The 71,816-nt window shown below is 33.6% G+C and overlaps 6 protein-coding genes, 1 long non-coding RNA gene, 1 other non-coding gene and 2 pseudogenes across 11 annotated transcripts in view; 4 read left to right on the forward strand and 6 right to left on the reverse strand.

The window, feature by feature from the left end:
• Positions 1-8,593: 8,593 nt before the first annotated feature.
• LOC145011596 (class V chitinase CHIT5b-like) lies at positions 8,594-10,081 on the forward strand. Its single transcript, XM_078970335.1, has 2 exons — positions 8,594-9,775; positions 9,887-10,081. The coding sequence occupies exons 1-2, from the start codon at positions 8,653-8,655 to the stop codon at positions 9,907-9,909; spliced, it is 1,146 nt and encodes a 381-aa protein (XP_078826461.1). The 5' UTR covers positions 8,594-8,652; the 3' UTR covers positions 9,910-10,081.
• A 1,906-nt stretch (positions 10,082-11,987) lies between these two features.
• LOC145013170 (large ribosomal subunit protein eL39z/eL39x) lies at positions 11,988-13,165 on the forward strand. Its single transcript, XM_078971978.1, has 3 exons — positions 11,988-12,093; positions 12,681-12,784; positions 12,923-13,165. The coding sequence occupies exons 1-3, from the start codon at positions 12,091-12,093 to the stop codon at positions 12,969-12,971; spliced, it is 156 nt and encodes a 51-aa protein (XP_078828104.1). The 5' UTR covers positions 11,988-12,090; the 3' UTR covers positions 12,972-13,165.
• A 1,886-nt stretch (positions 13,166-15,051) lies between these two features.
• LOC145013390 (uncharacterized) lies at positions 15,052-17,304 on the forward strand (annotated as a pseudogene). The gene is made up of 6 exons (XR_013664961.1): positions 15,052-15,274; positions 15,364-15,496; positions 15,584-16,143; positions 16,269-16,661; positions 16,763-16,868; positions 16,953-17,304. The product of XR_013664961.1 is annotated as an uncharacterized LOC145013390 (transcript).
• Positions 17,305-22,625: 5,321 nt separating this feature from the next.
• On the reverse strand, positions 22,626-29,682 carry LOC145012524 (uncharacterized). Its single transcript, XR_013664562.1, has 3 exons — positions 29,360-29,682; positions 28,861-29,042; positions 22,626-22,756 (listed from the first exon to the last, which is right to left on the reverse strand). It is a non-coding gene; the product is annotated as an uncharacterized LOC145012524 (long non-coding RNA).
• Positions 29,108-29,320, reverse strand: LOC145013694 (small nucleolar RNA U3). Its single transcript, XR_013665241.1, has one exon. It is a non-coding gene; the product is annotated as a small nucleolar RNA U3 (small nucleolar RNA).
• A 2,754-nt stretch (positions 29,683-32,436) lies between the features above and the next one.
• Positions 32,437-36,464, reverse strand: MCM5 (Minichromosome maintenance (MCM2/3/5) family protein). Its single transcript, XM_078969872.1, has 16 exons — positions 36,082-36,464; positions 35,698-35,841; positions 35,415-35,594; positions 35,227-35,325; positions 35,007-35,143; positions 34,802-34,904; positions 34,556-34,690; positions 34,394-34,471; positions 34,176-34,280; positions 33,981-34,072; positions 33,666-33,894; positions 33,491-33,579; positions 33,317-33,407; positions 33,104-33,213; positions 32,882-33,011; positions 32,437-32,792 (listed from the first exon to the last, which is right to left on the reverse strand). Exons 1-16 carry the CDS (start codon positions 36,370-36,372, stop codon positions 32,607-32,609), a joined length of 2,199 nt encoding a protein of 732 aa, XP_078825998.1. The 5' UTR covers positions 36,373-36,464; the 3' UTR covers positions 32,437-32,606.
• A 1,145-nt stretch (positions 36,465-37,609) lies between these two features.
• LOC145010006 (zinc finger BED domain-containing protein RICESLEEPER 2-like) lies at positions 37,610-39,247 on the reverse strand. The gene is made up of 2 exons (XM_078968606.1): positions 38,830-39,247; positions 37,610-38,334 (listed from the first exon to the last, which is right to left on the reverse strand). Exons 1-2 carry the CDS (start codon positions 39,245-39,247, stop codon positions 37,610-37,612), a joined length of 1,143 nt encoding a protein of 380 aa, XP_078824732.1.
• A 4,820-nt stretch (positions 39,248-44,067) lies between these two features.
• Positions 44,068-45,234, forward strand: LOC145010007 (uncharacterized). The gene is made up of 5 exons (XM_078968607.1): positions 44,068-44,220; positions 44,393-44,663; positions 44,748-44,841; positions 44,959-45,086; positions 45,167-45,234. The coding sequence occupies exons 1-5, from the start codon at positions 44,068-44,070 to the stop codon at positions 45,232-45,234; spliced, it is 714 nt and encodes a 237-aa protein (XP_078824733.1).
• Positions 45,235-47,491: 2,257 nt separating this feature from the next.
• LOC145010898 (protein ENHANCED DISEASE RESISTANCE 2-like) lies at positions 47,492-53,648 on the reverse strand. Of its 2 annotated transcripts, none has more exons than XM_078969468.1 (22): positions 53,083-53,648; positions 52,717-52,791; positions 52,504-52,557; positions 52,346-52,411; positions 52,188-52,243; positions 51,941-52,017; positions 51,726-51,851; positions 51,563-51,597; positions 51,349-51,452; positions 51,170-51,265; positions 50,908-50,972; positions 50,753-50,824; positions 50,462-50,632; positions 50,098-50,309; positions 49,897-49,963; positions 49,637-49,812; positions 49,075-49,176; positions 48,867-48,914; positions 48,637-48,780; positions 48,351-48,446; positions 48,130-48,231; positions 47,492-47,893 (listed from the first exon to the last, which is right to left on the reverse strand). In XM_078969468.1, exons 1-22 carry the CDS (start codon positions 53,320-53,322, stop codon positions 47,801-47,803), a joined length of 2,277 nt encoding a protein of 758 aa, XP_078825594.1. In that variant the 5' UTR covers positions 53,323-53,648; the 3' UTR covers positions 47,492-47,800. The 2 variants fall into 2 exon arrangements, with proteins under 2 accessions (XP_078825594.1, XP_078825593.1); XM_078969467.1 differs by having other exon boundaries at positions 50,908-50,999; positions 53,083-53,647.
• A 17,502-nt stretch (positions 53,649-71,150) lies between these two features.
• LOC145010008 (wax ester synthase/diacylglycerol acyltransferase 2-like) overlaps positions 71,151-71,816 on the reverse strand; it is a 4,614-nt pseudogene continuing 3,948 nt past the window's right edge. Inside the window, exons 6-7 of the transcript XR_013663852.1 lie at positions 71,499-71,613; positions 71,151-71,406 (exon numbers count right to left, since the gene is read on the reverse strand). The product of XR_013663852.1 is annotated as a wax ester synthase/diacylglycerol acyltransferase 2-like (transcript). The remainder of the gene's footprint in view (positions 71,407-71,498; positions 71,614-71,816) is intronic.

Below are 71,816 nucleotides of genomic sequence, written 5' to 3' on the forward strand. Positions count from 1 at the left end.
AGATGTCCGAGGAACTGGACCTCTAATAACCACATCACACATACTTGTGACAACCAAGGTGATGCTCTCATTATTGTGACCAATTTATGATTGTAGTTGGTCTACAACTCAACATATTAGTAGCAAACATCGTTTTTTTTGGAATGGATACACGATGTGAAACATACAATGTTTTTCATGGGGTTGAAGTAAATTATACATAGGACAACCTTTACATAAGACAGATGTAGCTTTTACTAATTAAAAGATTTTGTACGATCCAGTTTGTCATGATCAATATACCTCTAAGGTAAATAAAAAACACATTAAATATGTATGTTTCGGGATCGATTCTAAGGACTATAAATAGCAATTTAAATATGTATGTGCCACGATCAATTTAGGCATATTTCAAGTAATTATTTGTGCATTGCTGTGAGAGAGAGAGAGAGAGAGAGGGAGAGATGTTTTAGATTTTTTATGTATTGCAGGTCCAGGTAGTAATTGTTGTATGAGGGGAGATAGGAGCACAATGACTTAGACTAGAAGTAGCTTTTATTTTTAGTAATCCCTTGTTGCTTTAAATTATGAGTGTGATTTATTGTAAACCTTATTATAGTTTGGGATGTAAAGTGTTTTTGAGATATTGAATTCCGCATTTTATAGAAAACTCTGATAATCCATAGAGTATTTAGATGGAAAATTTTAGGTCGTTACAATAACCGCCTATGAAAACCCAGGTAATAGTCACATTCTTGTGACCAGTTTATGTTTGTAGTTGGTGTTCGACTCAACCTATTACTGGAAAATTTTGTTTATGTAATGGATGTTCGACCTACAACATATAACGATCTTCATGGGACTGAAGTACTTTATGAATAAGACACTATTTACATCAAATAATATAGTTTCTACAATACAAAAGAATTTGTACAATCTTGTCTTTCATGATAAAGATCTCTACAGTATAGAAGAATTGTAAACATTAACATTTGTCAAAATGTTAAGCATTGTAGATAAGACCACATCAAACTACATTGCTTTTCACTATAGCTTGCAAGACTTTCCACTGTCACGTACTTCCTCTTCCCCTGATATCTCTTCAAAACTCTCTCACAGGTTTCCTAAAGAAATCATCAGTTCTTTTCATTATTCTTGAAAGCATTTCTCATGTACTCCTTCTTCCTCCCCATCCCTTTAAAAATTCTCACATGCTTCGTGGAAAATCTATTCGTTCTTACTCAAAGAACCATAGTTATCACCCCACCACCACCATTGATGTCGTCGGGGAAATTTTGGGGGTGAGGGATGCACTCATCGTGCCGTTTGCTCCCGTTGGCATCTCAATACAGAAGACGGGTGTAGTTTTTACTATTGAAAAGAATTTGTACGATCCGGTATGTCATGATCAATATACCTCTAAGAAATATAAAAAACAATTTAAATAAGTATTTTTTGGGATCGATTCTAAGGACTATAAATAACAATTTAAACATGTATGTGTCACGATTAATTTAGGCATATTTCAAGTAATTATTTGTGCATTGGAGAAAGATTTTTTTTATTTGACTGGGGATATTGATAAGGTTATATTGGAGTTGTTTTCATATTATACTAGGTGTGAAACTCATGTATTACATAGGTTTATTTAAAAAATATTAAATATAAAATTTTAACAATTTGAAAATTTTGAATTTATAAAAAAAAAAAAATAAGAAATCTTTTGAATTATTAAAATTAATGAGGCTTTAATGTATTGGATACATTACATATATAAACCCTTTTTAATAAATATCTTACATATATATTACCTTACATATTAAATGTAGAATTTTAATTTAATAAAATGAAAAATACAATAAAATAACAAGTGGAAAATAGAAAATTTACAAATATTAGAAAATGTCATGTGTCTAAATGAAAGAGAAGAGAGCATGTGGCAAAAAAAACCTTCATTTATTATAGTAGATTATGGTTACAATTTTATTTTCCACAAGTATAAAATTTATTATTATTATTTTTTGTTTACTTAACATAAAACATTCATTATCTTTGGTGTTACTATTTTATGTTTTACAGTTATAAGAATTAAACTTAGATAACATATTTTACAACATTTTCACTAATGGAACCAACAGTAAATTCAACCATTTTCCTAAAACCTAAGAACCATAGAGACATACATAAATTCACTCTTGAATGATCTTCCATGTTTGAAATCACATTCAATGATGTGAACCAATTTCAAATATGAATTTCCTTATGAAGATCACCATGGATTTATCCCATCTTTCCTTGTTATCTTTTTTCTTGTCGAGTGACTAACTAAAACCCTACTATAATTTTTCCTTTAATTAATACTTCCCATTTTCACAAACGCCTACAATTCTTTTATGACAACTGAGGATTTAAATATATAGAGAGAAATGTATTTCAAATTTCCAACATATTTTTTTTAATATGTTAACACATGCACCCACTATATTATTTATATATCTACATATTTTATCTCCAACTAGATTTAAACCTTCAACATTTGATTGAATGACATCTTTCTATCAATTTTGATACCATTAGGCTATAAGCCTTTGGTAAATTGCCAACATATCTTAATGCTATATTTTGAGAGATTGATTAAAACTAAGTTACATAATTAAACACTATTTTAATCCCTTAATGGTATTTCATTCTTCTAAGGTTATAAACATTAAACCTTAACATTTGCAAAATGAATTTTACTATTTTATGAACTACTCCGACTTAAAAAAAAAAAAAAAAAAAAAAAAAAAAAAATGCTAAGTGACACATCATCTCGCAAAATGGTAATACAATTCTACTAAGAATAATAATGCTGTAATTTGTAAAGTATTTTTACAAGATAGATGGTTAGTTTTGTGACATCTATTGGTCTCATTTGTTGAAAGGATAATTACTATTTAATCATTCTAGTGGTTTAAGAACAGTCCCCTCATCCCTTGATTGTTTAGGACAACCTAATCAATTATTCAAATATCATCATCCATAAACGGTATGCCTTAATATTGGCTTTCGATCCTAGCCAATATTGGATAAAAATAATTGTTGTCCAAATCATTAGTTTGTTTCGTATTCGGTATTTCTATTTATCCAAGACATGGACAAAAGCTTAACATCAAAGAAATTGAATTGGTCAACAAAGTAAAACAAAGTAAATAGGTGCGTGTGCCCTAGCAAAAGCCAATGTCTTAAACAAAGTTAAAGATGGTTCTTTTTCATCAAGTTTTAGCAAATTACATAAATAGTCCTTTTTTGGTACGTATGGAACTATGGTACCTATGGTTCTTTTACACCAAATGTTGTCGACCTACGCAATAGAATCAAATATGTTATGCATAATAATATAATGACTCAAGATCTATAAATATAGTTCTTAAAATAGTTAGTTTTAACATCGGAACAAGATAATAATTATAAAATATTTTACATTGTTGATCAAACAAAAACTCCTAATCAAACAGGTGATTATTTATAGTATATAATAACAAAATTAACATATAACCAAATAAAATATCACTTAACAAGTATACTTTTACAAACTACTACTTATTTGATATATATATATATATATATATATATATATATATATATATATATATATATATATATATATATATATATATATATATATATATATATATATATCTTTATTAGGTGAAAAAATTCTTCTTATTTCTACTTCACACATAAGAAAACTTGAAATGACAACTAATAACTTGGAATGTAAATATTTCTTATGAATTTGGTAATGAAAGACATTTTATCAAAAAAAAATGTCATTAAACTTTTAATTGTATCCAATTAACAAACCACCTTTTTATTTTGGTTTTAAAAAACCAATGATTATAATTTTTATCGGTTAAAATGATTTTAAAAAAAAATTGTCAATAGTCTTTCCATGTCTAACTAATAGCTTATTATAGTCTTTTTTCTCAAACTACAACGTCAACTACATAAATATTTACCGATTAAAATAACAATGACACAACATAATATGGAGTTGCTAATGGTTATCGGTTGTGGTTTGAGAAAAATGATTACAAAAGGTTTTTAGTTAGATGTGGGAAGGGTAATAACGATGTTCATTGTCATTTTAATCGATAAAAATCGTTGTTTAAAACCAAAATAAAATGTTGGTTTTCTTATTGGATACAATTAAAAGTTTAGTGACTTAAAAAACAAGTTTTATGTTATTGGTTGTCATTTTAAGTCATTTTTTTTATACTACACAAAATAGTAAAGTTAAAATAGTTTAATACAAAGATTTGTTATGACAAATTTTTATACTTTTTTTTTGTATCAAGTAAATAAAACTTCTCGAAATATAAGTTTTTCTTATTGTTTTATATAAATTATAATTTTGAAATAAATATTATAAAGAAGAAAACAAACCGGATCAAAGTTTATTGAAAATAGTTAAATAGATCGTATCAAGTGAATGGTCTCTTACATTTATTAAATGAATTGGGCCAGTTTTGCTTGGGTTATGTAGTTAACTTAAGACTTGAGCCTTGAGGAGTCAAGAGTGAAGAGTTGTATGTCGTAAGTCGTAACATGTTTTTTAGTTTATTTTTCTATACGGTGTTCGTGATTTTTGAGGGGATTAAAGGTGAACTTTGAGTATGAATATTTGATTATTATAAATTTATGTCGCAAATAATTGATTTTTTAGTTTTAGTGATTATTTTTATGATTAGTTGCTGATCATATGAAATATCATATATCGATTCTCATAAATTGACTAGTTATATCGTTCTTTTTAACAGTATGTCAAGTTGTCTACTAATTAAAACTAATACTTTGTTTTCACTTTTATTTTAGACTACAAAAAAAATAATGTTTTTGTTAAAAAAGTGCATGCCTTGAAATACTAAATTGTGCATAACATGATTATATATATATATATATATATATATATATATATATATATATATATATATATATATATATATATATATATATATATATATATATATATATATATATATATATATATATATAGTGCATACCCTAAAATCTTTTTAGCAATGTTTTAAAAATCGATTTGAACCAGCCGGTCAAACAGGTTGGACCGGGAACTGGAGGAGAGAGCGGTTCAACTATCACCGATTCACCGGTTTTATGTCGATTTCTGAAACGTATTGAATCGACCGGTTATTAGAAAAACTTGGTTGAACCGGTCAAAATAAATCGGTTAAACCGAAAAAATACATGGGGAAAAACAATTTGCATAATAAACTTTGATGATTTTTTTCAAATCTATTTAGTTTCTCTAAATATAAACATATGGTAAATATTATAATGTTTTTTTGATGTGTTTGTATTCATCTAAAGCTATATTTTGTTTCAGTATTATATTGGGAAAATAACTTGATAGGGTAAGATATTTTTTGAAATATAAACATTTAATCCTTATTCTTTTTTTCTTGTAAAATAAACTCTTATACTTTATTTTTTGTAACAATGCAATCCTTGTGACTGGCTATACCCGGTATACCGGTCATATGTGAAATTTCTTTTAGGGAAAATAACTTGATAGGGTAAGATACTTTTGAATTGTACACATTTAGTCCTTATTCTTTTTTTCCCGTAAAATAAACCCTTATACTTTATTAATATATACACATTAGGTCATTTTCACTGAATTCTACAGGTTTTGCTGATGTGGAAGCACAAGTGGCACTAAATAGCAATTAATTAGCTTAGTCACCGGAGGTGAGTGATCCTCCAGCAACAAGAAAAGGGCGGCAACCCTTCTCTTTCTCGTCTCTCTTCCTTCCGGTCGAATAGCAACAACCGAACACCATTTACCTGTTGTGTTTCTCCAATCTGTCTCTCTTTACCTCTATCTTTGAGATATGTTGCCAGAAAAAGAAGAAAAAATCGACGAGGGGGCTACCAGAGCAGCTCCTTGATAGGGTAAGATACTTTTTGAAATGTACATATTTAGTCCTTATTTTTTTTTTTTTTTTTGTAAAATAAACCCTTCACGTCAGCAAACTTGTAGAATCCGGTGAAAATGACTTAATGTGTACATATTATTAAAGTATAAGGGTTTATTTTACAAAGAAAAAAGAATAAGGACTAAATGTGTACATTTCAAAAAGTATTTTACCCTATCAAGTCATTATCCCTATTATATTTTATTTTCTTTTTGACATATATGAATTGATGTAAAACACTAAAACGTATAACTATATGTTATTTTAATGTATTTGGATTGATCTACATGTTATTTTTATGTATATTTCTAATGTTTGAATTAGTAAGCGTCAAATGTATGATTTATATATGTACGTATGTGTGGAAAAATAGAAAATAAAAATAAAAATTATGAAAATCGGTTGATCCAGCAGTCGAACCAGTTGAACCGGGAACCAATCACCATACCGGTTCAACTAAAAAAACGGCTTTTAAAACATTAAGCAAAAGAGTGTATACCATTTAATCTTCTTTTTAAACATTGCATTGCATGGCGGATTTTTTGGCTCATGCCCTAGAATCTTTTTGGTAAAATACTAGGGGTGGGGTGTACATATCAGAATAGTGATATACCATGAAATCTTTATGTTAAAAGAGCACATAAACTGCAATCTTTTTAACAAAACGATATCACCGAATAATTTAGACTAGAAAAAAATCATGTTATCGGGATAAAAGCATATCAGTAGTCATTATCATAGTACTTCTAAGTTCAAGAATACTCTAATTTCATATGTTTTGTTGTTATCATAAACCAACTCGTGAACTCTCTAATTAATACGACGACACAAGAATATTCAATTTCATTACAATCTTGACACTTTCAAATTTTGCCGGCCTATTGATTAGTTAAACTAAAAAAGAATCATTTTGTGATATTTAAAAGTAAATTAATGTAATTACTCCCGTCTTCTTAGGGTAGTTGAAGACTATGACTTCCATTAGCTACCTCGACCATATACAGACAATCACTTAGGGACAAAAACCGATAGGTTTCTTTTTACTTCACTAATATTGGTTGAAACTGGTTTTCTTAACATATTACACACATTTTGTACGTTTAAGAAAATAATATAACACAAGTAAAATCTCTCATCCTAATATTACTCATCTATCTTATTATTGTATTTATTATACACACACATATATATATATATATATATATATATATATATATATATATATATATATATATATATATATATATATATATATATATATATATATATATACTTATCTGTGGAAAGTATAATATCTATATAATAACATTCTAGGACTAGATAGTTACAAGAATAAATACAATAATAAGATAAGATTTGAGTAATACTAATCTTAGTATGAATATATTTTACGTATTCTGAAAATTCTTAACGGTTATTTAAATATAAAGAAAATTTAATATTATCCACAAAAAGTATATTTTATAACATGTAAGAAACCATAAACAACAAAACCTTACGCATTTCCGGGAGAAGCATAGAAACACTTGGGTTATAATATGTTCATCAATTAGTAGTCTAATAGGAACCGACTGGCATGTTTTGGAATTTTTTCTTTGTCACGTTTTAGTGTTGTTATTATTTAATTTTATTTTGTAATAATGATTCATATGTTTCAAAATCCATCAAGAGAAGGTATACACAAACGTTGAATCGGTCAATACAAACGATATAGAATAAAGATGAATAACAAGAATCCAAGACTATGTGACAATTATGGATCATTTTCACACACTTTTCCTCAATGTTCTAATTTTTTAAACAATTTACTTTGGGATTCTCTCCTTTCTTACCAATGTTGTGTAACCTTTTTCCTGGTGTATGTGAGGATGACAAACCAACTTTTTGTTTGGCCATAGGTTGGTCCAAAGAACTTATTAAGAAGAATATATGAGTGGTTCATACACAATATCCCTTTTCTTTGTCTAGGACTCTACCAATTGATATTTTCCAAAACTAATTCAAAAATAAGTTTCTTTAATTTCTCTCTTCAATTTTTGAATACATAAAGAGTTTTCTGCAAATATTGATCAATGAACCTATAAAATCTTTCCAATGTATCTTACAATCTAACAAAACTAGTTTAATCGATGGAAGTGTCCAACAAAAATAGTTGTTAGCTCGTCATCTTGTACTTGTGAACAGCAACAAGGCCGCATATGATAGGTTATTCAAGAACCAATGTGAATATCACCGAATAGGAAAAAAAATTAAAATTAGACAAAAAGTTTGCTTAACCGTATTTAGTTTTTATATTAAGCAAAAAAATCAAAAACTTTAGATTTACTTTCCTAATTTATTAGGCAATCAAATCTTTTAGATTATGTACTTTTTCCATTTATATTCTTTAGTTCAATTTCCTTTTGTGAAACCTTTTTGATTTTAACCTTTGTTTTGTTTGTTGACATATGTTCATGTTCCAAATGTCTTATCAATTAGTAACCATCAATGCATTTTGCACTCAATAATCAATACCTTCAAGATGTTTCTTACCATGTCGTTATCAAAAGATATTTTAATTATTTGTTAAGCCACAAAACTGTATTAAATTACAATACAACTTTTTAAATCAATCCCAACACACAATAACTCCTTTTTCAACTATTTATAAAGAATCCATGTAGCCAATGAATAAGTCATTGGAGAAAAAAGTTTCATGGAATTTCTCAAAGCTCATAGCCTTCTCATTCTTGTGGTTTTAAGCCTCACCCTTTCTAGTATCACAAGTGTTACAAACTCCATGTCTTCTTGTCATAACCCAAACAAGGGAGCATATTGGCCTTCATGGGCCAAAAACTTTCCACCATCATCAATCGACACCAATCTTTTCACTCACGTCTATTATGCTTTTCTTTCTCCTAGTAACACCACATTCAAGTTCGAAATAGATGATCCAACTGCTTTGTTGCTCAAAAACTTCACCACCACCCTTCACACTAAAAACCCTAATCTCAAAACCTTGTTCTCCATTGGAGGTGCCTCAGAATTAGGCTCACTAATCCTTTCACGCATGGCTTCAACTCATAAATCAAGAAAAACTTTCATCGTTTCCACCATAGAAGTCGCACGAAAGTTTGACTTTGATGGTGTTGACTTAGACTGGGAGTTCCCAAAAACACCAAAAGACATGAAGAACTTTCGTCACTTGCTCCATGAATGGCGTGTTGCAGTCAAGAAAGAAGCTATAGCAAATGATACGCCTCAACTTCTTCTTTCTGCAGCTACTTACTACTCCCCAGAAATCAACTTAGATAATATACATCGTAAGTATCCAGTGGAGTCTATAAACGAAAATTTAGATTGGATAAATGCAATGTGTTATGATTATCGTGGTTCATGGGATCTTTCTGCAACCGGATCCCCAGCCTTGTTATATGATTCGAATAGTAATGTGAGCACAAGTTACGGGTTACAAGCATGGATCGAAGCTAAGATTCAAAGAGAAAAGTTGGTGATGGGGTTGCCACTCTATGGTCGGACATGGCAACTAAAGGATCCGACTTTATATGGTATCGGAGCTCCGGCTGTGGATGTGGGACCCGGGGATGAAGGTCAAATGCCTTATGTAGAGGTGGAAAAGTTCAATGCTCAAAACAGTGCAAAAGTGGTGTTTGACTTGTCAACGGTGTCGACTTATTCTGTTGCAGGGACTTCTTGGATTGGTTATGATGATGTTAGATCGGTGGCATTAAAGGTTGCTTATGCTCGAACACAAAAATTGGGTGGATATTTCTTTTGGGCAGTTAATGGTGATCAAGATTGGAAAATCTCGACAGAAGGTATGAATTCAGTTTTTTTAATGTCGACTTAATTATTCTCCATATCCAAAATAGATTTATTTATGAATGATGAAATGTTAATTGTGATGTTATTATTTGGAGTTTATGCAGCTTCAAGAACATGGACTCTTTGAAGAAATGGGAAGGGGTGTCAAATAGAGGAGTGGAATGTGGATCATTGTATTTGTCTGATTATATATTATATGTTGAAGTTAGTATTTTAATTATAATGACCAAAAAAAAAACCCCCCGTTAAACATGAAGTACCATTAACAATTTGTATGTCTTTTGATAGTTTGAAGTCATTTATTTTCCTATAGTTGAAAAATATAGATATTTTGTTAAAAATAAGTTACATGTCATAATAGGACTTATATTTTGGATTTACATGTTTTGACCCTTTAAAACAAGTGCCCTAAATTTAATAAAACAAAACAAAAAGAAACTGAAAAAATGAGTTGTTTTCAAGATCACGATTACATATTTATATTTTTAAAAACCAAACTTTCAAGGTCGGTTTTGCTTTTTGTTTACAACAAAAAAATAAACCGAACCAAACCATATCTTTATATAATGTCATTTTAAATCGGGGATAAAGTGTACATAGTAAGTGTTGTAAATCGTACAATTTTCACTTGGTCAAGCTTGATGAAATGTACAAGTGGTTGAGAGACATTTGTCAATAACACCAATACAAGTCAGAATACATGTGAAAGTGTATTTGTGTATGAAATATGATTATTTTTGGAACAATGGTATTCAATAAGTCTAAAAGTATAAAATTATGGCTACATATATTTAAGTCGAGCCAATTTATTCTTTACACGGGAAGTTAAGTCGTGTACCAATGAGGGAGGTAGTATAGAAGAAATAAGGTGTATGGACCCATTTGCAAATGGGCCCCACCTCCTAATTTATGTAAAAAATCTTATTTTTTTTAAAATAGAAAATGATGTCCATGCTAGGGTTTGACAGGTCATGAGTAAGAGTGATAATTAATGACACGACATGAAATGAAATTGAGATGAAACTGAAATTTGAATTTGTGTTCGTGTTGTGTTCGTGTCAAATGTAAAATACATGATGTCGTATCATGTTTGTGTTTAAAATTCACCACGAAATTGAAACGATTTAGCATTTGTTTGTCGTGTTTTTCACATTTGTCGTGTATGTAAGAATAAATATTAATTAAATAAACTAATGTTATATTATGGTATCTTTATTGTGTCGTGTCGTGTTTATCGTGTTTTAATTGGTTCGTTTTCGTGTTATTTAAAAAAACACGGCATCATATCGTGTAGTGTTCGTATTACATAAAACTTTGCCATGTCGTATCGTGTCAGACAAAAACACGATACGATAGCCCGATTTACCACCCCTAGTTATGAGTTTGTGGGTCATAAAGTTCAACCTAGACAAGACCCATTTACTATTCATGTCGTCTTGCTCAAGAAACCAGTGGAACTCCATGACTAACTCTGGTGATTATTGCTGTAAAAAACTACCGTTGTCGGAGGGACTGCTGTTGTTAATAATAGAGTGTACCCCTCTTGAGTTTTGGTATAGATTCACCACTTGGAGCTGATGTGGTTTATTATATGAGATGATAACATATGATGAAAGGAGAAAATAAAAAAAAACAAAAAAATTATAAATTGTAACTAGAAATGTACAAGACTACAAATCATTGTCCCCAAGTCAATAGTTTTTTAGTAACAGTGAGGCAATATTTTTTTTAATTGTTAAGGGTGATGGATATTCATTGATGGCGATGCTACCTTCCCTGAAACCACACTAGGTGTTTGTTTTTCCCATTTTTTTTTACAAAATTATTTCTCTTCCTTCCTAAAAAGCTAAACACATGAAATGATATCTCATACTTCATATCTCATATAAAATAAAAGAGAAATCTTCTCATAAAGGTTCCCTAAGACAATGAACCCCCTATTCAGTGTTTCCTAAAAGCAACCCAAAGCTTTTCTCATCTCCTTTCTGCTCAACATAGTCCACCCTAACACTAGATTATACAAACATATCCTGTTATAACTAAAAATAACTTTACTAATTTATTAATAGACTAACTATTTCATATCTTTTTCTTCTTGTTACTATGTAATAATAATATATGAAATTGTACAATCTTTATTGAAGTAATATGGGCTGCCTATCCAGTTTTAAACAGGCCAAGATTGTAACTGGGCTTGGGCCCTAACCCACCCAAAGCCGATACCTAGCTACATAAATCTGTTTTATTTTCGTCTGAGCTCCAGAGCAAAAAAGGAGAAGAACGGCGCAGCTCTCATTCAACCAACGCCATGGTAATCTATGTTTTCGTGAACCCTGCAATGTTAGATCCATCGTCTATTTATATAATCTTGTTGAAAGCATCGTAGCGATTGTGCTTGATTCTAATGAGGCTGGATATCTGGATGAAATGTTCTTTCTAGGGTTTGATACTTAATCTTATTGTCTGCTCTTCTATGGATTTGATCTGTTCTCAAAATGTCGTGGCTTTTCTTCAGTTTATATATGTTTATAATTTGTTGTTGGTTTTAAGGGATTTAAGTTATCAATCATAGGTGTATTTGACCTAGGGTTTTCGAATTGTTTATCGGCTAGGATTTTGTTGTTCATATGGGTATGTTTGCATCTATCCCTTTCTATCACAGATCATTGAAGTATAATTTCGATTTTGTAGATGTTAATTGTAGGCCATTTTCGTTGTTTTTTATATTAGTTTTAATTGTTTTATAATCATGAGTTCAGAACAAGGTGAAGATCATATGGGTTTCCAAGATTCTATTTTTTTCTACCTGCAAGATTAAAATCTCTTTATATCAATAACTTGTTTTGATGATTTGATGAAACTGTGATTATTAGCTCATGTTTTGTATATTCTTTACAGCCGTCACACAAGTCATTCATGATCAAGAAAAAGCTTGCAAAGAAGATGAGGCAAAACAGGCCCATTCCTCATTGGATTCGCATGAGGACAGACAACACCATCAGGTCAAAAGACCCTTCTGCCCTTTTAGTTTTATGCCAAAAGACGTTATTGCCTCTTATAGCCCATTATATGTTATGTCACATGTAACAAAGTATAAAGTTAATGATTATTGTTTTTGACTTAATTTGTTAATTTTTTAGGTATAATGCTAAGCGTAGGCATTGGCGTAGAACCAAGCTTGGATTCTAGGGTGTTTTGGGTGTTTGCTAAATCAAAACCATGGAAGATTGTCATCAAAACAAGAGAAGAAGTTGTTTTTGTTTCTAGTTGTGTTTTAGCTTAAATGAGTAATTTTGTTCTTATTGTTGCTCATTTCTAGTACTGAAATATGGATTATTATGGTTTTATATAAAAGACTTCAGAGAATTATTTGTTGGCTTTCATTTATGCTTATTTTTTTTGCTTTATTTGTAGGAAATCTGAAAAGGGTTTTGAGAATTTGTTGAGTAAACCTTTAATAATGAATCTAATCTATGTTGATATATTTTCTATATTTGTCACATAAATCTAATGATAAAAAGAGAGAATACATTTAGATGGCTCCCTGTTGCATTATGAGATACCAATGTTTGATTGGGTGGAAACATGAATTTGACAATACCATGTTAATTAATTGATTATAAACAAGGTAATTGTGTGTTTATAGATTAAAAAGAGAGGGAGATTTTATTAGAATATGTGATGATCATTTTTTTTTAAAGATTGATCTTACTTCAAATGAAGGTTTGATGATTGCAACAATTGACATATGTTTAATTTTCTATAAAGATCAAGTCATGATGTCTGAGAGGAGAAATGTCTAGGGGTAACGAGTACCAAATTCTAAAAGTTGGTATCTTATATTATGAAAGTCATGGTGATAATGATCCATGTTTAATTATATTCTTTTGTTCTCATGTATGCCTATATGTGATTGAAGGCCTAATTTTATGTAGAGAAAAGTTAGTGGTCTAATAAAGGGTGTAGATTTGTTATCAATCTTTGCTATGGTGCAACTTTTATGTGTAGATTTTTGCAAGTTTAAAGTGTGATACTATAATTTGGTTTGATTTTCCACTGTAAACGTTTTAATATGAATAACTAAAAGTAAGATGCTCTCATAAACATACATGTTAATGAAAGTATGTTGTTATTTGTTGAATTTCTTTTGCTAATATAAGATAAATAGTCTTTTATCCATGTTATGTTTGTTTTGATACTAGCTAATATCATGAAAATGTAGGACTATCTTACGTAGAGAAATCGATATTTGAAGCAAGAATTTTTGAATCGTGTACACTGTCATTGGGATGGGGTTAGTGGCGGATAAAAAAAAAAGTTCAAAGCAACACCATTTTTTTCCGTGAAATATGTATTTTTCTTTTTAAAATCTATTGTATTTTGAAAGTGTAATTATTAATTGGGTAGCTGTTTTCAATATATACCAAAAAGGAGCGAATACATAAAATAGCAACATATTTAATTTGTTTTCTTATCTTAGGCTCCATGGAAAAATGGGAAAAAAAAATAGTTAGGCTCATTTGTTTTCAAAATGGTCAACACTCAACAAGGAGGCAGTGGCACTTATAGACATGAGATTTTTATAACTATTTATTGATAAAAAAGAATGAGCACGAAACCAACTTTGTATGAAATGTTTTGTGTTGTTATTCTTAAATATATAATTTTATCCTTTTTATTAAGTGATAACAAAACAAGCACTAAATGATTTATGTATGTAAATTTCTCACTTTATTATTTTAACTATACAAAATTATGTATTTTTGAGTAGCGAAATTTTAGTTTTATTGATTTAGAAGAAATGTTGGCTTACAAATTAAAATTTTTGAAGATATTTTTTGAATGAATAATAATATTTGAGAAATTAAATTGATTCCTACTTTTTATACCTACAAATATGCCTACTCAATAAAATTATGACAAGTGTTATCTTTCCATATTTTTTAAACTAAATCATTAAGACTATATTAGGAATATATCAAATACAATTAAATTGAATGGTGATTTGTCATAATTTTAGTGGGTAGGAATAATTGTAGGAATAAAAGGTAGGAGGCAATTTAATTTCTCATAATATTTTGATTTGATGTTTCTAATCAACAAATTAGAAGTTTCTTAATATATAAAAAGATAGTCGTTTTGATATTGTTTTTAGAGCGTTGGCCACGGCTCCACTGAAAAAATCTGTAATTGACAATTATGCCCTTGTTTACTTTAAATAAAGTAATAACATTTTTGTTTCATAAAACGCAGACCTGGATAGTAATTGCTACTATAAAGAATTATTGACTGAAGTAAATTATATGTTTGAAGATATTTGACCAGCTAGAGACGATAGCACAAACAGCACTTGGAGCAATCAAGGCAACAACCATCGCCATCCGTGAAATAGCATACCGTCGTCCACCAGTCTACCGCTGCCGGAGTCCGGACGCACACCAGTACACCACTCGACCACCGTCGCCTGAAATAGAATCGCACAACCATTCAAAGTGAGTCATTTGACCCGTTCGTCTCGACCCAAGTGTTTTTTCCCGCTAATTTTCCTTTCCCTAATCTCTGTCTCTTTCTTTCGCTGTAGCAATGTCGTCTGAGAGACTCACAGAGTATGAGCGCAAACGCCTTGAAAACATCAAGCGCAACGACGAACAGCTCGCCTCTCTCAACATCCGATCCAAGCTTGCTGATCTATTTACATCAACCAAGCGCCACAGGTAACTCTTTTATTCTCTACACTTGATACAAGATTTTGGTTATGGATTTGTTCAGTTGGTGAATCTATCTTTGTTGTTTTTGATCAGGCAACAAACTAATAGACTACAGAAGAAAGCAAAATCCGAAATCCCAATTGTAACCCGTAGATCTCTAAGAAACCCCAGAATCTACAGGTTTAATAGATAATTATAGTTTCTACGAAGCACCTGAGAAACAAAATTCGCCCAAATCAAAAGTTGCGCCTGAGAAATCCGCTCTAAAATTGAAGCCACTTAGTATGAGAGAAGTGAGTATTTCTTCTAAACCTGATGAACCACTTGTCAAGAAGATTCTGAGCGTATCTGAGGAGTCGCGATCAGAAGGGGTAAACAATGATGCTGGAATTAGGGTTAGATCTTCGATTGATTTGGAGTCGATGAAGTTGATTCCAGAAAATATTGCTAGTGTTGTAACTAACAAGATACTGTCAGTTAAATTCTTTCCATCTGCAGATATGAGGATGGTTGTTGCGGGGAACGTTTTTGGAGATTTAGGGTTTTGGAATATTGATTCAGAACCTACTAAAAATGGTGATGGGATTTACATGTATCATCCTCATTCAGCACCTATGTCATCCATTTGCATTCATCCATTTTCCATCAACAAGGTACTTACTTACTACTTACTAGTTACTTCTCATCTAATTCTCATAGATTTTCTTCTTTTTTCATACATAATCTAAAAACTTATTCTCTTTTCACCACCGAGTCATGTTTATGTTACTTGATGCAGATCATTACATGCTCTTATCATGGTTTTATTCGCACATTAGATGTGGAGAAAGAGATTTTTGATTTGACATATTCTACCAAACAGGAGATTTTTTCTATGTCTCAGACAGCTGATGATGTGAACTCCTTGTATTTTAGGGAAGGCAAAGGAGTTTTTCGTGTCCTGGATGAAAGATCCAAGAGCTCATCAATGACTTGTAACTTGCATACTTCTAGGATTAACACCATTGATTTCAATCCAACAAACATCAATTTAATGGCTACAAGTTCTTCAGATAAAACTGTCTGCATTTGGTAAAAATAATAATCCAAGTTCTATTACAAAGATTACACGCAACAAGCCTGTGCATTCAGCTTACTTCTCTCCTTCAGGAAACCTTCTCGCTACAACAAGGTACAATTTACTAAATCACCCTTATCCATCAAGATTCTGACTTTTATCATCTTATTAACTTATAACCGAAAAAGTAATGTTTTTAATTTTTATGTATGTAGCACTGATGATAAGATTGGAGTGGCAAGTGGAGCAAATTTTGACGATGAGTTCTCCGTGTATCACGACAATCAGACGGGAAAATGGGTTTCGGTTTTCAAGTAAGTTGTTTCTTCTCTTTTTTTTTGAGTGAACAAACTATGTGGATGCGAGTAAATGACGTTTTTGCCCTTTTTTGTTTTTTTAATTGAGCAGGGGTGGGATGATTCATATGTGTTTGTGGGAAATATGAAGATAGGGATTGATGTGATTTCAACACAAGAGGAGGATTATTACTAGTTTGAAGAGCCGACGTATGGCTGTTGTACCAAGTCGTTTTGATGCGCATCCTTTGATTCCTGGGATGCTTGTTGGATCGACAGATCGAGGCCAGGTTTATGTGTGGAGCTTATAGTATGTTGATATTAGTTTAGATTTGGTTTGAGTTTAAGATTTTGTGAATCTTATTTTTTGATCTTTGACAATGTGATTTTTTTGGTGATAAGTAGTAAACACCAAAGTAAATATGAAATAGAAGAGAAAGGCAATAGTTAATTGGTTGATCTTTATGGTTTTATACTTTTATCCATTTTTGTAAGTCTAATAATGCAATCTTGAAAACTAAGATGGAATGGAAGGTAAATAAAATGAAAAAAACAACCTCCATCTCTTGAACCTATTGCTTGTAGTAACTACTCAAGTCCTAAACTACTAAAAATGGAATGCATGAGCGTGTGCAAACATACAACTTAAAAGGCTAGAGTTTGTGAATAACTTTTATTATTTTTAGGAAATATAGTATTATTTAATTTTAAAAAGCATAAGAAATAATAACTATTTATTTTTTTCTCTACGAGGACATTTTTCATATTCAACCCTAGATTTTTTTTTTTTTTTTTTTTTTTTTATTTTATTTTGTCCCCATAATCTATTTAAAATAAATAATCTAGTTGCTTTTAAATAAAAGAGTAAATTACACGAATGGTCCCTATGGTTTAGGGTAATTTGCACGTTTGATCTCTAACTTATTTTAACTCGAAAGGTCCCTACAGTTTGTTTTTATTACACGTTTAATCCCTTTCTTACTTAAAAAGACTATTTTTCTATTGATTTTTTAATTTATTTAAATAAACACACCCCCAATTCCATTCACTCTACCTTACCTTATCTATCCCATTATTTTTTTCTATTTAAATAATAGTCTTTTTAGGTAAGATAAGGACCAAGTGCGTAACAAAAACAAATAGTAGGGACCAAAGGCATAACAAAAATAAACAGTAGGGACTTTCCGAGTTAAAAAAATTAGTTAGGGACCAAACACGTAAATTTTCCTAAACCATAGGGACCATTCATGTAATTTACTCTAAATAAAATAATTTTTTTTATATTTGTAATAGAGTATAAATAACAATAAGTTATATGTATTTATTAGAAAATTGGGATAGACTTGGTTGATAATGAGTATGAATAATTAGGTTTGTTTGGTTGTGAATGTGTAAAAGATATATTTTTTTGGTTACGAGAATAGTCTAAAAATAAAAGAAAGATAAGACTAGCTTATGGAGCCATGATCATTCACACATATTTCGATGAACACCTTGATTGCATGTGTCTATATAACTATAAACTCTCCATTACAAGGGATGGAAGATGCATAAAATTAAGAAGCAAAAGAAGAGTCATAAATGATAGTGCCGTATAAAGTCATTAATTATCTTAATCATGCATTTTGTTGAATACATTGATTTCATGTTTAGATATTGATGCGGAGTTGTATCTAAGATTTCATGTTCGGGTATTGATGTGGAGTTGTATCTAACACATAAATGTAATTGAGCTTTCGGTTTCGATAGTTTGGTTGGGTATTTTGATTGGGATCTGTGATTTTTTTTATTTTAAAACAATAGAGATGTGTGTATGTAAATAGAGAAAGAGAAGAATGGTGTAAATAGAGAAAGAGAAGAATGGTGTGGAAAATATTCTTGTATGTAGTGGTGTTTATAGATCAAAATTTATTTATTTATTTCTATAAAAAAAAAATTTACAAACTAGCCGTTAAACGACTAGTCAACCAAGTAAACACCCAAATGCTTTCCAATTGGTTGTGGTCTATCGTCCTCCCCACAATAATCTACCACGACAACGAAGAAGAACGAGACACTCGGGTGGTGTTCACTTCGTGGTTGGGCGTCAAGTGGACACCAAAGCCCTTCGTTCAGGGTACTAGAGGGCCTAAGCTATGGCCAAGACCACAAAATTGTGTTAATTGGAGTTCATCTTCTAAGCCATGGCCTAGACCAACTCAGACTATAAAAAGACCAACAAATCTCACGTATCAAGATCACTCTCTTACTCTCTAGACCTTGGCAATACCATTTCTTCACTAGAACTAACTTGACCGTTGGAACACCCTTTCGAGAAGTGATTGACATTGCGTTACTATTTGTGTGTGATATAGATCATCGTCGCCACTGCCAATGTTCTCAAGTCACCGAAGGAGCTAATATGACATCATGATACTCGTTAGGTATTATGACAAGGTACAGTTATGTGACTCACCGAACAATTTATCAAGTAACATCCGAAAAACATGAATAAAATTTTCCATTTTTAGTTCATCAATTCACATAGTATTTGTTCCAAAAATCCATCATAGTAAACGTGTATCATAATTATCAGAGTCAACAACAATCATAAATGCGGAAAATCCTCAACGAAAATGTTGTGCAGTTAAGCCATGATTTCCCTATTGGAACTGGAAGTACCTGAAAATGTTCAAACCACAAAATCGTAAGCATAGAGCTTAGTGATCTCCCCAAAATACCACATACCATACATACATTGTCATGAGTTACCCACATGGTCTTGCATACAAGTGTCATGGGCTACCCCATGGTCTTTCCTTGCACTGCCATGGGCTACTTCCATGGTCACATATACAAGTGTCATGGGCTACCGTCATAGCCTTTCCTCGCATTGCCATGGCTATCCCATGGGCTTATATGAAAGTGTCATGGGCTACCCCATGGTCCTTCATACAAATTCCATGGGCTACCCTCGGGGTCTTTCAGGCATGTATCATAAAGACAACTAACATCCTATGTAGTATAGTGAGAAGACTCACATGTCCCGCGAAGTCAGATAAACCATAGCTAACCGTCACACAATCGGTGCTACAACACACATATCAATCAAAAAAGGTCCAACCTTAGTCTATACTCTAGAACTAGCACTTTGACCAAACGTTAATCCAAGTCAAAAAGTCTTGATCAAAGTCAACATTCCAAGTCAACCTCAAAGAGACACCACGCCATAGCCTCTTATTGGTCACGTCGTGGCATAATAAGGATAAAATGGCCGCGCCTCCCCCCGATCGCCACGTCGTGACAGCCAAGATGAGACGTCGTGAAAACTGGGTCTCAACAGCTTAATGGATTAAGTCATTTGCCATTATTCCATGAGCTTCAAAGCTTAGATCTGATCCTTACCAAGGTCTTGATGGATAAAGTTTCCAAATTTATCCATTAAGACATCCCAATAAGCCAAGATCTCAAAATATAGGTCCTTAATGGCCACTTGAGGCATGAAATCAACCATTAAGCACTTAATCCTTAAAGTCTCAAGTCTAAAACTTTCAGAAAGGTTTTAGGGGCCCTAATGATCCCTAAAAATGCAAACTTTATGGACATGCATACCCATGCATGTTCTTTCTCAAATCTGGGTCAAAAGATGAAATATGACCAAAAGTTTCATGCAAAGCCCCCAAATCACAACCGCACCCTAGATATATAAAATGCAATGTTCTTGGGACTCAGAGAAGTCATAAAGTTGCAAACTTTATCTCTTCTACTCATTCTATCTTCACAGATGGGGAAAATATGGCACAAAATCTATATCCATGAAGCATACAACAAAAAGGTGAGAGTTTGAGGACTTAAAAGAAGTCCATAGGTTGCTTACAAGAACGATGAGGGATTGCTTGGAGAAACTAAGCACTAAAGCTTCTTCTTCTTCCTTCAAAATCCCAAAATATTGCAAATATGAGCTGTAAACTTCAAGAGGAATAGGGTTTGACCAAAGCATTGTTTGGAGGTGATGAAAGCTGAAGGTGAAGGAAACCCTAGCCCCTCATTTCCTTTAAATAGGGTTCAAGTCCAAAATTAGGGTTTTGCATCTGATAAGGTGTTACGTCGTGACACACAAAATGATCCATCCTGATAAACGCGGCCACGTCATGACGTGATGGTGCTTCCCTCACGTCGTGACCCTCCTAAAACTCATATTTTACTTCATATTTTCACATCTCAAGGATTCGGATGTTACAACTCTCCCCACTTAAATCAGACTTCGTCCTCGAAGTCCTCTACCGCAAACAACTGTGGATAATGCCCCCAGCTCCTCCCTGGGTTCCTGCGTCAACTCCGAACTCTTCTGGTGTTGCCAGTGTACCTTCACGAAGCCCACCATCTTGTTTCACAAGGTCTTTGTCTACTTGTCGATAATCGCAATCGTTCTCTCAACATAATTCAAGCGTTCATCAATCTGAATGTAATCTACGGGTACCATCCCAGAATCGTCAGCTAAACACTTTCCAAGCTGAAATATATGGAAAGTGTTATAAATCTGACTAATCTTAGGCAGATCTAACCGATACGCCACCTTACCTATTCGGGCGATAATCCTGAAGGGACCAATGTATATGGGCCCCAACTTGCCCAGCTTCTGAAACCGAATGACACATTTCCAAGGTAACACCTTTAGAAGCACAAAATCTCTGACTTGAAACTCGATGGTTAAACGTCGTCGATCAACATAGCTCTTTTGGTGACTTTGCATGATCTGCAGCCGATTGTGCATTTGCTGAATCAACTCAGTGGTCTTGAGTACGACCTCAGTACTCCCCATAACTCGATGCCTAACCTCTTCCCAACAAACTAGGCCCGACATTTCCTCCCGTAAAGCATCTCGAAGAGAGGTCGATTAATATTGCATGGTAACTATTATTGTAAGAGAACTCGACTAATGGAAGATAAGTATCCCAGCTCCCATGAAAATCTAGCACTCAATCCCTAAGCATACCCTCAAGCATTTGAATAGTCCACTCACTTTGTTCGTTGGTATGAGGGTGGTAAGTGGTGCTGAAAAGTAGTTGGGTACCTAACTCCTCATGAAACTTCCTCCAGAACCTGGAAGTGAAGCGAACATCACGATCAGAAACCACTGAAACTTGTACCTCGTGCCGAACTACAACCTCCCTGATGTAGATGTCTGCCAATTTCTTGGTGGAGATGTTCTCATCAAGGGGAATGAAATGAGCACTATTGGTCAATCTGTCAACTATAACCCAGATAGAATCAACCCCACGTGTCGTCTTCGTTAACTTTATAGTAAAATACATGGCGATCTCTTCCTACTTCCACGTGGGCAGGGTGGTCCATTTGTTTTTCATACCCAGGGTGGGATAATCAAATGATGCCCTTAAGTTTGAACCGTATGATATACCAAATACTTGTTTTTTTGTATAATTCAATATTTATTTTTTATGAACAATATATGTATTAATCGTTGTTTATATTGTATGAACAATGTCAACGTAACTATATTTAATCCCAAATTTGATTGATTATTTAAATTAAACACCATTTACGTGTTATTTAACAATGACAGTAACAAAACCAAATTGAATTATTGTTGGCATAATCACACACATGATTTTTCCTTTATGAATTAAAAGACCCCAACTTTCATATTTCTGAAAGATCCAAACTTTTATACTATTCCAACATTATTCTTAAGTTACTTACTCAAAACATGCTACATGCATATTTATAAAACAATATTTTATATTAATAAAGTGATTACAAAAGATTGGATACAAACCGACTAAGTTTTATTACATTTCATATCTACCCAGGAATCTACTATTCATATACATACATGAACATTAAAATACAGAGAAATAGTATTAACTATTCTAAATCTTTCAGCAGTATAAAACTACATTGGATACTCATCACCTGCAATTGTTAAACATTGAGAGGGATAAGCGATAACGCTTAGTGAATTCAATAAATAGATACAATATAATCTTGTGCCTTATATATACCAATATGACATAAGCAAAAGGGAACAAGAACAACAATAGCATGTGCGTATCATATGTCAGGCTTTCAATATCAACTCAAGATTTGATTCAAAGATTTACGATCAATGAGACATAACGATTTCAATACTTGATATGCATCAACAAAGCTTTGGCCCAAATGGCACATAAGACATAATTTCTGATTAACATTTTGGTAGATTTCAGGCTTATAGCCCTATCTAACCATTTGTAAATTAATCAAAGATAATATTAGACTTAATGGATTAAGTCCTTAATGGATTAAGCCTAATGGGTTAAGTGAGAAACACTTAACCCTGATCATCATTTCATGTGAAAACCCTAATTTTCACTTGGGCCTTGAGTTGGGCCTTTCTAGTGGGCTTTGTTAATTGGTCTAATAATGGGCTTTCCAAGATTAGGTAAATGGACTAAATAATTGTATGGGTTTGAGGATAAGGCCAGGTGAAGGGTCTTAGGCCCAATTTGGAAAATCGGGCCATAGATAGGCCATATTTGGGCCTTTATGATCATTTGATAATGGGCCATGGGAATATAAAGAGTTGAATGGACTTTAAAGAAAGACCATGTAGAGGTCTGGTCCCAATTTGGAAAATTGGGCCATATGCCGGGCTTTTGCCCATTACTTGACTTTTGGGCTTTTGGAGTATGAGTTAGACTTTGAGCTTGGAACCCAATTACTAACTGGGTGTTATTTGAAGTTAACAGCTTGGGAATCTGTCAACCAGTAGTTGGAGTGTTGCCTGCAGGATTTTAGCAGTGTCAGGTGAGTTCTCCTCACTATACCGATAGGGTCTACGACACTAGGTCGGTCCCTTTGGATTTTTATCCTGGATTTAGTATGCTATGTTGTTCTGATCTATTAGATCTGTACCCTGGTAGTTAGGGTGTTGCTATGTTGTCATGATCTGTTAGATCCGTACCCTGGTAGTTAGGGTGTTGCAATGCTGTTATGATCTGTTAGATCGGTATCCTGGTATATAGGATGTTGTATGCTGCTATAATCTGTTAGATCGATATCCTGGTATATAGGATGTTGTATGCTGCTATGATTGATGATCTGTTAGATTGGTATGATTGTTATGTGGATATGCAAGTGTGATATTTATGTACTCATGTTTGCTTGATGTTGGGGTTGGGTTGAGACAGTTATGCTTTGTGCTGAAGGCCAATATACCCAGGGCGGTCCGGATAACTGAGGGCCCTGTAAAGGGATTCAGTCAGACCGAAGGCCCGGTGAGCAGTCCAGATAGGCTGTAGGCCCCGCAAGGTGGTCCAGACATGCCGAAGGCTTGGAGAGTGGTCTTGATTGACTGCAGGCATGCGAGGCTGTAACGACCCAAAAATCACGACTGAAAATTTCTTTTAAAAACATTACTAAAACCATATTTATAAAAACCGCATCATAAATCATAACATAATTTCCAAGTATTAATCTAAAACATAATCTTATTATCAGAGTAAATATTCCCAGGCTAACTGACTATGGTGTGTGCACTGCAACCTCTCCGAGCTCCTCTTTTGAAAACTGAGTACCTGAAACCAAAAAACTGAAACCGTAAGCACGAAGCTTAGTGAGCTCCCCCAAACTACCACATAGCATACATGATGTACAATCATATAACATACCATATTTGTCAGGCATTTCTGGGGTGCCCGACCTACCCGGTACGGTCATTCTGGGGTGCCAACCTACCCGTGCGGCCATTCTGGGGTGTCGTCCTACTCGTGCGGCTATTCTGGGTGCTGACCACCCTTTGGTCCTAACAACCGAACCTCGGGGACTGTTTCACCCCCTACCACTACTACTATCACATATCATAACATAACATACTATCAGACATTTCTGGGGTGTCTGACTATCCTTCGGTCCTAACAACCGAACTCGGAGACTGTTCCCCTCCTACTACCCCTAACACATATCTCAGATCATGCTAGCATATAATCATGACATCACATACTGTCAGACGTATCTAGAGTGTCTGACTACCCTTCGATCCTAACAACCGAACTTTACTACTATAACACATCAAGCTAGCATATAACATATCAGGTAGTAGCAAAACTAGATGATATCACAGAGACAATCATCTAACACACAACTCCTACTGGTGGGTCGACATTGTGGTCGTAGACCCACCACTACTGGAAGGTAACTCAGCTGCACTGCTGTAGTTTTTTGCTGATACCCTTTTGACTGCTATCAAACACTCTCGAACTGCTGCTCCAAAAACTCCCCGATCTACGAATACCAAATATAACACTTAGTCTGACAGTCCTCCAAAAGCCAACTAAGTCAGCTCTTGTCAAAGTCAAAGTCCTGGTCAAATTCAACCTTCCATATTGACCCTACTCGCCGAGTCAGCCTACTGACTCGCCGAGTTCATAAGCTCAGAAACCCCTTTCATTCGCGACTCGACTCATCGAGTCAACCCATGACTCGCCGAGTCTACTGATTTCCGAGTCATGACTTGTCCAACTCACTGAGTCCCCACTCAACTCACTGATCCGAGTCTTAACTATAAGGGTTTGGGATTTCGCGACTTGACTCGCCGAGTCCAAGGCAATCTTCAACAGACTCGCCGAGTTCCTGCCCATCTTCATACAACTCGTCGAGTCTACCAAAGTGGCCCGCCGAGTTACTATGCGACTCAAGTCTGATATCTAGCCCGACTCGTCGAGTCATCTCCTAGACTCGCCGAGTCCATACGTGCATTCCCATAATTTCGAGTTACAGAGCTACTCCTTTGCTCCAAACCATAGATCTGGGTTTCTAGAGTCCATTAGCAACATAAAGTTGCTACATTTACGTGCTTCTTGTCCCCTAATGCCAAAAAACAAGCCAAAAAGGAACTTAACTCATGAGGAGTGGCTTTTACATAGCAACTAACAGGGCTTTTTGCATCTTGGATCCAAATAGAGCTCAGATCTGGAGTTTCAACTCCACATCTAACTTGTGCACCAATTTCTCATCACATACTCTTCAAAGAAACTCGAAAACTCCATGAAAGATGGATCTAGAAAGGGGAAAGCCAAGGATAATGATTCATTACCTCCAAAACGTCCTCCTACTGAAAAGGAATCCGAATCTCCACGAACCTCCTTGATCCAAGCTTCTTGATCTTCAAGATTTCTTCACAAAACACTTAACAATGCCCCAATTTGCTTCCAATGGCTTTCACTCACAATTCTAGGGCTTCTGGATCTCAAAGAGGAGTAAAGAGGTTAGAGAATGGGTGTAATGTTCCTTAAATAGGGTGTAAACCCCCGAATTAGGGTTTTTTTCTCGTTCGGAACAGACTCGCCGAGTCGTTCACTTATTCTACACCCGGATCCCGCTCTGACTCGTCAACTTCCTCCCTGGACTCGACGAGTTGACCTTTTGACTTAGGTTTTTCTTTCCTTTCTTGGCATTTCTGATTTTGAGTGTTACAAAGGCGGTTTAGTCAGGCTGATTGCTCATTATGCATGATGTTCTGTATTTGTTATATGATATGATTATATTTGTATGGTGTTGGTATTTTGGGGGAACTCACTAAGCTTTGTTCTTACGGGTTCAGTTTATTGTTTCAGGTTCTTCAGATGGTTCGGCAAGGCGAAGGCGTGATCGTACACATCCTCGTGTTTTGGACTTATGGTCTCTGGGAAACTCTGATAATAAGCCATTTTGAAAATACAAGTGTAATACTTATTGGTTTTGAAATGTTTTAAATAGTTCTAATTTGGCTTGAATTTTATGGATGTTACAGATGGGTAGGGGATAGTTTTTTCATCTTTTGCATGGACCAAAAAAATGATTTTAGACTATCCATGCAAGTTTAAAAAAATTTGGACCTTATTCACATTTTTTTGCTAACCACATGGACCAAATTTGCAGTTTAGTCTTTTTATTACCTCCTTTTATTTGTTGGGTCCGACATCCTAACTGGTGTCCTGTACCAAGACTTTGTGTTGCCTTTTGTAGAAAGGCTCTGAGTTTTATGGTCTTAATTTTATCTTTACGACCATCAAAACACTCATAACTCCGCTTTTTTTCTTTTGTTTGTGTTATTCTTTTCTCATTCCCACGTGTACTTTGGTGCACTTAAAGTCGGCTATATCTTGTCCTATATACCATGTAGTATGTCGAGATAGATGCCTTATGTTGACGTGTCAAGGTGAGGGTTTATTTTAGTTCATACGAAGGTGGTGCGCTTTACCAAATCGTGCTCTTTGAGGGCTCTTCCCATATCTCGCTCTCTCAACTTTGGTGTTTTGACACTATTTCTGATTTCTTTCTCCATGGTTGTTATAATCCATCATTTGATCATGGTGTCACACCTCCTCCACATCATTAGATTTGGTGTTTCCTCCTAAGTCATCTCTAATATTCCATGAATGTATCTGATTTTGTTTTTGGCAAAAAAGAAGTTTCTCGTCTCTTTTCTCTGATCACCATATTGTTGTCATTCAAAGGCTCTTTAACATGCATCTGTTTCGGATACTAATTTGCTCTGATACCATAATAAATATCTATTTTTTCTTGTTCAATTATGAAAGCTCCAGGGACAGCATCTGTTTCGGATAGTAACCTTCTGAATCCATAACAAACATCTAACTTTTATTGTTTCAATATGAAAGCTCGATGGACAATAATTACAATGGATCCAAGATCAAATAGGAAAATATAAGAATAAAATAAAACAAGATATCGTTTATAGAAATGAGAGATCATACATGATTTCCTTCAGAGTAAGAAAAACATTACGAAACCAGTTAACGTCATGCTTTTGATTTATGTTTTTGTGTTTTTGTTCAAGTTCAAATGGATTTTTTATTTCATTCTAAAACTCGTATGGTTGACCAATTGTAGTTTTCTTTTTGCATTTTTATTTTATGGTCACGATCAAAAAATGTTTGGTTTGACTCAAACCATAAACTGAGGTTGTTATTTTATTTTAATCGAACTATAAAAAGTTGTTGAACAAAGCGCAATCAAGATTTGAACACAGGTTTTCTTTTGTTTACAAGTTAGGCGGAAGGACTATTGGTGTAATATTTGGAAACCACATGGATTCAATCGTATACAAAATTTGAAGATTGGACCAAACTTATAAATTTGACTGAACCACATGGACCAATTTTATAATTTACTCACAAATTTATTTTTTATCTTAGTACATATTACATGCGTTTTTACATTTTAGTAAAAGTTAGCCGTTGTTATAAGTTATAACTGAATTATTTCTAGTTTTAATAGTACAAGAATTCGTTTGCACATAAATAATTTCAAGGAGTTTGAGCGCAACTAAAAAAAAGCATATTAAACATTTAGACTTCGACCCTAGTTTCAACATGTCTTTATAAACATAATAATTATTATATTTTAAATTTATTTAATATAGATTCTTAATACTATATATTTAATAAATACAAAGTGAATAACATGAGCCACCAAAGTTTTATCTTATATCCACCAATCAACCAACAGGTTAATAACCTAGTATATAACTGTGTTTCTTAAGTCTCATTCTAAATAAAATATAATTTGTATGTAGAGCCACCATAACAAAGAAGATAGATGAAAAATGAAAGTAAAGTTAGTGAATGTGAAAAATTAGACATTTCTAATGTTATCAAAACACTTCATTGGTATTTGTGTATGTACCTTTTTCAAACCATGGAAAATTGGTGGAGTTGGTAACTTATTTAACTAGGTGTAAGGTTTATTGTATTATTTTTTTAAATCTTGAAATTAAGTGGGTCAAGGTGTTGAAAGATGCCATGCATATCATGATTATGTAGTTAAAACTTTGTCAATGACAATTGACAAGTAGAAAATATGAGGGGTAGAAAAGAGTGTATCTTAAAGAAAGCAATGATCAGATGGAGATTGGTCGTTTGGTTTCATCGTGTACAGTTTGCAATGCATTAAGTACAAGGCAACAGTACACTGTGGCACGTTAGCCATACAGTAAAATGGATTGCAATGAAAAAAAACAAAAGAAAGAAAGGTACCGGGTTATATATAAAGCCATTATCCCATTTACGCATTTCGTCGAACACCTTGTTTCCACCTCTGTAGATAATTCATATTCTCCATGACAATGACAAGTAGTAAAATGGATTGCAATAAAAACATATACAAAAGAAAGGGATGATCTCTTTCATGCATTTCGTCGAACACTTTGTTTGCACATCTGTAAGGCATAAAGTATTAGATTGCAATAAACGAGCACCAGAGGTTGAATAAAAAGAGAAGGATGGTCTGTCAGACAACCATGTAACCATGCCAAGACCCATGAGATGAGCTGACAACGATCATCTACTGAGCCATGGCCAAGACCATAAAGCTCTGTTAATCACACTCTGGTTACATGGTCGTGGTTCATCAACCAGACATGGGTTTCTGTCTTCTTAGAAATCAAGAATACAGAGGTACGAGCCTATAGAACAGATCCTGTTCAAGTAAGGTCGTGCTTGTTCTTGTCTCCATGAAACTTATATGGTTGCGTACCTTTGTATTAAGAACCGATGTGGGGTGCGTATATGAGAACTGGTTTTCATTATTTGCTATCCACTGCACTTAAATGCTAATATGATTGAATGCAAAAAATTAATTAAACCGACTTCCTTTTTCTTTTTTGCTTTTGGTATATAGTTTCTTGAATCCCACAAGTTTATCTCTCTTTTTTTTTTCTTTTTTGAGTTTGCTAATGTTGAATGTATCAATCGAAAAAGAAACTAGAAGAAATAAAGAATGACTCACTAGGAAATAGGATTTCTCTAAGTTGGTGAGACTTTCTCATGCAGTCCAAAACTTATTTTAGGCTCGACACAAAATAGTGAATACTTTTGTTTAGCTAAAGGACACATAAAACAAACGTGATTTTCTATTTTTTGGAAGAAAAAGAAAGGGTCCTCCTATATATACTTTTTCGTGTATTTGTTGCATTGAATTGCGTGTACACTAAATCAATCAGTGCTTTTAATCCTTATTTATCAAATTTTCATTTTGAGTCCTTTAATATTTACCCCCTTTGTTAAGTTTTACATATTAATTTAACTGCTTACTTAAATATTTTAGTGATTCCTACTTTTATTATTATTATTATTATTAATATATATATATATATATATATATATATATATATATATATATTTGGGTGCTCCTATATACAGGCATAAAATCGTGTAAGTTCGATTTTGAAACGTCGCATCATCTTCCGTCAGTTTTGAATGAGGTTTTTCAATTTCCTTTATATATTTTTTTTTACTCCCTTCAACTTAGATGTAAGTTCAAAAATATACCTTTTTTTTCTAATTTTTGTATTACACTCTAATTTTCTAATTTTTGTATTACACTCTAATAAATAATTTTTTTTATCTTCCGTCACTTTTGAATGAGGATTTTCATCTTCCGTCACTATTGATAAATATTTTTAAATATTAATAAAAAAAATTAATTTGTTAAATAAGAAATATAAATATGAAACATTAATAAAAATAGAAGGGATAAAAATGAAAATTTGGTTCAGATTCTTACGATTGATATGTATATTTGTACCGATAAAATATATTGATATGTGTGCCGATAAAATGTATTAATATGTGTGCCGAATCATTTTATCGATAAAATATAATATTACAATTTTATACCTTCGGTTTACATTGTAGTTTTAGAAAAAACCCTAGATTTTATCAATTTAAATCTTAAACCCTTAAAACTTTATTAATTTTGAAAACTAACAAGTAGAAACATATTAATTATTCATAAAAGTTGTTTAATTAAAATGATCTCATGAATACATTTATAAAAAAAAAAGTAATAATGAATATTATTAAATATTAATAGAAAAAAATTAATTTGTTAAATAAGAAATATAAACTATGAAACATTAACAAAAATAGAAGGGATAAAATGAAAATTTGGTTACAATTTCTTACGATTGATATGTGTGCCGATAAAATATATTGATATGTGTGCCGAAAAATGTATTAATATGTGTGCCGGTAAAATAATCATTTTATCGATAAAATATAATATTACAATTTTATACCTTCGGTTTACATTGTAGTTTTAGAAAAGACCCTAGAAATACCCTATTTGTAAATTAATTCGTGTATTTAGAAATACCCTATTTAGTAACGGACATATATCAGTCAATCAATCATTCGTGTATTTAGAAATACCTATTTTTATTCAACACCCCACAACTTATAATAATAATCTATATTGATCATAAAACTCTCCATAGGGATGATCATACTTTATCATCATTTTTTTATTTTAATACGTACATATATATATATATATATATATATATATATATATATATAATATTTTTTATTTGGTGGTGAACATTTTAAAATTCTCAATCATTAAAAAGAGACAATGTTGAAAATAATAATAATAATTACCATGTGTTTTATTTATATATATATATATATATATATATATATATATATATATATATATATATATATATATATATATATATATTATAAGTTTAATTAATAAAACAAATTAATAAATAAAACAGTAAAATAAAAACTATAAAGTGGAAAGTGGAAAGTGGAAGGTAGATTTTGTTACTTTAATAGAAAATAAAAGATCTCAAATGAAAAGTGATAAAATATATTAAAAACGAAATTCAACATCAATAATCTCCTGACAAATAAAGTGACGTTCATGTATATAGAGTTTTTTTCGTGCATTTAGAATCACCCAAACCTAAACTAGTAACTTAATTATTATTTGAGTTTAATTTTATTAAAAAAAATTAAAGATTGTATTAAGTTAATATTATATCATAAAAGATTAGAAGTTATCTTTTTAAAATAATAATATAAAATATAGTATAGAGATTAAAAAGGTAAAAGAAACATATTGAAAGTTTAATAAAAATGGAAGGATAAAAACTGCAAATTAATATTGATTGAAATGGTAAAAGAAAACTATTGAAAGCTTAATAAAAGTGGGAGGGTAAAAACTGCAAATTCATATTAAAACTACTTTGAGTGATGCAATATTTGTATTCGTGCATTTAAAATCTGTTTCGAATTTAAAATCTGTTTCGATATGTGTATTCGTGCATTTAAAATCTGTTTCGTGCGAATAGAATTACCCAAAAGAAAAACTATCAATAAGCTTGAGTTTCTTGATTGATGGATACCCAAAACAGTGATGGCAATCTTGAATAGTGACTGCACGAATCTTAGCTTCCAGCACTTTTTTTTGAAGTAAATAGAGGCCAACATGAACAGAAGCTTTTTCCAATCATTCTCATGCTTGAAATCTATTGTATCGAAGCAAAATTGTGATCAAACTTTTCCATAATAGACTTTGTCTTGTGAAGTTGAAACGCAAAGATAAGATCAAGTTCAAATTGTAGAGCAAACAGTACATATATAAGCAATTAGTGTTCATTTAGTTGAACATTGCCAATCTTGTGAACTTGAAGTTAAACATCTGATTAGGTTATTATACTCGAGTATTCATGATAGAATGAAGATCATTGAATTTAGATAATTCTTTCCGAAGAACTTTCAATTTTGTGAAGTAGTTGTTGACTAAATTTACACTAGTCCATATTTGAAGATATAATTCGACACTCCCATTGGTCTGTCTATTTTCCAAAAAATCAACCACAAACACAAATGCTTCAAATTAAAGTTAAAAGGTTTCTTGTAAAAAAAAACAGCTAATAACTCGCTAAATGACATTTTCAATCCCAATCCAATGATAAAAAAGGGATTTAAAGCTAAGCTTTGCGATAAATGACACGCCTTTCTCTCTTGTATTCAACTTCTTCCCTTTGATGCATTATTATCAATGCTCTCCTCACAACCGACTCATTCAGCCCCATTCTTGTCAAATCATCAATCAGTCTTCTTTCTGATAAATGACTCCCTATTCCCATTCTTCTCTTTATCTGGCTTTCCGCTTGCTGTTTTTTTTTTTTTCAAAACACAAAATTAAATAAATAACAAAGTTTATAAAATTAAAAAAAAAAATTACTATTATGTGTTAACAAACCTTTATCTCATTTGCCATCTCAGGGGTCAAATTGATATGTTGATTTATCCCAGATTTGGCAGCATCCATCGTTGAATTCTCAAACAGTCTAACCGCTTCCACAACATCAATATCATTCGCCACATTTGAACTATAATACATCAAAAAAAAAATAACAAAACAGTTAATACTAGACAGTAAAAACCAAAACTATTACTGGCTTTTTATTTTTTAACAACTTACAGTCTCATCTTTGCTAGCGATTCGCTCAACCTAACTATCGCTTCCAGCTGTCTCACTGTAATTGGTACAGCTGTCGATTCACCAGTTTCGTTGGCCTGTTTCCTCATTTTCTGTATAAAAAATTTAACAAAGAAAAAGTAATAAGGGTGTTAATTGACATAGATTGAAACTTCAGGGACTAAATTTATAGAGTATTAGTATATGGTTTTAAACCTGTCTAATTTCAACATAAGTCTGCTGCAACGAAGTAGCTGCAGAATCCGATAGGCGAGGTTGACTCATGCTGCGACAGTACTGAATATACCTGGAGAGATGAGATTACGGTTTAGCCCTTTACCATAATGACCATTCTACCCTTGATAAAGAAAAATATTACAGAGTACAGACCTTTTAAGCCAGTTATCATCTTTAGTATCCCTAGGTTCACCCGCTGCATTAGCAGATGTATGGACCCGAATGATATGAGTCGCTATTTTCTACATTTAAAAAAAAAAACACAAACAAAAAGTTATCATAATTTTTTAATATAAAATACAAGAAGAGTTTTTTTTAAAAAAAATACCTTGTCTTGGCTGAACATCTTGATATCTTTGACAATGAAGATGAGGTCAAATCTTGAAAGGATAGTAGTCTGTAAGTCAATGTTATCTTGTGCAGTTTTGAGATCATCATAACGGCCTGATGGAGGGTTTGCTGCAGCTAATACAGAAGTTCTGGAATTGAGAACTGTTGTTATTCCTGCTTTGGCTATGGATATTGTTTGTTGTTCCATGGCTTCATGTATAGCAACCCTAATTATAAAATTTGAAAATATGTCAGAGTCTTGAGGGTAATTTGGTAAAACTTAAGATAAACATTGTTTAATTTTTAATCCAACCTGTCTTCTGGTCTCATTTTGTCGAACTCATCAATGCAGACAACACCACCATCAGCCAAGACCATAGCCCCTCCTTCCAGATAAAACTCGCGCTAAATGATTTTATAAAGTGAAAATTAGAATAGGAGAAAAATGGAAGGATGTTGTGGAATATTTGATTTAAAAAAAAAAAAAAAAAAAAGATAAGAAAGTTACAGTGCTGTTATCACGAATGACAGAAGCAGTAAGCCCAGCAGCAGATGAGCCTTTCCCGGAAGTGTATACAGCTATAGGAGCAGTCTTCTCAACAAACTTGAGAAACTACAGAAGAGAGTAATTTCATGGGTTAAAAACAACAAATAGTTCATTGATTTACTTAGATTATTAAAATTACAACTCTGTCATAAAAAGAAATGAAAAGAATTTAAGGTTACCTGTGATTTTGCAGTGGATGGGTCTCCCAAGAGCAAAACATTAATATCACCCCTCAATCTTACACCATCAGGTAAAGTCTGTAGAAATAGAGGAAATGAGCTCCTAAATGATTAAGTAAAGACAGCAATATTCAAGAGCAAAGTCAGCATTAGGCATTATACCTTCCTTGATCCTCCAAACAGGAGACAAGCCACAGCTTTTTTAACATCCTCATGGCCAAATATGGAAGGGGCAATCTTGGAACATATGTTTTCATATACATTGCCTTCTGCTGCAAATCTCTTGAACTCTTCAACCTGAAAACACAATGAAGGTAACCCACTAAGTAATCAACAAAACCAAAGCAAAACAATCTCTATTTCCATTAAAAGACAAACATAATTTGCATCAAATGATAGTAACTTTACCTCTTCTTGTGTGAAATTGGCAGGACCACGAGTAGCTTCGTTTGTTTCTTCTATTCCAACAACTCTTATATACGGTTGTCTAATAGCAACTGCTCCTTTGTGACTAGATCAAAATTCAAAACAGAAAAAAGAGTGCAGGTTTAGCTATATTCATAATGTATGAAAGTTACATGTCACTGGTGAACAGATAGAGTGAAAGTATTACGATGTGGATGTCTTTGAAGCTTGAAATATGCTGTAAATTCCCATTATAGTCAATCTTGTACCAGGTACAATTGTTTGTACAAGTTGTCTGTCTACAGATAAAAGCATGTTCCTTGGTAGCTCACCAGTTGGGACATCCTAAGATTTAAAAACAGACCAAAAAGTTAGAAACTTCAGTAGTGATTCATTGTAAGAAATCATTAAATGCCAAGACTTTTTACCTCAGGGTTTTCTTGAAGTTTCAAGGTCTGTTGATCAACATACTTGCTTCTATCTGGGACTACAATCCATGGGTCAACAGGGCATGGTGTTTCACCAATCTGTAAAAATTAAGGGAAACACATTTAATATAAAAGGAGTTCACATTTATGGGAGAAATGGCAATGAGGTGATGAATGTAACTAATTACCTGTGCTACATGGTCACATGATCTTGGCACAATTGCTCCACCAAGCCCAGGGCGACAAGGAACCACCTTCACATTTTTACAGTTCTTACACAACAAAGTCACGTAAGTTGCTTTGGCTTTGGTACGAGATGCAGCAATAGTAATCCCAGATATTTTAACCAGTTTGGATATGTATTGTGCCTACCATAAAATCAATTGGAAGAACCAATTAGTGTTAGAGTCGCAAACAAGATAAGCTAGTAAGAAATTTAAGAAATGAAAACGGAAAGTATAAGGTACCAACCCCGAGGGCTCTCATTGATACAGGATCCTCATCTGATTTCAACAAAATTTGAACCTCCCCTGTCTGTGGCTCCTCCATTTCTCCAGTTTCTCCGGCAACTCTGGCCTTCAAATTTGCATTAACCTCTGCCGCAGCAGTTTCAAACTAACAAAACCAACATAGCTAACATAAGATATCCAGTGCTCAAATTTGATATCAAAACAGCTAATATGCATACTAGGTTCTACAGATTCGGTCCTTTAAGTTATGGAAAATGAATATAATGTAATTGTTATACAACAGAAACCTAGATCCAATATTTTTTGACCTAATTAAAACCATTCCCAACGTGTACGAAATTCAGATGTGCAAAAAATTCCGTGTGCATATCATAATATAGCGTACCAGAGGGAGGTAATCGGAAGGGTTTTTTCGGAGCAAATCTCGAAGATCTTGATCTTTGTCATAGGTGAGGAGATCTGTTAGATTAACGAGGAGGAACTTCGGATTTTGAACAAGGCTTTCTCTGTAAGGGAAGACATTGGGCTCATTCGGACGAGCGAAGTTCCTGATGAACTCTTTAAACTTCCTGAGTACCGTGTGGCGGTTCGCCGCCTGTTCAGGATCGGCGCCGGCGCCATGAGGGAACTGTGCTTGGTCGCTGTAGTGTACCGCACCTTCATCCCAGCCAGACATCTTCAATCGTCGAAGCTTTCTTTTGGTCTCTCGTCGACGTTCTCTTGCTTTCTCTCTCACTTCTCTCTAGAAATGCTCTTTGTGCGGCGATAGTCCTCTCTGTCCCGCTCTTTTTCTCAGGTATTTTGGCGGGAAAGATATGGCGGGAAATGATGAGAAGTGATAGTGCACTAGTTGGTAGCTGGGCCTGCTGACTTTGGGCCGGTAGTAACATTTTGGTGACTCAAGTTATTGTATCAAAATTGAACAAGACTTTAAGGGGTCATGTGTGTAGTAATAGGGTTGAGCAAAAGAACCGAACCGGCTGGAACCGGCCCGAATCGAACCGGGCCGGGGAACCGGCTTCGGCAAAAATGAAGAACCGAACCGGCCCGGCGGTTCCACCGGTTCCGGTTATATCGGTTCCGGTTCCGGGTCCAGTTTTTGCCGGTTTTTCGAGTATGGAACCGGCTAAATTTTGATGTACCCAACGACTAAATTACTTTGCGTTTTATTGGTTTTTCGGGTCCGATTTTTGCCGGTTTTTCGAGTAATTCCAACGACTAATTTACTTTGCGTTTTATTGGTTTTTTATGAAGAAGTGGATGTTTAAATACTAGTAAATAATCAACATTTTAATAATAAACATTTTAATAAACAATTGAACATTGAAGCAAATTAAACATGGATGTCGTCAAACTTATATTATTAAGTATCCAACATTCAAACATTCAACATTCAAAATACACTTTCGACATTCAAAATATACTTCCAAGTTTCACCAACAAAAAAAAAAAAGTCTAATATGTGGATTCCAACATTTCTTTGATATTTTGACTAATTCCCCGATCTCTTCCCCGTTAGCTTCAAGTTGTGTATAGCATCCACAATGTCTATATATAATTCAAAAGAAAAATGTTATTACTTACTAAAATGTAACAAATACTAATAAGAAGTTAAAAATAAGATGTAACAAGTATTAGTGTATTACCGATAGCGAGGTCATCGTCAGCTAACACATCGTGCACTTCGTCGTAGTCATATATAGGCAAGCTACTCTTTCTTAGCCAATCTTGAGTGCATATCAATGCCTCCACAATCACAACGGACAAATTAGTACGGTAGTCGGTAATTACTCGACGACCATTACTGAATGTGGATTCGGATGCTACGGTGGAAATTTGCATCCCCAAAATATCTATTAATAAACAAATTAGTGTATAATACACGACACAAATTTATAAATTAAAAATTTAAATTAGAGTAAAAGAAGGTCGATACCTCTTGCCATTCGAGCAACGATCGGGAACCGCACTGCATTATTTTTCCACCATGTGAGGATATCATATCCTTTGTCAAATCCGATTGGGTCCTCGTTTAAGTATCGTTGCAATTGACTTTCTGAGGAAGTCGAGGGGAAACTTCCCGAAGTCATATAGCTTCCAAAGAATTCGTTTTCGTCATCAAAATTAACAACTTCTTCGGGAGTTTCTTGTTGAGACGATGAGGTCATGTTTGACCTTTCCAAGTATGTCTTGAAAAACTTGTCCAATTTGCATTCAATATCAATAACCTTTGCACGTGCTTTGGATTCTATCTCATCAGCGGACATCTTTTTATCTTTGTTTTTGGCTTTAAGCATTTGGGTAAAAACAACTTTCATAAACTTTGACTTGCATTGAGGATCTAACAATGTCGCAAAGAAGACATAATCACTTATAGTATCATAGTCACCCCAATATTTGTCATATTTATGTTTCATATCCGGTACCATAAACATAAAATCCGGGTTGGTTTCATGTTTCCTAAGATGTTGCTCTATATCTAGGATCTCCCGGGTATACGTATGGAAGATAGGCTTTGTTGAACACGAAACTTTTTCAGTTTTCTTCTTAAACTTCTCAAGGAAGTCCATCATCTTTTTAATCATCTCAAAATCTGAATGTGATGGTACCCTTCCCACAGTTTTCTGAAACATTGGATCTACAAAAAAAGAACAACACAATCAAATTACGTTTTATTGTTGTTAGAAAAAAAAAACAGATTTGACACCCTTCCTTGCGGGGCTTGTAATTCATTCAATTTTTAACCAAATCAAGCGTTTTTATAGTCTAAATTCAACTACTAATCCTAATCTACATGTAGGAAAAAGATTCAGGTCAAAACAATTTAAATTGAATGAATTATGCATATTTGAACAACAAAATCACATGACGTTATATTGCTGTTAGAAAAAAAAATTCAGATTTGACACCCTTCCTTACGGGGCTTGTAACTCCTTCAATTTTTAACCAAATCAAGCGTTTTTATAGTCTAAATTCAACTACAAATCCTAATCTACATGTAGGAAAAAGATTCAGGTCAAAACAAGTTAAATTGAATGAGTTATGCACAATTTAATATTTGGACTGATTGCTAAAGAAATAAATATTGCTAATTTTAGTGCTGAAATATATTTGATTAATTGATTTTATTTACCTTGATGGCTATATTCGAGAAATGCGTCTTTCACATCGTACGCTGATCTTAGCAATTCAAAGGTAGAGTTCCATCTTGTTGGAGTTTCACCACACAAAAACCTTTGACTTTCTACAGCCGCATCCTTCATGGCTTGTTTAAACGTCTTGATCCGTTGCGGGGAGGCTCTAATGTATTTCACCGTATCTTGTAGGTTTTTTACATGATAAACTTCGTGTTTTAACCCCATTTTCACAACTAGGTTTATGATATGAGCCATACACCTAATGTGAAAATGTTTGCCATTCTCGTAAATACCCGGTAGTTCTTTCACAATGATGTTGATTGCCGCGTCATTTGTCTTGGCATTATCAACGGTCATCGTCATGACATTCTTCATCCCCCACTCGTTTATGCAAATTAGCAACTCTCGGGCCATGTCTTCAGCTTTGTGAGTATCAACCTCTCTAAAGTTGACTACCCTTTTGTGCATGACAAAATCTTCGGTAATGAAGTGGGCCGTGACAACCATATAATTTATCTTTTGACACGAGGATGTCCACGTGTCGGTTGTCAAGTGGATGGCTGTTTTGGGGTTGCTCAAATGTTTGTACAACTTCTGCCTCTCCATTAAATAGAATGACACAACATCACGAGAAATTTTATGCCTTGAAGGCAATTTCACCCTACCATTAAGGGCGTTTACAAATTCTATGAATGCCTCGTTTTCAATGAATTTAAATGGTAGTTCCCCAATGGTGAAAAGCCCTAGCAAGGCAAGTTGGATCCTAGTATCATCATGTTTCCATGTGTATACATGACCCTCACCATTAGGAGCTTTCGTAAATGACAACTTTTGTTGTTTGTCATCAACTTGTTTCGGTATGTTGTCTGGATTTAACTTGCACCCATTAAAATGCTTGTTTATTGAAGTTGTACCATTCCGGTTTGGATCTGCGGCTAGTAAATGTAAAAAATAATTGCATTCGGCCCACTTTCTTTCAATTCCATCGTCCTCCTTTATCCATTCGATCTCGAAGTATTTCCAAACAGGAGCGGTACAATTATCTCTACCCTCACCTCGTCTGGTTGGGTTAATCCGGTCCCTTAACTCCTTTTGAGTCTTTTTTTTGTTTTTGGGTTTTGGTTTTGTTGGGTATTTTTCTTGTGTTCGTTTTTGTGGTGGTGGTGGTTTTTTTGTTTGTGTTGGTTTTTTTGGTTGTCTTTGTTTTTGTGTGGTTGCAAATTTTCGTTTTTTTGAAGGTTGTTGTTCTTGTGGCTCCTCTTCTTGGTTTGATTCATCACTTGGTATAACATTCAATGCCGGTGTTTCTTCTATATAATCTTCTTCTGAATCTTCTCCATAATCCTATATTCACAAAATAAAACATATAATAAGTCATATTAGTATATTACATTTAAATGCTGAAAAATAAATATAAAAAAATTCAGATTTGACACCCTTCCTTACGGGGCTTGTAACTCATTCAATTTTTAACCAAATCAAGCGTTTTTATAGTCTAAATTAAACTACAAATCCTAATCTACATGTAGGAAAAAGATTCAGGTCAAAACAAGTTAAATTGAATGAGTTATGCACATTTGAACAACAAAATCACATGACGTTATATTGCTGTTAGAAAAAAAAATTCAGATTTGACACCCTTCCTTACGGGGCTTGTAACTCATTCAATTTTTAACCAAATCAAGCGTTTTTATAGTCTAAACTCAACTACAAATCCTAATCTACATGTAGGAAAAAGATTCAGGTCAAAACAAATTAAATTGAACGAGTTATGCACAATTTAATATTTGGACAGATTGCTAAAGAAATAAATATTGCTAATGAGCTAAATACTAATCTTACTTGGTCATCAAAGTCTTTTCCAATCCAATTAGCCGGATTACCATCTTCATTATTGGCATCATGAGCATCCGAGTTTCGGTATCTTGATGATGGTACATTTGGTAGCCCATCCAAATCCTACAATGTCAATTTTACACATTAATTATATAACAAAAGTACTATACAAATTCGTAGTTTTGACAATCTTACATAATTACATTCATACTATAAACAATAAACTAATCTAACAAAAATTTTGCATGTATGTCTACAAAGTACATTGTTAAATGGAGCTTAAAACATGAAACATATATTATATGTACAACCTTTCATCCGTAAAGGAGTACTCCACTATGAGACTATGATCAAAAATCAAGATCTTTTAATTAAGTAGGGATAACAATGCATATATTTGGAATGGAGACAACAAAACCAAAGAAAAAAAACTTGCATGCATGCCATTATTTGGTGAATCATTGAAGCATTGAAGATTTGAAGCTAATATTGAAGTATATAATCTTAAAACATGAAATATAAATATATGCTTTTACTTGATCTTCATGAACATCCATAGTTTGAATCATTGAAGCAATTGAAGATGAAAAATTGAAAATCAATGAATGATGATAAAGAATTGAAGATTGATTGAAACTTGGAGATGGAAACTTGTAATCATTGGAAACTTGGAGATGAAGAATTGATCAATTGAATGATGATGAAGTGATTGCCGATTGTTGAAGAGAGTAGGGTTCGATCGTTTGCTCCAAGTTGGGATCGTGGCCGTGACTTGCAAGTCCCAAAAAAACAATCGCATAATGCGTTTTTTTTTTTGTTTTGAGTTAGTCGCCGTCGTGCGTTTTTGTGTGTATCGCAAGCCGGGCCGGTTCCCGGTTTTGGGCCGGTTCCAATAGCCGGTTCTTTCCGGGTTCCGGTTCCAAAAAATCACAAATTTGTAGTATAGGTCCCGGCCCGACCGGTTCCATCGGGTGCCGGTTCCGGGACCGGTTCTGGGACCGGTTCCGGCCGGTTCCCCGGTCCTTTTGCTCATCCCTATGTAGTAATATTAATATTTAGGGCAGATTGCGACTAGCGTATTTTATGATATTTATTAATGTAGGCAACATTTATTTTTAGTTTTTTACAATCATAGCAACGAACTTGAATTTAACTATTGATTTTAAACAATATGTAATCCCTATAAAGTTGCTGACGTGACATCGGTTATCATCATGTTATCGTGCACATCTCCCTATCTAATAAACAAAACCAACTGGACACGTGTCATTACAATCATCCATTTTCGCCCTATGTTAAATTACTCTATTACCCCTTCAGCATCCTTTCACGTATCATTAGGTAATAGATAAAATAGGTAATTAGGTATGGAATTGAATTAGATTAGATTATATATGGAATATATGGAATATATGGAATATGGAATTTCACGTAGCATTACAAATTGAATATGGATGGAAATAATGATATTGTATCGAAATCTTTGGAATGTTGAATCTGGAAATATCGATATTTTCTAATTTGAAATTTGAATATGGAATATCTGCTGTATACATTAAATCAATTCCGTTACATGCCCGATTAAGAGCACCTAAAAATGGTATGCATATCAATCAATTATTATGCGCATAACATACTATATCAATCATATTCCGCTTCAATTACATAATTCAATCCCTACGACCGTCTCTGCATCTCAATTCTGCTTCTTAATTTCGAATCTTGAATCAGCAACTTCAATCCTTCGGTGAGTTTCTCATGATTAAGTATCATTGCTTCTCAATGTTTGTGTTAATCGTATAATTGAATTTTTTTTCTTCTTCTGCGACTTCAATTTTGCTTCTCATTGAATTTGTTAATCAAGGTTTCTATTTATCTTTGATTCAGAAGTTGTTTATTAATTATTTTCGTCTGATTTATCAAACCGTTTATATAATAAACAAAAAAGTATCAATTTCTTTTTGAAGTTCCTGTTACACTATATCCCATTTTTAGTAATTTATTCTCAAAGAACAATGCTATAATCTGTAATTTATCATCTTTTAGTTTAATTTTCTGGGCAAGGATGTATTCATTTTAACCTTATAAATAATTTTTCTGATGAAATTAAAGTGATAACATAGATAAAGTACATACCTCTGGAATAATTTATGGGCAACATTTGGGGTTTCCATCAAATACACAACCAACTAAATGCCCACCAGTAACAACCAACATAACTCTAAAACGTGTGTTGTTTCTAGGTTCATCTATCACATTCAGATTTTTTTACTAATATATTTGCAATAAAAAAAATTACATTCAATAACATTCTACTTTTCAATTTCGTGTTATAAGATATCAGTATATTTGCTTTATAAAAAAGATGTCTCAAATTTGAATACATTCAATAAATTCCTGTTCAAAATAATGATCATTTTTTAAACATGGACATATTCATAATTTTCACAATAAAATGGTATATTGGTGCATGCATTCTTGGGAATGTGTTTTGATATTATTTGAGGTATTGTATTAAAAAAGATTCTAATCAAGCTGTCAAATGAGATTTCTCATAATATTGAACACGCAACAGAATAAACAATGCATCAGATGTCAATTTTGCCCTTTGTCAATTCTTTTGATGAGCTCTAAAATTTCAATCATTTAAATTCCATAAATTAAGACTACAATTTCATCATTTTATGACCCCCATTTGCGAAGTTGAGTATTTATTTCCAAAAATGCGAAACTCCAGGGACAATATTTGAAAATTTCTGTTTTCTTCCCCAATTCGCATTCTACTGTGAAATACTTCGCATCTTCATTCTTACACCCTTTGCATCCCTTCGCATTAATCACCTTCGCATTCTACTGTCAATTCTTTTGTATCTCTTTAAAAATTCTGCAATTTCATCATTTTATGACCCCCATTTGCGAAGTTGAGTATTTATTTCCAAAAATGCGAAACTCCAGGGACAATATTTAAAAATTTCTGTTTTCTTCCCCAATTCGCATTCTACTGTGAAATACTTCGCATCTTCATTCTTACACCCTTCGCATCCCTTCGCATTAATCACCTTCGCATTTTAACCTAATTAATCAAATGCGAACCACAAAATTTTCATTCCAGATGCGAACACAGTTTAGTTCTTGAACTCTAAACTTGCGAAATCAAAACTTTCTGTTTTATGGCTGTTTATAGCATTTAACTTTTATTTTCTGTCAAATTTAGCATCTTACTTGGTTCCTATTTTTATGATTTTCCTGTTTAGGTTATGTTTTATCATTGTTTAAATCCATTACTATTGCAAAATTTTACATCTATGTTTTTTTGTATTATTCAGTTCGTTCTTATATTATTAGTACTCGATACACATAATTGTAATTATTTTGTGTACTTTTCTGTTATAGTGACAATGGCAGAAACAAAGATCACTTTCATTAGAGACTTGGACAATATGAATGATGATTACACACTAAAAGTGTCTATTATCCGACTGTGGAAATCGCTTTCAGATGGCAACCCCACTATTGTCAGATCAATTGAGATGATACTCATGGATGAAATGGTAAAATCTACTATTTTCATAGCATTATTCAAAACCATTTTTTTTATTTGATCATTCCAATAATATTATTCAAACTCAATCATTGAAGATGTTATCTTCAATGTTGACCAATTTATATTTATTAAAAATTCCGTTTTTAACATTATATAATATTCTTACCCTATGTGAATAGTGTACAAAAATCCGAGCAAGTGTGTATCCAAGAGATTTTCAAAGGTTTGAGTCCAAATTGAAAGAAGATCAAGCTGTTTACATCCGGTCCCCCACTATCGCTCCTAACAAATACAGTTTTAAAATAAGTGATGTAACCTCCAAGTTAAATTTCCATAGAAGAACAACTATTAACGAGTGTCTACACTTTCAATCCAAAACAAAATATGGATTTTCTTTTGTTTCTTTTGAAACAATTATCTCTGCAACAGCTACATCTAATGAATCAATTGGTAATTTCCCTCCTTATTGATTGTATATTATATTTAATTCTTTAAATTCACATCATTTTGACATTCTGTATTATCATTTTGTAGATATTATTGGTGAAGTTGTTTCATTAGGAAAGCTTGATTCCCGTGATGTCAGCAAATCTCTACATAGGCTGCCTTTACAAATAAGAAACTTAGAGTAACCAAAACTTTTTTTATATTATATCTTATATCTTATATCTTATATTCATTACTTTACAACTTGCATGTAGAATTTTAGTATTATATATTCATTTAACCATTATTATTTTTGCAGAGGTTTGCAGGTTAATGTTACGTTGTTTGGAGATATTGCATACCAGTTAATTTCTTATCTTGAAGCTCATAAAGAAGTTGGTCGTGTGATTGTCCTTTTGCAATTTGCAAGAATTAATGTCTATAACGGTAAATTTTTTATACCAATCAACCTTATTTTAGTCTTTTATATTACTCATTCTATTTACTATTTTATTTTGTTTCATCAGCAACACCTTATGTGAACAGTTATTTTGAACACACACGGATGTTCATAAATGCTAATCTTCCCGAATAGTGAATTAGCAACAATTTCACAGTCCTTGACTTCGCGTTTTTCTTCACGAATCATCCCTCAATCATCAATCCAATTGCGAATCAAAACTCATATGTTCTTGCTTTATCGATTCATCGACTACACTCATATAAATGCGAACAATACTCAATTTCAAAATCGATTGAAACTTATAGCAAAGCTAAATCCAACTTCGCATTCAAAGCAGTGTTATTGATTGCATTCATGAAATACTAACAAGATAATATATTATAATACAAATATACATATTTTAGGTGGTGAAATCGTAACAGCCTAACAATTTGGTATGCAACTTTATTAAATCAATAAAAAAAGTTATGCAAATTGGAAAAATAAATAAAAATATATGTTTTGTTGTTTTAATTAAGGAAATAAATATTTTATATGAATACTCACCTGGAAAAACGCATATTATAATTGTCTAATTTAATCGTAACAGCCTACCAATGTACTTTCTTCTTGACTGTTTGATTGTTTTTTTCTGTGTGCTGATTATAATTGTCTAATTTAATGTAATTTTTTTTTAACTTGCAAGGTACAATGGAACATATTACTCCTATAAAGGAAATTGACTCAATCAAGGACGATTTCACAATTAAAGTTCGGATCATACGTCTTTGGACTCAAAAGTCAAGAACAATGTCTTATAATTGTCTATATCCCATTTTTAGTAATTTATTCTCAAAGAACAATGTTATAATCTGTAATTTATCATCTTTTAGTTTAATTTTCTAAATATATGTGTGGTTGTCTATGTGTGTGTATCTCTTTAAAAATTCTGCAATTTCATCATTTTATGACCCCCATTTGCGAAGTTGAGTATTTATTTCCAAAAATGCGAAACTCCAGGGACAATATTTGAAAATTTCTGTTTTCTTCCCCAATTTTACATATTTACTGTGAAATATTTCGCATCTTCATTCTTACACCCTTCGCATCCCTTCGCATTAATCACCTTCGCATTTTAACCTAATTAATCAAATGCGAACCACAAAATTTTCATTCCAGATGCGAACACAGTTTAGTTCTTGAACTCTAAACTTGCGAAATCAAAAATTCATATGTTGAACCCATATGCGAATATTAACCCAATTGACTTCAAATTGATTCACAGATGCAAACACTCGATTGTTTTACTTTCGCAAAATGAGCATCAACAACTCCACAATCGAGTTTTTAAATTCTTGCAAACAACAATTTCACAGTCCTTGACTTCGCGTTTTTCTTCACGAATCATCCCTCAATCATCAATCCAATTGCGAATCAAAACTCATATGTTCTTGCTTTATCGATTCATCGACTACACTCATACAAATGCGAACAATACTCAATTTCAAAATCGATTGAAACTTATAGCAAAGCTAAATCCAACTTCGCATTCAAAGCAGTGTTATTGATTGCATTCATGAAATACTAACAAGATAATATATTATAATACAAATATACATATTTTAGGTGGTGAAATCGTAACAGCCTAACAATTTGGTATGCAACTTTATTAAATCAATAAAAAAAGTTATGCAAATTGGAAAAATAAATAAAAATATATCTTTTGTTGTTTTAATTAAGGAAATAAATATTTTATATGAATACTCACCTGGAAAAACGCATATTATAATTGTCTAATATCACTATTCTTCATTTTTTCTAAACTTTCATATCTTTTTTTTGTTACAAATTAAAAACTATAATTATATTTCAATTTATCACCCGTGGATTTCCACGGGTTTAAACCTAGTCATCTGCCATATATACAAACATCATGACATGGAACTTTTTAATTGGATGTTGCAAAATTAGAAAAACCCAACAAAAAGGTACTTATTTCTTTTTACCATTAAAGACAGAATAGTTGATCTTTCACCCTGAATAACGATCAACTTATATTCTCTGCCATCCAAGGCAATTTGTGAGCTATTTACATGTTATCTTTAAAGAGTCTTCTGAGTTTTTTTTTTTTTTTTTCTTTTTTTGCTTATGTGACGTTAAGTAAGCTAAAATGGCATGTAAATGATACACATTTGTATATGGATCATTTGTAATTTTGTATGCTACACTTAGCTTACTAGCATCCGCATAAACATAGAAAAGAGACTTACAAAGTTTCATATTAGTGTCATGTATTTACCAAATACATGATTCAGTCCCATTCTAGACCCACCGCATCAGATAAATGGTTGTATCATAATTTATTATTTTCTTTTTTAGAAAAAAAAAAAGCAACCAAATAAAAGGCATGTACAAAAGATCACACCATCTAATTATAAAAGCAAATAAAATGGCTGATTCTAATGCTAACGCTTTTGATCACCATATAATTTCCAATAAAAACACAAAAACGGCCTACTGTTTCTCAAGATTGTACAACAACAAATGGACAGTCTTAACTTGATGCCAAATTCAAGCATTCATGGAGGCCAACCACCATTTCCCTTGTGTTGAAAGCATTATTTGCATATGGGGAGCTCAATAGTCGATATATATATATATATAGGCCATAATAGAGTCGTGAATTCATATACACATCATATTCAACGTTTTTTTTAAGTCAACCTTCAAGAGGAACAGCAGTATCAAGCTTCACTTTATTTAATCGCACCGTTCCAAGAATATACTCTGGTAATTCTTTCTCCTCCCTTCCCTGCAATTTGTCAAAAAAAAAATAGTTTTAATTAAACTGAACAGACTGTATTGCGTTTGGCACGCATTGGACTCGGACTGTGACTGATATCAGTAGGACCAAAAATGCAATTTTTTGTCCCATCTCAAAAAGGTGGGAAATGAACTTGCTCTCAATATCTTGTCTGCAAAAGACGTAAATGTCCTCGTGAATCTTGATGATGAAAACGGAAGTTGTTATAGGAAACGAGTAACAACCTCAATTAAGATGGCAAGATCAACAACTAGACTTGTTACATATCCAAGAACAATACCAATGACACTCCTTGCAACGGATGAAGAACCAATATCTACATCAATCTGCGCATCATAACAAATAATTATGTGGACCAAAATCAATGATAATGACGTGAAATATGAACTCTTTGTTTTTTTTTTTTTTTTTTGGAATATGGAAAAAAGAAAGCAAAAGTATAGACCTCCAAAAAATTGTCTTGTCTTAGGTAGTTACAAGTTACGGCTTTTCCCAATAGGCAAGCTTTTGTCCCAACTGCACGTTTCACCATCCAATATCCCTGTCATGTCAAGTGTCAACCGTTTTCTTCTTCAATATCATTACTTATATATCCATAAAAAGAAATAGCAACGTAATTTCTATCTGTAATAGGATTGAACTGAAAGTAGGATGATATATATTATAATATAATAAACAAATCAACAGAAATAACACAATGCTATTTTTTTGCATTTAACCGAATAAAATACCTGTACAATGCTCGGAATCAATTTGAATCTTGAATCACGAAATGCATCATTTCCATCGATAAATTTACCCAACAATGACCCCTTATTTACAGGCCTATCTGCAGCATAGTACATAACTAGGCTGTAGTTTGGTTTTGATGGAACCTATACAAAGATAACAATATATATTTAAACAATATTTTTTCCATTTTAAAATAAAAAAAAAATTTTAAAACGGTTAATGCATATACCTGCAGGTTGACTACAAGGATGAATGGAAGTTTTTTTCCAGCTTCTGACTGTAAAATGAAAATGAGTTAGAATTATGGAAAATGTAATATGGAAAGTATGTTGCTATTATGGGTATAAAATGTTGTTTTATATTGATAAAAAGATTAAACTACATTGGTATTTCTTGTAATTTGCTCAGTGTAATGATAGCAAGAAACTTTTGAGTACCTGTACAAGGCTTTTGGGATGCAAAGCCACTTTACTTCTAGAAGTTTCTAGTTTATACCAGTCAACTGCTATAAGCTTCAAAAGGGGATCCCCTCCCGCTACCTGAATTTATAAAAATAAAAAAAAAAGTATGAAACCATATTGACATATGGAGTAATGTAATATGAAAAATTGTTAGCTTATTACTAACGTTACACCAACCATGTGATGCAAAATGATTAGGTTGTAACACTTCTTAAATATATTGAAAAGAAAATCTCTTTAATACATTACTAAACCCTTAATCCTTAATCCTGTAAGCTATATATGTTTGTTTCTTTTTGGCTTAATACAAAAAGAACGACTTAATAAAGAAAATCAGAAGAAAAGAGGCTTTCCCATTAAGTCACAACTTTTTATAAATTTGTCCTCGTTTAACTTTTCTTGTCATTTCCACAAGTGTGTCATCATTTTCTCAGAAAGTAACATGACCTTAGTTGCCTTCAATGTTTGCTTTAAATTTTGTTTATTACTGCTTTACTTATAATAAATATTACATTCTAGAGAAGAAAAAAAAAACTACCTTAGCACTATCTTTCATATATGTCTTCCCTCTAATCTTAAAACCAGCACCACTTGGAGATGTCCAACAGTTTGCATCAGATTCACTTTTCCCTTTGTGCATTGATGCATGAAACAAACTAGAATCAAGATTAACTGGTTCCACATTTGGATCTAACTCATGGCTTCCATCCATAGCTGTTTAGATTTTAACAAAAAATCTATATAAATTAAAGCACATTTAAGCAAAATTAAAGTCTTTAAAAAAGGCTAAACAGTTACCTTTCTTTGCTGTTAGAGCCAATCGAGCAATAGCCCATGAAACATTCTTTAGCTTCACTCTTTGGCCCTATTAAAGTACAATATTACACAAAGAAAAATAAGTTTAATTTGGGTTATAAGAGAGGGGATAAACAAACACTTTTCCCTAAAATTTTCAAGATCATGCATATAATATTACTAAAGATTCAAAAGGCAACAAACCTTGCTATCAAGTTGAGTGTTCTCATCATCTTCATCATCTGAAGATGATGATGATGATGAATCAGCAGCAATTGCATCATAAAACTCTTCAGCAACTTCTGCATCTTCAAACTCACTAATGGATCCTGAAACATCAGAGCCTTTTGAAGTCACAAGTGTTGTTGATGATTCTGATGTAAGTCCAGGGCTTGCCCCAATATAAGCCTTTAAACCTAAAACAATTCATCATAAATTTATTAAAATGCTATGAAATATAAAGTCAACCTTATTACAAAAAGTCAGTTTCTAAATCACTATCATCATCAAACATCAAATTACTAAACTCACAATTGGAATAATAATAAATATCAAAGTATAAAGTAACCTGAAACTTGGTTCAATAAGGCATAAGGAATCGAATTTTCAAATTTTGAGCCTTGACCACATTTCCATTTAAACCAGCCTCTTGAATCTATCTCTAACATATGAGTTACAAGACATCTATCACCATGTGATCCCACTGAAGCTCTTAAATTCCTGATCTCCCATGAAGAAGCTATCAAAAAAATAAGATGTGGGTTGGCATGTTATTATCATAAAACAAAACAAAAACAAAAAAAAAAGTATTTAAATTTCAAAGGGAAAAGAAAAAAAAAAAAAAAAAAGATTTTCTTACGATTAATCTTTATTCGTTGATGTCGAGATTTTGGAGGATGCTTCTTATGCATTGCAGGAAACTGCAAGATTGCTGCATCATAGGTTCATTCAATAGTTAAAAGAGAATCATTTTCAATTTGTACTAACAAAGGGTATATAGGTAAATTTACTTACTATATGTTCCATCTTGTCCACGAAACCATTGTCTAGAGAATATGAAATCACGCTTAGACTGCCATCTATAAGAATAGCACATCAGTTTTCGACTGATGAGAAATGACAAAAGAGATGAGTTAAAGGCTAAAATATATATAAAACAATATTAATATAAGAACCAGTTGTTTTTATCATGTTATCAGTATCCCATGAAAATGAAAACCCACATTCAGAATTTTATTTTTTATTTTTTTAAAAAATCAATTGGAGAGCGACCCACCTAGTTAAGCATTTGGAATCATAAGATCCATAAACAACATCAGAATGACCACTTAAAGAATCTACAAGCTCTAAATCACCAGTCAATGCATCCCACCTGAAAATTTTAATTTTTTAGTAAACACAAAGAAAGATTTTATAATTATAACCCAAAAAAAACACATAAATTTATCAACATACTCATATCTTCTATGTCTATCAACATTCAAAACCACCTCAAAAACAGTATCTGGACTTGCATCCACAACACCAACAGCCTTCACAAGTACAGTTTTGCTGCGCGACTAACATTTATATAAAAAATAATCAACAAATATATTTAATTTTCATATTTGAATTCACGTATCTATATAAATATATAATCAAGGTAAAAGAAAACTCATAAATTTATCACCTTGTTGTCAGACACATCCTCAAAGAGTCTGACACCTGAAATTCAATATCCAGTCAAAGAGTCCAATTTAATTCCATATAATATATATATATATATATATATATATATATATATATATATAAAAACAATGTAAGGGCAAAATGGGGATTAAAAAAGATTGTACCATTGATTGTACGAACGCATCTCCACTCATGTGCTTCAACGACATCTGCAGCATCACCTTCCATGAACTCATTAGACCTTTGATGTCTACCCAAGTTTGATGATCTTCTCACAAGTGACTCTGGACCTATAAACAAAGAGAAAAACATTTTTTATAATGCAAAGTATTGTGAAAAAATTATAAAATATGTGGAAATAGTATATTTAGCATCTTACCATGTCCTATTCTTATAAGCTTTTTTAGATCATGTGCATATCTCCTTACCCTTGGGCGACGCCCTTCAAGATCAATCCTTCCAATTAACAAATATTACAATGAGACCAAAAAAAAAACTTTGGGTATAAAAATATATGCAACAAAGTTTCAATTTTAATAACAAAGGAGATTTTTGGAGTGACAACTTTGTGAAATTACATAATGTTGTTAGCAATTTTATAAGATATGATTCAAGAGGCAGCATACTCGTTCTCCATGCTCAATCTGTGTCTGGTGGAACTTTGAGAAAGCTCAAACTCAGCCTGATGATTGTAGTTCAAGGAAAGATACATATAAGAAAAACAGAAAAAGAAAAACATGTGTAAAAAAACGAATTAAGTAATAAAGATTGAAATTCTTTCTACCTGTTGTTTTGCTTGATCAAATGCTTCCATCCATTTTCGGGTTTCTCCTGCTGTAGCACAAGCAATCTTGCAATACATAAAAAGAAAAATAAAATGACAAAATTACCGGATAAATGATTGGTAACATATGTACATAAATACCAGAAAATATCACTTACTTCTCCTTTCTTCTCTTCATCTAGTCGGTTGTAAAACCTTAGAACATAAAGATCCTAGAAAATATGAAAATAATCAAGCAAAGTAAGTCAGTAACCTTTTGAATGTGTTTAGGAAATGAATTGAGTTTGATATTTAGACCTAAGTGTTTGCTTTGAAAACATCTACTAATGTTCAAGTAATTACAATAAATGGAGCTTGTTTGAGGTTCTTACACCATCATTGACCTTTTTTCGTCCTAGCTCCTCCACCATAAGTGTGTTCCCAGCAACACCTCTCCTTAGTGGTTTCTGCATCGAGCATACTATGATTAAACCCTAGTGATTGGTGAATTTCCAAATGTTTCCCAAAACAAAACAGAAGGTTGATAGCAATATGTGTGCTTTCAGAGAGAAAATATGCTGTAACTTGCAAGCAAAGGAACGTATCACTACAAGTTTATACCCTTGTAATGATTGATGTAAGAGCGTTAAATTACACCTTGTTCACTTCGTTGATCATGCAATTGTAGAATTGCATGTATTTAGATTAAGATGTAAAAGAGGAATCAAACTGGGGGTGAATTTGAAATTGAAACTTACAATGCCAGGGTTTTCATGAGGATCGCGTTTATACATCATCACGTATTTCCCACGAATATAGAGAAATCGAAGATGACAAAACTCGCGCCCAATTGAATTGGTGCCCAAATGATAAACCCATCCGAAGTATTCGAACCTCGTCCGACTACACCCCTTCTCCTCCGCCCCACTCTCCGATCCTCCGCTTTCCGAAGACCCGCCTCCTTGACCTATCTTCTTCGTCGACGGCGGCGATTCCATTTCCTTCTCTCTCCGACCAGAAATTTTGTGGGTTTTTGAGATCAAAAATTCAATTACAAGAGCGAGAGAGTGTAACCCTTTTTGTATGTTATGGGTCAATGAAAACGGAGTAGAACGTTTATGTTTGTTGTTGTTGTTGATGGTGATTCTCTTGGGATTCTGGGTAGAGACTGGAAGATGAAGAAATTATGAAATGCCAGTTGGAAGATGGAGTTACATTCAAATTTAATGCGATCATTTTGACAGCTTGGGGATTTTAGGAGGTCTGATTTGAAATTTTGTAAATCTGATATCAAGAATTTGCCGACTACTGGATTAAAGTTTGATCAGAGAATCAATATTTTTCCAATTTCCATCTGTCTTTGTTTAAATATGTAAAGGAGAAAGCAATGAAAATAATGATATCCTACTTTTTGACATCACATTGCTCCTAATAATATATAAAAAGTGGTTGGATTCCTTTTAAAATACTTAAAGTAAAATATTACTACATTCGAGTGGTGTTAATGAAAAAACAAACAAAATCTTAATGTGTCGTGCACGTGTTTTGCTTAGTATAAAACGATCATAAGAACAAGGGTAATGTCGTATTTAGGCAAACAACAATTACTAATGTGCTCATCTAATCATTCGAATATCACGAAAATGAGAGTTAGAAACAACCAAAACCTAATTATCCATCCGAACAAGATAAATATTGAGTTATATTTGGTTAAGTGAATAGCAATGAGAATTTTTCGTGTGATTTCAATTGATTTTTCAATATTATAGGTAACCCGGATAATCAATTAGATTAATATGTTTACATTTTATTTTAAGAAAATTACAAACATACGAAAAATCCTAATTATTTTGTCGAAAATAGTAAAAAAAAAAAAAAAATCAAAATTGCATTTTTAGCCACCAAAATTGCAGATGGATTAAACTCATCTGCGATTTCGCCAAGCCATCTGCGAACGTACAAATGGCAATGTACTTTAGTTACTTGTACATTCGCAGGTTGTTGTTTTTCCGTTGTATATATATGTTGTTTACAGGTCAAAATCGCAGATAGACTATGTCTATCTACAATTTTCTTTCATTTTCAGCTACGATTTTGTTTTTTTTTTTTTTTATTATTATGAAATTGTTAGAGTTTGACTATGAAACAAGCTTATTATATATAAACTTTTCAAAAAATTATCAGTTTTGTTGTTATTTCTTTGGAAAATTTGTTTAAAACATCTCTAAAAAAATGAAATATTTGGTTTGCGTTGTAATTAATGGGATGTGGAAAGTTTTTGAAACAGATCTTGAATATGTATGTCCACATTAAGGTATTTCTAAATTTGCTTTGATATTTTCTGAGTATATTAGTTATAGTGAGTTTGTATATTTAGTAAGAATGAAAATCGGTTTGTTAGACAAATATAAAATTAGGTCCATTTGATAGTTTCTGTCTGAAAAAATGTTGTCTGGGAAAGTTTTCTAACTAAGAAATAAACCATGTTGTTTGATTATACATCGGGCTGACTATGCTGAATGATGAAAAATGACTCAGTTTATGTCTGATGGTTGTGGGATGCGATTTTTAAAATAAATTAGGATGGTGGTGGTGTTGTCCAAAAAAAAAGAACTAATCCAATAAAAATGAATTTTAAAAAAAAATTAACTAAAAGAAATTAATAATCTAATAAGATAATATTTATTAATATATAAATATTATATATTATAAATAATATTTATGAATATATAATAATCCCATAAAAAGAATTAATCCATAAAAAAAAGAAATTAAAAAAAAAGAATTATTTAAAAGAAATTAATAACCCAATAAAATAATATTTATTAATACATAAATATTATATATTAAAATAATATTTGTTAATATAAAATAATACATTAATAAAGTAATAATTCAACAAAAAATCAAATTTAAAAAAAAAAAAAAGTTATTTAAAAAAATTAATAATCCGAGAAAGAAAAAAAGAAAAAGGCAGGGTTTTAATAATAATAATTGTCTTTCTAGCCCATTCAGCCATAAAGATATGATTTTGGAGCTTTCTGGGAAATGCATATCTTACTGGAAAGACCCATTTTTTGTGCAAATCAAGCAGTCTTTCCGGTCCATTCAGCCAGAAAGATCTGAATGGACCTGAAAATATGCATATCAAACAGGGTCGTAGTCTTCGTTTCCATCATCCTTAATTGAATCATTATACAACCATGATTGAAGACATGGATGTTAGAATGTTGATTAATGTAATCAAATCGAGTGGAGGAATGGTTGTGAAAGTGTTTGTGGTGGCTGATGAAGGTGATGTGGTTACGGATGGTGGTGAGAGTGGAAATAAGTCGGTTGGTAATTTATGCAATGATAAAGGGAGCAAAAATCCAATAGGTACTTTCATGACTCCTAGTGTACCTCAATTTCATAGTGTTGCTGAAAATGTTAATGTGAGGTATTCACTTATTCACTATGTGGATCCTGAGAATTACAAGTATGTTGGTGATGATGATGTTGGTACATATCTTAATGGCGTAGGTGGTCGTTGTGTTGATGTTCCCGAATAAGAAGTTAAAGTTATGTTGGTGATGATGATGTTGGTACATATCTTAAGTGACCAACTCGGCGAGTCAGCCAAGGCGACTCAGCGAGTAGGGTCTGTGCGAGGAAAACCCTAAAATCGGGACTAAGAGCCTATTTAAACGTCCCATTCTCTCCCCTAGGGTTCCTTTACTGCCCCTTTCACCCAGAACGCCGCAGCCTAAGCCCCCATTGTGCTCATTCATGCTTTTGGCCATTTTTGAGTGATTTAAAGGGAGAAGAAGAAGTGGGAATCTTTGAAGCATCAAGGAGTGGCTTTGGATCCGAAGTTTGGGGATCATTTCAGAGCATTTGAAGGTATTAAGTCGTTTCTCTCCTCCAGATTTTCCTTGGTTATGAGTTTTGGGGCTTTTAAGCCATGTTTGAAATCAATCTCGAGCTTGAGGTCCAGATCTGAGGTTGCTACCTCAGATCCATGCTTGTTTTGGTCTAGAATTCCGTAAAGTATCAGCTCTTGAGTGGATCATGGAGTCTTTTTGCCTTAAGCCCTAGTTTTTGGCATGTTTTGCCTAGATCTCCTTTTCTACACGTAAAGTTTGCAACTTTACGTAGGGAATAGGCTTGGGAAGGGTAGATCTATAGTTTGGAGTCCATGCATGACTCAAAGGTCCTCTGCATGTAAGGAGAACTGAAGGGACTCGACGAGTCCTTTGAGTGGACTCGGCGAGTAGCATGAAGTTGTGGAGAAACTCGACGAGTGGGATGAACAACTCGTCGAGTCGTATGAAGATTGCCTTGTGCTCGACGAGTCTGTTCTTGGACTCGGCGAGTCAGGTCGCGAAACCCCAAACCCTTCGAGTTGTGACTCGAATCAGTGAGTCGGGTGGAGACTCAGTGAGTTGGATAGGTATGGACTCAGAAATCGGTAGACTCGGCGAGTCATGGGCTGACTCGGCGAGTCGAGTCATGAATGGAAGGAATCTGAACATTATGAACTTGGCGAGTCAGTATGGTGACTCGGCGAGTAGGGTTGACCTAGAAGGTTGACTTTGACCAGGACTTTGACTTTGGACCAGGGTGGACTTGGTTGTCTTTCGGGGGTCAGTTAGACTCAGTGTTGCATTGATATTGGTAGTTCGGGGAGCAAGGGGAGCAGGAGTTTCTGTTAGGTTTTATACAAACAATCCTATGTGTGCATGCAACCTTAGTTTGGATCTATGTTTTCACTATAAGACATACAACTTTATGAACACAAAATAAACCCTAGCATGCTTCTATAATTTTCGAAATTTACATAGAAGTGTAGAAAACATACCTTTGTTGTTATATATCAATAACAACTAGTTTCCGTGATCTCTTGAACTCTCTTGAACTCTTGAAAGCAAGCACCACAATTGTAGTGCCTCTAATGGCTCACAAACACCTTGAAGCAAGAAGGCAACTAAGAGAGAGAAGGGAATGATGCTAATTTCGGCCCTAGGGTTCCCTTGGAATCAAGTGGCCTTAAATTGAAGCATAGGGCATGTATTTATAGTATAGGGTACTAGGGTTTCAGTCAAAACCCTAATGGACAGCTTAGCCACCAAGCAGCCCAAGAAACCTTATGGAATGAGGCCTTGGACGAAAATATGATGATCCTTCATCATAATTTCGTTCCCCCTTAGTCCATTAGGTTTCCTAGCCCAAAACTCAACTATCACACAATTGACAGTTTATACCCCTTTATTTAATTTGTCTCTTTTAGTCACCAAATTAATTCCTAATTAATTCATGACTAATACTAATCAAATAAATATGATTTCTCCTTTAATATATTATTCTTATAATACATTAATAAATCATAATATCTCCTCTCTCATATCAAATTACCTTGTCAAGTTGCTTGGGTGAAGGCAACCCAAAAGGACCATGCACACTCGGGTCAAGTATATACCAAATATGGTTACTGACTTAGACATTAATCCAATAGTCTCCCACTTGGATAAGTCTAGTAACTATATCTCACGTATTACTTCCGTACCCGATAGCAATCGTAGCTTTCAATAGCCGCTGTCAACTCTGACCAATAACTTGTCCTTTAGATAAGGGATCGTATAATCCTCTGTTCTAGATATCATGCTAACGATACTTATCGTACAACATTTTGTTTCTTGATCTCTGATTCGTTCGACATAGAACTCAGTTGAACACATCAACTTCATCTTGACCGGGCCCGGCACATAAGTCAAACCAAATCATCAAGTGGCCGAGATATCGCTTTTATCCTCATAGAATAAAAGGAACAGAAAAACGTCGACTAATATGCCTTTATCATTTACCAGTTAAACCATACACAATAATGCGTTTTATGACATCAAGTTACTGATGCGTTTTCGCATTATCAATGTATAATCAACTAGCAAACAATAACCATATCTCTAGGTTTAAAGATTATATGATATTATCATCTTGCGATCACTTGTGATGACATTCATGAAGTAATACCAACAAGCGTGGGTCTGTTCCAATGCTCAATACTAATTTCATAAGCACTCATAAACTTTGCAGCAAACCTTTGCTATGTCTAAAACTTTTCAGACAATCTACAAACAAATTTATGACAATCTTTCTTCATATCTACTTCCAACATATGAGCGATTGTGGACTGTTCGAATAATCTCATTATTCAGGAAGTCAAAACATGCAAAAATCGGAAAAATAGATAAATAATCAACACATGATAGAAACTTTCTTATAAATAACACACTTTTATTTAACCATCAATTGTTGAGTATGACATTATCTATTACAAGTTTCCTACCTATCTAATCTAAACTAATATCGTCCTTCAGCCCTACGCTCCTAGCGTGCTGAAAATGCTTGACCCTACTCAGTCCCTTCGTAAGGGGATCTGCTGGGTTATCTTCTGACGATACCCTCTTCACAACGAGGAGTCCCTCTTCTACCCGATGTCTAATAAAATGGTATTTCCTGTCGATATGTCGAGATCTGCCATGATCCCTTGGTTCCTTGGTTAAGGCAACCGCTCCTTCATTATCACAGAAAATTTCCATGGGCTCCTTTATGGATGGCACAACTCCAAGGTCTCCAATGAAGTTCTTCAACCATATAGCCTCCTTTGACGCTTCGCTCGCCGCAATATACTCTGATTCGCACGTTGAATCAGCTACGGTCTCTTGCTTGGAACTTTTCCAAGTCACTGCTCCTCCATTCAGGGTAAAGACCCAGCCTGACTGCGATCGGAAGTTATCCCGATCCGTCTGAAAACTAGCATCACTGTACCCTCGTACCCTTAAGTCATCACTCCCACCGAGGACTAGAAACCATTCCTTGGTCCTCCGAAGGTACTTAAGAATATTCTTAACTGCAATCCAATGTGCTCTACCAGGATTCCCCTGATATCTGCTGACCATGCTCAAAGCGAAGGCCACATCAGGGCGAGTACAAGTCATAGCGTACATGATAGAGCCTACTGCGGAAGCGTAAGGTACTCGGCTCATATCAGCTATCTCTGTCTCTGTACTCGGGCTCTGAGTCTTACTCAGCTTGGTATTGCTTTGGATTGGTAACTCCCCTTTCTTGGAATTTTCCATACTAAAACGCTTTAGCACCTTTTCCAAGTATGTATCCTGACTGAGTCCTATCAGTCTCTTTTCCCTGTTTCTTACTATTCTTATTCCCAGAATATAAGCAGCTTCTCCGAGGTCCTTCATAGCGAAACATTTCCCAAGCTAGGACTTGACCTCCTGCAAGGTTGGGACATCGTTTCCTATGAGTAGTATGTCGTCGACATACAATACGAGAAAGCTTATTATACTCCCACTGGCTTTGACATACACACAAGATTCATCTTCGCTTCGCAGAAAGCCAAACTCTTTAACCTTCTCATCAAAACAAAGATTCCATCTGCGAGATGCTTGTTTCAATCCATAAATAGATCTCTCAAGCTTGCATACTCTATTCGGATGCTTCACATCGACAAAACCCTCTGGCTGATTCATGTAGACATCCTCAGCCAACTTTCCATTAAGGAAAGCGGTCTTTACGTCCATCTGCCATATTTCATAATCATGAAACGCAGCTATGGCAAGCATCACCCTAATAGACTTTATCTTCGCAACTGGTGAGAAGGTCTCATCATAGTCAACTCCGGGAGTTTGAGTAAAGCCCTTCGCAACCAATCGCGCTTTATAAGTATGCACTTTCCCATCCATGTCAGTCTTCTTCTTGAAGATCCACTTGCACCCGACTGTCTTACGACCTGGTACATTATCAACCAAATTCCAAACTTGGTTGTCGTACATGGACTGAATATCGCTGTCCATAGCCTCTTTCCATTTTGCAGACTCTGGGCCTGCCATGGCTTCCTTATAGTTGCTAGGTTCATCCAAATTTACTAGTGTACTATCACTAATAAACGTATCCCCTTCAGTAGTAATATGAAAACCATAAAACTGGGGTGGAACACTAGCCCTAGAGGAACGTCGAAGAGGTAAGGACACGTCAACAGGTTCAACAGGAGTTTCCTCCTCAAGTTGAGTGTCAGTGTCAGAGGTTCCTTCATCGCTTTGATCTTGAATTTCTTCAAGTTCAATTTGCCTCCCACTGTCTTCTTGGCCTATCAATTCCTTTTCTCGGAAAACTCCTCTTCTAGCTACGAAGACAACATTGTCACTCGTTCTATAGAAAAGGTAGCCAAAAGACTTCTGTGGATAGCCGATGAAATAACACTTCTCACTACAAGGTTCAAGTTTGTCATGAGTCTCTCGTCTTACGAAAGCCTCACAACCCCAAACCTTAATATGTGCCAACGAGGGAGCCTTCCCTGTCCACATCTCGTGAGGAGTCTTGGAAACCTTCTTAGTGGGAACTAAGTTAAGTATACGGGCGGCAGTCTCTAAGGCATACCCCCAGAAAGCTATTGGTAACGAAGTCCGACTCATCATAGAACGAACCATGTCCAACAAGGTCCGATTACGTCTCTCAGCCACACCATTCAATTGTGGCGTCCTCGGAGGCGTCAATTGTGAAACGATTCCACATTCTTTTAGATAGTCGTGAAACTCAAGACTCAGGTACTCTCCTCCTCGGTCTGACCGAAGCATCTTGATTTTCCTGCCCAGCTGATTCTCCACTTCACTCTTAAACTCTTTGAACTTTTCAAAAGTTTCCGACTTTTGCTTGATCAAGTAGATATATCCATATCTGCTATAATCATCTGTAAAAGTCACGTAGAAGCGGCAAGCATCCCTTGTGGTGGATCTAAAGGGCCCACACACATCAGTGTGTATGAGATCCAATAAACCCTCACCCCTTTCACAAGTGCCAGCAAAGGGTGACTTGGTCATCTTCCCAAGTAAACAAGATTCACATGTATCATCGTCCCTAAGGTCGAATGATTCCAACACTCCATCCTTTTGGAGTTGGGCTATGCGTTTCTTGTTGACATGGCCAAGGCGACAGTGCCACAAGCATGCTTTGTCTAGACTAGTAGACGAATCAATATTCAAAACATTATTTCCGAAATTATCAACAATCATCACAGATTCATAAATCCCATTACAAGGTAATGCATTGAAATAAAAGACACCATTCAAATAAACATTAATAGAACCATTACTATTATCAAAAGAATATCTGAAACCTTGTCTAAACAACCCGTGAAAAGAAATAATGTTTCTTGCCATATCTGGCGAATAACAGCAATTCTCTAAATCTATTCCTAACCCATTACTCAACACTAAAGAATAAACACCGACTTTGGTCACAGGCGATGATCTTCTGTTTCCCATAATCAGGTTCATCTTCCCATGCTCCATTTCCCTACTTCTTTTTAGGCCCTGCAAATCAGAACAAATGTGGTAACCACATCCTGTATCAAGAACCCATGAAGTAGCAAATGATGAGTTATTAGATTTAATAGAATACATACCTGCAAATGTGGGCTTGATCTTCCCATCTTTAATGTCCTGCAGATATTGTGGGCAGCTTCGCTTCCAGTGGCCCTTTTGGTGGCAATAGAAGCACTCTGCTTCTTTAGGATCGGAAGAGGGTCTAGCGGGGCCTACTTTGGTCCCACTTGAGGACGAACCATCATGGGGTTTCCCCTTATGGTGGCTCTTACATGGAGCCTTCCTCTTTTTACCCTTTCCTTGACCTATTGCCATCACAGGAGCGGCCACAGCAGGGGACGGTGCAACGGATTTGTCTTTGAGGTTGCTCTCAGCAGTCCTCAAGAGTCCTTGGAGCTTGCTCAAGGAGACCTCCTCTTTATTCATATGGTAGGTCATCCTAAACTGATTGTAGCAGGAGGGCAAGGAGTGGAGGATTATGTCGATAGCCAAATCCTCATCAAACTTAACATTAAGTTTGAGAAGACGATCAACATACCTCTGCATTTTCTGTAAATGAGAGGTTAGGGATTCTCCACTCCCCATCTTAGCGGTGATCATGTTAGTAATGATCTCATAGCGCTCTTGCCTCGCGCTCTGGTGATACCTGTCCAGCAAATCCTGATGCATTTCATATGGATACATGTCCTCATAGGACTTTTTGAGTTCGAGGTTCATGGTGGCCAGCATGATGCAGTGAACTTTCGTGGCATCACGCTCGTGGGCCTCAAAGGCGGCCAATTCCTCAGGAGTAGCAACATCTGGGATGATCTTCTCAAGCTTTTCATCGAGGACATATTCTTTGTCCTCGTAGCGTGTGATCATGCGGATATACCTCATCCATTCGTTGAAGTTTGAACCATCAAATGTCACTTTCTGACACAAGTTCATCAACGAGAATGACCCAGAAGCGTTGTTGTTGTTGTTTGCAGACATCTGAAAAAGGAAAGGAACAAAGTTTGATTAGAAATGAATCCCTAATTAAACACCCAAATGAGTAATTAGGGCTAGGATCCAACAACATTATTTACAACTTAGAAAGGGATGCCGTACTCTAAAAGTAAATAATTTGAAGGTAAGTGAATGACGATTCACTAATTCTCACCATGAAAAACGAAAAAGAAATTTAGGTTTTAAATGTATTGAAAAACTCCTAGATCTTTGAGATTCATTGAACTTTTCAATGGCATGTTTAAATCTCGATATGCATTTCAAATTTGCGACTGGGATGCCGAGGATCGCAAACAAATTTGTGAATAACCATGCGAATCAACGCGGTGCACTCAATGTTTTTATCACCTAATCAATGTGCCGGTGAACCACACACGCTCCATTGATCTATGACAAACATCGAGTCACCCTTCGCTACCAATATCCTCCCCAAATTGATGTGCCGGTTAGCCACACGCGCTCCATCAACGTTTGACAAGGGTACGAAGTGTAATTCCATGGATTAGCATCATTTTCACATTTTACCCTAAAGTAACTAAGAGTGGGAATTTGTAAAACAATGTAGTTACTTTAATATTTCCATTATACTTTTAATGAGGAATTAAGTGCCCTATCCTATCCGTTCGGCTAACGACCCTCCACCAGTCAAGCAAGCGGTAGATGTGAGTGTACATCCATTAAGCGCCATTTTATAGGCAGCAACCTTATACCCACCTTATAGACTGGCTTCGTGAATGAGGCCTACTAGCGATAAGACTAGCTTATTCTTATACATATATAATAATTAATCTTATAATATCATAATTGTATAAGGGTGTATTTTAAAACATTTCAAAAATACTAGTATCTTAATGTGTATTTAAAATTTTCGGAATTAAGGCTATTTAATTTAAAATTTTAAACACCAAAAAATCTTTGATTTAATAATTATCAAAATCAAACAATTAATTTGAAGTATTAAATCTTTAGGGATTATCATAAAATTAAACTATTAATTTATTTAATCCTTTTATTTTTAAATATATGGAAAGGATAATACAAGATCTTCAATTATCTAGTTTAAACAATTAAATTGATAATCACAAAGATAGTATTATCCCTATCCCTAAAATCTTGGGATCTTATCTTGGGGACAAGGGATTTTCGAAATCCCTAGGGTTTCATAACCCTAATTTCGAAATTTGGAGGCTAGGCAAAAAGGTTTCAATAACCCTATCAAAAATCGCCAACTAGGGTTTGGCAACCCTAATTTGCGAAAATCACCAAGCCTCAGGGTTTACTTGCCATAAACCCTAATTTGTCAAGTTCATAATATGCATCAAATCCAATTGAAAACAAAAAATCAATGGCTCTGATACCACTGTTAGGTTTTATACAAACAATCCTATGTGTGCATGCAACCTTAGTTTGGATCTATGTTTTCACTATAAGACATACAACTTTATGAACACAAAATAAACCCTAGCATGCTTCTATAATTTTCGAAATTTACATAGAAGTGTAGAAAACATACCTTTGTTGTTATATATCAATAACAACTAGTTTCCGTGATCTCTTGAACTCTCTTGAACTCTTGAAAGCAAGCACCACAATTGTAGTGCCTCTAATGGCTCACAAACACCTTGAAGCAAGAAGGCAACTAAGAGAGAGAAGGGAATGATGCTAATTTCGGCCCTAGGGTTCCCTTGGAATCAAGTGGCCTTAAATTGAAGCATAGGGCATGTATTTATAGTATAGGGTACTAGGGTTTCAGTCAAAACCCTAATGGACAGCTTAGCCACCAAGCAGCCCAAGAAACCTTATGGAATGAGGCCTTGGACGAAAATATGATGATCCTTCATCATAATTTCGTTCCCCCTTAGTCCATTAGGTTTCCTAGCCCAAAACTCAACTATCACACAATTGACAGTTTATACCCCTTTATTTAATTTGTCTCTTTTAGTCACCAAATTAATTCCTAATTAATTCATGACTAATACTAATCAAATAAATATGATTTCTCCTTTAATATATTATTCTTATAATACATTAATAAATCATAATATCTCCTCTCTCATATCAAATTACCTTGTCAAGTTGCTTGGGTGAAGGCAACCCAAAAGGACCATGCACACTCGGGTCAAGTATATACCAAATATGGTTACTGACTTAGACATTAATCCAACAGTTTCGTGAGTTGTCGGGTAACAACTAGTGAGATCATCAGCAAGTTCAGCCAGTGCAGGTGAGTTTCCCTTTGTGTGAATGGGTCTAAGGCCACAATGCCGACCCATGTAGTTATGAGTATAAGACCTAGGGGTTAGCCCTAGGCACAATATGCTAGTATTATTTTCAGGACGAGGTCCAGTAATAGCGGGCGGGTGCCCAAGGAATTGTTTATATGATAGTTTATACTTGTTGTCTGTGTGATACATGTATGTGCCTGGTAGGGAGGTGAATGTGGGCGAGGTCCCGCATCTCACCAGTAGCAGAGTGTGGATGGGGTTCCATATTTCATTAGAAGCGGTATATGGACGAGGCCCGAACTAGAACGGGAGTGAGAGTGGGCTAGGCCCGTACCTCACTACCATTAGTAGCGTGGACAGGGTTCCATGACTCATCAGTAGCAGGGCATGGGCGAGGACCAGGATAGGCGAGGCCTTAGGACAGAACCAGTTGCATGTGTTAGTTATGTGTTGTGAAATGTTTATGTGTTATTATTTGTTGACGGGCGAGGCCTAAGTAAAACAGATCTGTATCCGAGCGGGGCTCGAAGCCAAGCGGGGCCTGGAGCGGCGGGGTCGTTGTAGCGGGCGAGGCCCGAGGTAGGGGCGAGGCCCAAGATAGGGGGCGTGGCCCAGTATATGTAGTATGTGGTTATGCATGGTATGTGGTAGGGTGGGGAACTTACTAAGCTTCGTGCTTACGGTTTTCAGTTTTGGTTTTAGGTACTACCGGTAGCGGAGGGAATAGCTCGGGGTGATCGCATGGCACACACCATAGATTAGACAGCCTGGGAATGTTTACTCTGATAATGAACATGTGTTTTGAAAACTTATACTCATATTATGTTTTGGAATGATGACTTTACTTTAAGTAATGATTTATTAAAAGAAATTTTTGGTCTTAAATTTTGGGTCGTTACACGTGAAGACTCAAAGTGATACCTTGCATTAAGATAGGGTGTTGTACAATAGTAAACACGATGTAAACCATAATATACAAGGATTAATTGAGTTGACCGGTTTGATTTGTTGACTTTATTTTACTTTGACTTGACCGGAAATTGACGGTTGTCACACGCTCCCTCCCTTATCGAGTATCAATCCATAAGCAAAGTATTATGCAGAAGCCTACTACAAATATCTCTTAGCTTTTACGGCATAACAGAAAGTCGAACCAACCCTGGTACTCTCGCCGTAGACGGTTATATCTCCCCCACTTGGCGTATGCACCACCACTAACCGCCGCTCACAATCGACCAGAGCCCAATATCGGCTTAACTATTCCATACCCACAATCACTCAAACATCTCCCTTCGGGATAGGGGTCAGGGGAATTAGGAATTGCACCTCAAAAAATATCTATCACACAATCACTGAAAACACTCAAAGAAGACACCTTGTGTTCGTTGGCGATGGAAACTCACAACAGACACTCTAATACCCCAAGAGTTGCATCGAAGCTCCTAATAAAAGATAATGATTTAAAGGACTGACTCTCACCCTAATCGAACAACACTAAAGCAAGCAATAAATTCACTAAGAGTACAACCTAAGATAAACGTATGTAATATTTGTTTTGCTAGATAGTTTCTATCTTGTGCTTATTTAATATGATCCTGCCGTTAAAAAAAAAAAACTAAAACACAAAGAGAATTTTTTAGAAGTTTTGATAGTTGTCTTCAAGAGAAATGACATGGACCAATGATATAATTTTTTCGTAATTATATTGAACGAATAGTAATATTCTTTAGAGTATAAGATATGGGCCATTAACAACGTAGAAGTGGCTACGTCACATCTCCATAACACTGTCGTAACACTATGGACACCGCCCCAAAAGATGTTATGGTTGAAGATGTGGTAACGACAACATGTCTCAACGGGAGAAAACAACTATTCACTATTTTCTTTTTCTTCCCTCTCTTTATCTCTTTTAACATTGCTATAACATTTCAAACAACCTCCATTTCTAGTTATGATATTAATATTATGATGTGGCATGTGAGATAATAATTTTATGGTGTATAACATCAACACGTACCCAATAGTCTTAGTAGAATATTCAATGTTTATACCGTGGGAAATTGTATCGGTTTATGTCTTGCTTGCAATAAAAAAGCATTGTAGTCTTTGCCGAGTTGTCTGACTAAGGAGTTTTCAATATTATTTAAAAGTTATGTGTCATTTACACTAAAAACGAATTAAAATTCCCACCAAACCAACCACTTGTTATGAGTCATTAGGGTGGTTATGGCCACATCACACATTTTTGTATCTACAAATTCTTATCCAGTTTCGTATTTATATGTCATTTATTAAAAAAATATATACAAAATCTAGTTCCACTATCGTAATCAAATTCCACTAAACCATCTTTAACCATACACAATCCGTGTCAAATAAACATAGACGATTAACAAAATACAACATAATAATAACTTCATCTAGGGATTGAGTATTCAAGTTAGAAAGCTTACAGAAAAGGAAGTCGTTTATTCCAATACTTGAACGCATATTTCAACAAGTATCATGCAATGAGCAACCTTTTGGGATTGTAAAAAAAAGTCTTTTAAGTTTGAAGGGTTATAATATTTGTTGATTCAATTGTGTATCATAAGTTTAGCTTGACAAGTATATTCATCCTTTTTTTTTTCTCCCTCTCTCTCTAATTAGTTTTTAAAGAAAATTGTTTTGGTTGGAAACATGACTTGTAACACAATATATGTAAACATATTGGTTTAAAAATTAAAATATCATGTGTTCGACAATAACATAAAGACATGGAAACATCTACTGCATTATCTGTTTTGTAGGATTTGCTTTTTAACCAAGTTGGATATGAAAATGTTAAAGCCCAAAGCAAAAATACATTTCAAATAGTTTTTGATCCATTTTATTATTTCCATGTTTAGCTAAGTTATTGATTTCACTCAAGAAAATAAACATAATTTAAATACTCATCATAAATAAAAGTCCCTAAACACTTGCGGACCTATGTGTATGGACTATCCCTCAAATTTTTGGATGCAGTTAAAATTTCTTGAAATTTTTTCTGATACAGTGTAATTTTTCTAGCGTGCTACCTGTAAAATTGTGTGTTATCCTGATATTAAATAAATTTAGGTCAAAACAATCTAAATTTGATGGAAGGAGGGGAGTATAACATAAATACATAATATCGTGTTCCATCCGTGTTTAATGGTCTTCCTAAGCTAGCAAGCTACTTGTGAGAAAGGAACCAAGTTGGGGAAGGGACCATTGGTGGGAAAGATTTTCTTAGAAAGTGTAGGTTGACTATTTTTTTACTTAACAATGTGTCCCCCTTTCTTGAAAACCATGGATATCAATTATAATTATTACTTTCTATTTAGCAACTCAAGGTAAGAGAAAATAAACTACACAATATAAATATACCTATTGAATATATAAATAATTTGTTTGGAACGTTGAAGATTTTATAAACATACTAGCAAGATATTATAAAAATTACAATAGAAAGGTTGGTTCACAACCCAATTAATTAACCTTCAACTTAGTAATTCTATTAATAAACCAAAAAAGAATTGGATCATTTTCCATGGTTTTTCCCCTTCACAAGATCCAAACATTGCTAAAGGAGATCACCCCAAACGTAATGAGAAAAATTGCATCAAGCATAACAGTGAGGTTGGAATTATCAATCCAAAGAGAACAAATCAAAAGCCTTAGTGAAATAGGGGGGATTAATGTTCAACCATCCACTAATAAGATTTTAAGTTTAGGCGACAATAGGGCAATAAATAATTAAGCGACCAACCATTTTCAATATGAAGCTCATGATTTACAAAAATAATAGATTTGTGTGAAATGGCTGCATTCCAAGAGGAGACCTTCTCTTAAATGTTGAAAACGATGGTATCATGTCACATCATCTTTTTTAGATGTGAAACTTGGAAAAAAAAAATTAGTACCCTTTTTAACAAGTTCAAGCGAGACTATATGCCTCTAGCGTGCTAAAAAAATAACATTGAGATCCTTTCAAACAAAAAAAGTTGGTTGGGCTACAGTTAGGGGTGTTATTCGGTTCGATTTTCGGTTAAATCGGTTTGGTTTTAACAATTTTTTTTTCAAATCTAATCATAATCAAACCAAATAAGGTTCGGTTTATTCGGTTACGTTTTATTAGGTTTGGTTTACTTGTTACACCGAATAAAAATTCGCAAGTAAATATAAATATTAAACTAAAAGAAAAAATCTTGCAAACTTTTACCAAATAAAGATAATACACTAATATATAACATTATATTCAATCTTTCACGATGTGATGTCTTGAAGAATTGATGCGAACACACAAGTTGTTGAGATATGTTAATATATCGCTTTCATCGCATATGAAAATGAGAAAAAAACTGACTGAAGGTTAATTAACATTTGATTAATTTGTTTTTTATTTTGAATTCAAAATAAAGCAATTATAAATTTATAGTGGTTACTAACTAAATAATAAGTTATTAAAATATAAGTAATTAATATGTAAATTTATATATAAAATGTTAATTCATAGATATAAATATGAATATATATATATATATATATATATATATATATATATATATATATATATATATATATATATATATATTCTAATTAAATATCTTGTTCGATTTTTTCGGTTTAACAAAAATAATGAAAATTTAACCAAAATCTAACCATATAAGATATCCTTATTCGGTTAATCAAACCAAATTAACCGAAATCAAATAATCCAAACCAAATAAACCAAACATCATTTGGTTTGGTTTGGTTATTCGGTTTTGATCGTTTATCACACTCCTAGCTACAGTAATATTAACTCTTATGATTTTAAAATTTTAATTGATTTTGTTGATTTTATGTGATGATTATAGAATTGAAGGGAATAAGAATTTCTATTTTTTAATTTTTGGATAGCATCAATTGGTAATTGAGGATTTGATGAATGTTTGCTGATTTTTTTAGAATATAATCGATCCTAATCGAGAATCAAAATGAATGAAAAAGCAAAGCTAACAAAAACGTGACATGACATACAAAACTATTCTTCCGTCTGGCTAAAAACAGTTTGGGCCTACAACCACTCCAATGTACCATAGCTATGTTGTAAGCCAAAAATAATAACCTTAACCTACTTAATGAATATTGTATCTTTTCAGCCCAATAGATCCAAAAGGCCCATTAAAAGTATGTCCAAGTATTCAACTATCCAAGAGAAAAAAGTGAAAAAACAAAAAACAAAAGCAGTGTTTTTGATTTTGAATACGCAGTTATGCACACAGCCACACACATACATAGGTTTTTCTTCTTTTCTATTTTTTCCCCTTTATTTCTAGAAGATCCTCATGATCAATTTAAGGTTTAGATCATGCATTATTATACATATATTCCTCTAAATTTGATTTAGGTTTTGGATTAGATGAAATTCAATGCTTAGACTAGACCAGATTAGATTTTTTGCATTATGGTTTGAGCAATCTGGATTGATGATTAATTTCAGCTTCTAATTCTTCACCAAATAAGTATATTTTATCATTCTGCTTTATTGTTACCACGTTAGTTTTTTATTTTTATTTTTATTTTATTTTATTTTTATTTATTTATTTATTTATTTTTATTGAGCTTAAGGTTCGGATGAAACTTCGTATTATGGAAGTAATGGATTTTTAACATGAAAATCTAAGTTACCTCGAAAGAGGATTTAAGTATAAACGGTGCTAGAAAAATAATACAATGAATATTAAAAAAAACAATATCTGTATGAATAAGAAACTATTAATGGCGACTCACAAATAATGACAATTTTGCGTATTATGGGCAACAACCATCACATCTATTGCTGTTAAATTTTTTACTGTTAGTGTTGTACAATAATTATTATTATAAATGTAAGATCAAAATTAGATAACTTATTTTTAATAAGAAAAGTTATAGGTAAATAATATATTATGAGGTTAGCATAAGTGTATAAGAATCAAATTGAATACGTGTTCTAATATATAAAAGTTTTTTATAATTAATAAAAGGTATATTTGAAAAAAAAAAATCTGGATAAATTTGTTGAGATATTAGTCCAAGTTATTTTTCAAAAACTAATTTATAAGCTATTTTTTTATTAGTTAAATTTAACAATCGTTCAAAAAGATAATATATGCTAAATCAGCCACAGACTTCCCATTACAAGAAAATATCAAGCATTAATCTTTATTTAATACATGCCACGTACAAACATTTCTACTTTGGAAGCCTACGTTTATTCATACGTATACATACAAACAAACACAAATACACACATACATATATAATACATTATACATATGCATCAATATAAAACACTATTTATTCATTGACATTCTATGGATTTAGCAGAAGCTTTGATGATGTGAAATGATTCTTGAAGATCATCACACAACTGATGAGGGTTTGGTATGGTTTCTTTATCAGCAGATATCACGAATGTTACTTTGTCCACGTAACTCACCACATGAATCATGAGTGCCTATAATAATTAATTTTTGTTAAAACATGTTAATTAGAGTTTGGATTTTGCCTAAATTAAACATGAAATTAAATTGATATGTGAGATGTTACATTCGGTTGTCCATAACAACTGGGAGCAAAGTACGTTACTTTATGCCCAAAAAAAGAGATTTCTTCTTGAGGTCCAGGAACATTGGAGAACCATAGTGTTTAGTTTTCCTGCCACCTGTCATTATTAGAACGAAAGTTAATGATAATTCATCAACAATTATATTTTATTATATGAAAGTTATCACCTACGTTTTGAGTTGTATATCTCATGAAAAGTTAATTGCGCCATAATTTATTTAAAAAAATGGTCATTGTAATTGTTATATATAATAAATTATCGATCTTAACACATTGGTTGAAAAGATTGCTCTGCATAAT

This window comes from Lactuca saligna, chromosome 8 (genome assembly GCF_052625555.1).
Source record: "Lactuca saligna cultivar CGN05327 chromosome 8, ASM5262555v1, whole genome shotgun sequence".
NCBI classification, from domain to species: Eukaryota; Viridiplantae; Streptophyta; class Magnoliopsida; order Asterales; family Asteraceae; genus Lactuca; species Lactuca saligna.

Coding starts and splice junctions, on each gene's coding strand:
- MCM5 (XM_078969872.1), bottom strand. CDS start 36,372: ATGTCTGGCTGGGATGAAGGTGCGGTACACTACAGCGACCAAGCACAG. Junction 34,905..35,006: donor GCTTCAAAGACATCCACATC/GTAATACTTTCA, acceptor ATTTTGATCTAG/TCACAAAGGAGCAGTTGCTA. Junction 32,793..32,881: donor AGATGGCAAATGAGATAAAG/GTTTGTTAACAC, acceptor AAAAAAAAACAG/CAAGCGGAAAGCCAGATAAA.
- LOC145010006 (XM_078968606.1), bottom strand. CDS start 39,247: ATGGCCCGAGAGTTGCTAATTTGCATAAACGAGTGGGGGATGAAGAAT. Junction 38,335..38,829: donor TCTCGAATATAGCCATCAAG/GTAAATAAAATC, acceptor CTTTTTTTGTAG/ATCCAATGTTTCAGAAAACT.
- LOC145010007 (XM_078968607.1), top strand. CDS start 44,068: ATGGCAGAAACAAAGATCACTTTCATTAGAGACTTGGACAATATGAAT. Junction 44,221..44,392: donor TGATACTCATGGATGAAATG/GTAAAATCTACT, acceptor CTATGTGAATAG/TGTACAAAAATCCGAGCAAG. Junction 44,842..44,958: donor TTACAAATAAGAAACTTAGA/GTAACCAAAACT, acceptor TTATTTTTGCAG/AGGTTTGCAGGTTAATGTTA.
- LOC145011596 (XM_078970335.1), top strand. CDS start 8,653: ATGGAATTTCTCAAAGCTCATAGCCTTCTCATTCTTGTGGTTTTAAGC. Junction 9,776..9,886: donor TTGGAAAATCTCGACAGAAG/GTATGAATTCAG, acceptor GAGTTTATGCAG/CTTCAAGAACATGGACTCTT.
- LOC145013170 (XM_078971978.1), top strand. Junction 12,785..12,922: donor AGGACAGACAACACCATCAG/GTCAAAAGACCC, acceptor TTAATTTTTTAG/GTATAATGCTAAGCGTAGGC.
- LOC145010898 (XM_078969467.1), bottom strand. CDS start 53,322: ATGGAATCGCCGCCGTCGACGAAGAAGATAGGTCAAGGAGGCGGGTCT. Junction 50,633..50,752: donor TCAACGAATAAAGATTAATC/GTAAGAAAATCT, acceptor TTTTTTTGATAG/CTTCTTCATGGGAGATCAGG. Junction 47,894..48,129: donor ATCTTGCCATCTTAATTGAG/GTTGTTACTCGT, acceptor GACAAATTGCAG/GGAAGGGAGGAGAAAGAATT.